This window comes from Pelobates fuscus, chromosome 12 (genome assembly GCF_036172605.1).
Source record: "Pelobates fuscus isolate aPelFus1 chromosome 12, aPelFus1.pri, whole genome shotgun sequence".
Lineage (NCBI taxonomy): Eukaryota > Metazoa > Chordata > Amphibia > Anura > Pelobatidae > Pelobates > Pelobates fuscus.
This window is the reverse complement of record NC_086328.1, coordinates 22938187-23010275: the sequence shown is the minus strand read 5'-3', so window position 1 is coordinate 23010275 and position 72089 is coordinate 22938187. Positions and strand designations below refer to the sequence as shown.

Sequence of the window (72089 nt, the reverse complement as noted above, 5' to 3'; positions counted from 1 at the left end):
ATGCTCGAGCTGATTATGCATTCAAATGAGCAGCCTTCGTTAATGTGGTATTAAGAGGAATGTTGGAATTGGGGGGAAGGGAACACATAACAAGGTTTGGGATGTGAGGGGAGTGAGGTTAAGGTGCTTGATGGAAGCACTGGGGTTGTGGGGGGCTTAGGGAGGCTAGTTGGATGATCTACCACTAAATCCGTATGGGGCATGCTGGGTATAATGAATATAAAGGAAGATGCTGTGATACCCAGTAAGGATGTCGTGTGAGCAGCAAAGTGAATTTTAAAGATAATTTAGGCTAATTTAATACAATGTATAAGGATGGTATGGGGGGGGGGGTATGATATATAAAAATGCAATGCCACACTTCATGTAGTGACAGCGGGGCTGTAAAAAGCTACCATGGTAAATAAACATTGCAATGCATGCTGCGTCTTTAGGGACCAAGCGGTGATGACGGCACGAGTTGGCATGGGTCCATAATGGGTTATTGGTGTAAGACACAACAATTAGGGTGTGTGTCGGGGAGGGGGGAGGGCAAGGGAGGCTGGTATGGCGTAATATAAAATAGGATGAAGTAGTTGTGAGCAGAGGGGGAGAAATTAAGAGACTGTGTGTGTGTGTGTGTGTGTGTGTGTGTGTGTGTGTGTGTGTATGTATGTATGTATGTATGTATCTATCTGTGTGTGTATATATATATATATATGGCATATACAAACTTCGTAATACTAATTATATATAATGCCAAAATACCAGAGTATTGCAGTATGCAATGATACCTTTTTATTGGACTAACATAATATTTCAAAGACAAGCTTTCAAGAGTTTTCCTCTCTTCCTCAGGTCTGAAGCAATATTCTACTGGACTAATACGGGTAATCCAATCTACACTAATATATATATCAGGCCTTGACAAATTTATTTGGAATCTAGGAGCCAGCAAAAAAAGTTAGGAGCCAGATTTTTTAAACTAATGAAGTTTAATTTACGAGAAATATACAATTATTAAAGGGAAACAGCTTAATGTAGTTGTTCTGGTGTCTGTAGCCTGTCCCTGTAGCCTTTTTTTAACCCCTTAAGGACCAAACTTCTGAAATAAAAGGGAATCATGACATGTCACACGTCATGTGTCCTTAAGGGGTTAATGTAAACACTGCCTTTTCAGAGAAAAGGCAGTGTTTACATTGCTGCCTAGTAATACCTCTAGTGACAGTCACTCAGACGCCACTAGAGAGTCCTGTGTTAGTGCTGCACAGTGTGCAGCACCTTTGTTCAGCGTCTCCATACTCTGCATGGAGGTGCTGAATGTTACATATAGAAAACATGCGCAATATCCTCCCAGTGCTTTCCTATAGGAAAGCACTGGTTTAGTGGAGATCTTTTAGATTGATTTTCTCACCTATGAAGGCAGGACAAGCCGCGGAAAACTGGCATGGGATGGGAAAGAAGGTGAGTAAAAACATCTCTCTCGTGATCGGAAGGGTGCAGGTACATAAACAGACACAAGAAGATACACTCTGACACTGACACACACACTGACAGAGAGAGACGCGTGCGCACACACTGACAGAGAGAGACGCGCGCACACACTGGCAGAGAGAGACGCGCACACACACTGACGGAGAGAGACGCGCACACACTGACGGAGAGAGACACGCACACACTGACGGAGAGAGACGCACACACATACTGACAGGGAGAGACACACACACACTGACAGGGAGAGACACACACACACTGACAGGGACACACACACACACTGACAGAGAGAGACACACACACACATACTGAGAGGTGAGAGACACACATACTGAGAGGCGAGAGACACACACACACAGGCAGACATACACACACATGTTCCATTTTAATTTGAATCCACCCAGCCTCCCTACATTTGGGAGAGCTGAGTGGACTTTACCTGGGGTCCAGTGGGGCTGTTCGCTCATCCTGCGTGTGAGGGAGCAGTGATCAAGCGGCTACTCTCTGCTCCCTGAAGTGATGCCGGGAGCCGGAATGACGTCATCACTGCTCCCTCGCACGCTGCCCCAACCGACCACAGCAAAGCTCCTCCGGCCGGTTGCAGGAACATGCAGGCGGCTGCCCTGGGGATCATGGAGGCAGCCGCCTCCACAATTCCCAGGGTGGTCGCATGCAGGCTCCTCCGGGCGGCCGCCTGCACGCTCCCTGAGCCAGCAGTCCACGTTTCTCAGGGTGACCGGCAGGCTCCATTGTCCGACGGCATTTAGCTAAAGGGCTTTAAATCCCAGGCGCTAGGGCAAAATTTCTAGTCGCAATGGCGACCTGGTGCCTGGGATTTGTCAAGCCCTGATATATATATATATATATATATATATACACACAGTATCTCACACCTCACATTTTTGTAAAAATGTATTATATCTTTTAATGAAGAAATTACACTCTGCTACAATGTAAAGTAGTAAGTGTGCAGCCTGTATAACAGTGTAAAGTTGCTGTCCCCTCAAAATAATACTGTGTAATCCCGGGAACCCAAACATTGTAATACTGTGTAATCCTGGGACCCTAAATCTCATAATACTGTGTAATCCTGGGACCCTAAATCTCATAATACTGTGCAATCCTAGGACCCCAAACCTCATAATACTGTGTAATCCTGGGACCCTAAATCTCATAATACTGTGCAATCCTAGGACCCCAAACCTCATAATACTGTGTAATCCTGGGACCCTAAATCTCATAATACTGTGCAATCCTAGGACCCCAAACCTCATAATACTGTGTAATCCTGGGACCCTAAATCTCATAATACTGTGCAATCCTAGGACCCCAAACCTCATAATACTGTGTAATCCTGGGACCCTAAATCTCATAATACTGTGCAATCCTAGGACCCCAAACCTCATAATACTGTGTAATCCCGAGACCCCAGACATCATAATACTGTGTAATCCCGGGAACCCAAACATTGTAATACTGTGTAATCCTGGGACCCTAAATCTCATAATACTGTGTAATTCCAGGATCCCAAAAATCATAATACTGTGTAATCTTGGGACCCCAAAAATAATACAGTGGAATCCTGCGACCCCAAACATCATAATACTGGGACCCCAAAACTTACAATACTGTGTAATCCCGAGACCTCAAAACTCACAATAATGTGTATTACCAAGACCCCAAAACTTACAATACTGTGTGATCCCAGGACCAAAAAACTCTATATACTGTGTGAACCCCAAATACCAAAGCACATAATACTTTGTGATTTCAAGATCCCAGAAATCCCAGTGCTGGGTCATCCTGGAGCTGCTACCATAGTAATAGTGAGTGCTGCCTAAACCTCCACATTTACAGCATCGGGGGCTCCCTGGACCAAAAGTATTGCAATACTGAGTGATTCTGAGAACCCAAACATCACAATACTGGGTGATGTTTGGGCCCCATATATTACAACACTGAGTGATTGCAAGATCCCAATCATAATAGTTCCTCCAGCATCCTAAAAATTGAAATACAGTGTCAGACAAAGCAAAGTGCCATTTGATCATGCCATCCCTTTTTATCACTAGTTGCTGTCGAAGATTAAGTGGGCCACGACACTGGGCATTCCCAAGTGAAACATTAATAGGATTAAAAGCATAATATGGCTTTCAGATTTCCTGCATTCTATACTAGTTCTGTCCTCATCTCACCCTGATCATGGTACAATCCCATCAGTAAAGCCCATGTATATACTCCTGGGAGCTCCTGTTACACAGGTAATATCTGTCAGCATTTGATGTATGAGGAGCTGGAGGAGATCGGTCGGAGGCTGCAATGTTACAGAGTAATCAATAGGGATGAAAAGACGTTAAGCAGCTTAACAGCCCCTAATAAATAGTACAATGAATAGACAGCAGAGACAGACGCTTACAAAGCAAAAATCCAAACATCAACAAAGATGCGAAGAAAACATACAGGGTCTGGCCTACAGCATATAAAAAATTCTCAATATCCACTTCCATAAGACTCACAAAGGTCCAATTTAGTACCCTGTTCCCAAGTGCATGAGTCCCATTCAGAATGCTCTCCCTGAGTGCACAAGGGCTCACTCAGAACCCTCTCCCTGAGTGCACAAAACCCTACTCAGAACCCTCTCCCTGAGTGCACAAAACCCTACTCAGAACCCTCTCCCTGACTGCACAAAACCCCACTCAGAACCCTCTAAGTGAATAAGGACACACTCAGAACCCTCTCCTTGAGTGCACAAAACCCCACTCAGAACCCTCTAAGTGAATAAGGACACACTCAGAACCCTCTCCTTGAGGGCACAAATCCCTACTCAGAACCTTCTCCCTGAGTAAAACGAGGGCCCACTCAGAAACCTCTCACTGAGTGAACAAGGACCCACTAAGAACCCTATCCCTTGGTGCACAAGAGCTTACTCAGAACCCTCTCCCTGAGCGCATGTGTCCAATTTAGAGCACTCTCTGAGTGCACAGGGACCCATTCGGATCACTCTCCTTGAATGCACAGGGGGCACATTTAAAACCCTTTCCCTGAGTGCACAAGGGCTTACTAAGAACCGTCTCACTGAGTGGGCCATTGTGCACACAGGAAAATGTTTCAAAATGTGCCCCCCTGTGCATTCAGGGATACTGTTCTGAGTGGGCCCTTCTCCCCAAGTGCACAAGTGGCCACTCATAGCCCTTTCCCTGACTTCACAAGGGCCCACTCAGAACCCTCTTCCTGAATGCACATGGGCCCACTCAGAACCCTCTCTGTGAATGCACAGGGGCCATTCAGAACCTTCTACCTGAGTGCTTAGGGGCCCACTCAAAACCCTCTCTCTGAATGCACAGAGGCCCACTCAAAACCATCTCTCTGAATACACAGGGGCCCACTCAGAACCCTCTCTCTGAATGCACAGTGGCCCATTCAGAACCTTCTACCTGAGTGCTTAGAGGCCCACTCAGAACCCTCTCTCTGAATACACAGGGGCCCACTCAGAACCCTCTCTCTGAATGCACAGTGGCCCATTCAGAACCTTCTACCTGAGTGCTTAGGGGCCCACTCAGAATCATATCTCTGAATGCACAGTGGCCCATTCAGAACCTTCTACCTGAGTGCTGAGGGGCCCATTTAGAACCATCTTCCTGAATGCACATGGGCCCACTCAGAACCTTCTATGTGAATGCACAGGGGCCATTCAGAACCTTCTACCTGAGTGCTTAGGGGCCCACTCAAAACCATCTCTCTGAATGCACAGTGGCCCATTCAGAACCTTCTACCCGAGTGCTTAGAGGCCCACTCAGAACCCTCTCTCTGAATACACAGGGGCCCACTCAGAACCCTCTCTCTGAATGCACAGTGGTCCATTCAGAACCTTCTACCTGAGTGCTTAGGGGCCCAATCAGAACCATCTCTCTGAATGCACAGTGGCCCATTCAGAACATTCTACCTGAGTGATTAGGGGCCCACTCAGAACCCTCTCTCTGAATGCACAGGGGCCCACATAACATCCTCTCCCTGGGTGAACTGGGCTCATACCACACCATATCCGTGGGTGCATAGGCCTCACAAGGCACTCTGATTTTGATTGCACAGGGCCACACTCAGCATCCTGCCCATTAATGCCCAGGGCCCATGCTGCGATATGCACTGGTGTGTACATGGCAGCATTATGCTCTTGGATATTCAGGACCCGTAATGCATCCTGCTCTTAGGTGTACAGGGCCTTTGCTGCTTCCTGCTCTTGGTTGTTCAGGTCAAAGTGAGTACTAGGATAGGGTTATAGTAATGGTCAGTGCTAGTGGGAGGTGTTAACACTAGAGCTGTACATGTTTTAACCTATACTAGAATGTTGGTTAAGAAAATTCTGTGCTATGTCACATACCTCCCAAGTGTCCCTATTTAGGAGTATTAGTCCTGTAATCTTGTAGTCTTTGTAAATACTGTATGTTGTAATTGTACAATATGATATTCTTATTCTAAATAAAAATGTTGTTGTATAAATTAAAATTAAGTAATTTCAAATTTCTTAGAACAGCCCACCCCTGACCACACCCGATTCACACCCCTAAAATTAAAGTGTCCCACTTTTTCAATGTGAGATTTGGGCAGTATGTGTGTGCATGTGGATTCATGTTGGATTTGTAAGGACCTCTGTGACAGATTCCTAATTGCCCCAGCCTATATTTAGCATTTATTGATTTTTTTTTTTTCCTTACAGAAACTGGTGTTTAGGGAAATATAGGTCATGTGGGGCAATGGACCAGCTGGGCTCATAATGTGGGATTCAGATTAATAGCACACCCTAATCATGGATTTGCCTGTACTTTGTGCTACATTTACTTCTTGGTTGAGATTTGCCTACAACTGAGACTCGGTATAATTTATTGTTATACAGAGAAACTAGTTCTAAGAGGCATTGTAGTGAGAATTCGTTATATAGGACTATAATGAGCTGTAACTGGGTGAAATGGAGGGTGCTGATAGGAATCACATACCTTAGTGTGCTATTACATAGGGAGGCGATCAGCTCCGTGGGTGACCAAAAGGCAGATCCCAATAAGTTGGAGAACTACAACTCCCATGACGCTTTGCATGCATTTAGAATTACTTTGGAATGACAAAGCATCATGGAAGCTGTCAATTTCAAACATCTGGGGATCTACCTTATTGGCACCCCTGATCTAAATAAAGCATTGTAAAGAAATGGCAGCTGCTTTGCAGGTTATTATTTTCTTTAACCAATATTGGCGAATTAGAAAAACTGTGCTGCTTGGCTATTTAAAAAAAAAAAAAAAACAACACATCTGCTGAAAAATTGTAATGCACTTGTCTTTTCTCCACAATCCCTAGATAAATGGAAAAAAACCAATGGGGTGATGATATCATGAAATAGGGGAGGGTTGTGGTTTTTGTTTTTGGGAAGCCGGTGCACACTCTACTAGGAAGAGTTACAACGCCCTCTGTACTAGAAGCAGTTTAAGGTGTAAATGTAAGCTGTGTAGGGTTCTGCAGGATCAGGTAGTGAATGACAGGCTACATTACAGATATGTTTTGATGGCTGATTGTATAGCCACATTCTATTATAGAACAGTTACGGAAAATAATATGATGATGGCTCTGAGCACTAAATGGAGTGTATTCTATATAAAACCAAGTAATTCGCACTTCCCAATTGTCATGAAATATGCAGTAATTTATTCCTACTGTTTGTTGCAGTTTGAGGCCATAGATCATATTCTTGTGATTTTCTGGTATCCAAGGGGTTAATCAGATCTGCAGGACTTGCTTGGTCTACATATGTGAAAGTTGCATTTTGTGAGCGTTGCAGAATCCTGCAGATGTGCCGCTATCTATAGATAGCCCCCACCCCCGTGTGGCATTAACTAGTTAAATACCTGTCTCCCCCATGTCCCATCAAGGCTCTGTTTCCTGGCTACTGTGTCACTGTGTGTAGCACGCTCTGATTTGGTTATGAGGGCAGGTGTACGGTGCAAGGCACGTGCCCTGGATTCCGGGTCCCAGCAGCCGCTGGCGGATCACGCAGGCAGGTTATGAATATTTCATGAAATGAGGAGGGGGAAGCGCTCAGAACATCTGGCAGGTCTCAGGGGGGACCCAGCTCTGTGTAGCAAGGCAGAAACTGTGAAGTATGAAAGAGAAAGGAGAGTGTGAAGACATTGAATGAGGAGAGAGAGAGAGAGAGAGAGGGGCTGGAGGAAATGGGTGGTGGGGAGAGATGGGCCATGGAGAAGGACTCGCATTTTGGGTGATAAACAAGGCAAAGACAAGATCATGATATTACCTATCCCCATGCAATATAGAGAAATGTGTACAGCCAGACAAACAGATATGGAATGTTACAGACAGATACATTCTTGGATGGTGATTGAGAGAGACATAAACATTGTATGAATTGTAATACCCTCCAGGAATAGAATGTGTGTGGTGTGTGAGTGTATTTATTGTACGGATTGATAGGCAGAGAGATAATATATACATGTATACGACAGTCACCCAATGGTTAGCAAATCTGCCAAAAAGACCTCACCTATTCTTATAGCCAGCTTGCAAAATCTCCCCTAATGTATCACATCTTTCCCTGCAACATCCTTTTCGCCTGCTGTGACTTTAAGACAATGTCTCAAAGCAACACCTGCTGTCGGGAAGCAAAGAGGGAAAATCAAAGTTGCCCATTTACTTACAGCAAGGGAAGAAACATTTAGCAAAGTTATTGCCCACTCCCTCCTTCAAAAAAGTGGAAGAGGGGGAAATATGTACATATATACACCCACCCACCTTTTATATATCTGTATATGAAAGTACATATCAGGACTTTGGCATTTTACCTAAGCTAGGCATTAGTTTTTTTAGTTTTGTTTTTTTTACCTGCTATAAACTATGTAGAGATGCAAAAGGTTACAGAATCTAATAATGTACATGGTCCAAGACATTGAAAGATAGATGAAAGAGATGGTTTACTTATGGGAAATCATGCCATGAATTCTCATTGGCAGTTTTTTGGAGACGTTCGATGGTTTAAATGATGATGACCTTTCAAATTGGAATGAAATTTTTTTTTTAGGGTAAATTATTTAATTTAAAAAAAATAAAAAAATTAATCTTGTACATTATTAGGTAGGCTATCCACTCCACGAGTCTGGTTTATCCCATACATGCATCTGACTTGTTGTAGATTTTCAGTGGGGTGACATACTCCAATCCTCAAGATGCCGAAAGAGTGCGAAGCAACACCCCGAAAACCAAAAGTGAAGTAAAACAGGACTAGGATGAAAATCCATTTACTTCTTCGAGTGCCTTTTTATGTCCTATAAATAGGACATACTTTTTTCCAGTAAAATTGGAGAGTTGTAGACTTAAGAAAGTGGTTGAATCAAGAACCTCACTTACTGCACCCACGGTGCTAGGCTCAGCCATGATGCATGTTCCGCCATTATAATCTCTACAAAATGATAGGAGGATAGCAGATCCATGGCATATTCTTTAAGAGCTTTCAGTGTTTGACATTGTATCCATACATCCTAACGACATGCTGTATATCGTCCACGTAAAGGTTCCATCCACGTACTGTGATTCCCGACACAGGAATTATCCCTGGGACCCGGAGGGAGCCGGCGGCCGCTTCAATACAGAAAGCTGCAATCCAACGCAGCAATGTAAAGATATAGAAAGTGAAGAGGCAGATGGGGATATCTGGGAAAAATGCCCAATCTTTGGATATCCCTCTGCTTGGGTGTTTTGACTGGCCATTGATAACAGACGCCCGAAATCAAAAAGCGTCGGCGCCACCATGGTCGGTTTGTATTAAAGGAGTCTTCGTATTCCATGTTACAGATTCGAGAATATAAATTCCAGCAGAATCCCTGTGTTTACAGAGGCAGACATCCTGGGCACAAAGCAACCTGCAGATTTTCCCATTGTATAACCTGTTCTTCATCTCTCTTTCTGTCTGTGTCACTCTCTCCCTTTTCACCCTCTGTCTCACTCTCCCTCTCCTCTTCTGTCTGTCTCGCTCACGTTGCTTGTTGTGTCATCCTCAATGGCGCCTGTGCCAAACCACCTCCCGCCTGCCTGGGTATGTGGTGCCAGCTTCCCTGGCCCCATGCTGCCAGAGTTGGCATCTTCTCAGCTTCTGTGGCATCTGTCCATCTTTCCTTCTGTGATCTCTTCCATCCTCCTCCCTGTCGCCTCCGGACCTGTAGTACCAGTGCCAGCTATCTGCACAATTGGCAGCGACGGAGCCAACCTATCTCCCGCAGCTGCTGAGCTTTTCGATGCCGTCAACAGAAGCACAGAACGGGCAGCAATAGGGGCTTTAGACTCTGAGCCAAAAAGGGAGATGCCTCTTTGACAGGCAGTATACTCAGGTGTATAGAGGATGTATATCCTTTTTTTTTTCAGCGCACAATATGGAATATACAATTATAACCAGTTAGGAGAACTGCGTCGCTTTGAAAACAACACACTGCCTTTTGTAAAACGCATGTTAATAAGCCGCACATACCAGTGCCAAGAATTTTCATCTTATCAGTGATGGATAAGAAGAAGAAAAAAAAAAGAATTCCCTTTTCTGCCACTGTGTCACAATGTGGCCTACATCCTTGTAGAGAACCCAGAAATCCTGTCTGTTTTAATATTATCTCCTCTAGGAAGATGCTCTGAACTTGTTCCAGCACTAGATCTCATCTCTAGTGGCGATTATGTCTCAAATACATCCAGAAATTTCAAGATTGTGATTGTGCAGCAGATTCTACTAGGTAACGACGGGTTAACTGTAATCAGAGAACTATTGGATTTGATGGCAAGTGATCAAACTGGCTAATTATCTCTGCGAATACAATTATATACTCCGGAGGAACTATCCCATGCAAAACGTAGTTTTAGATATTTTGTAATACATAGATTTAACATCATATTAATCACAGGTTTCATGCAAAGTCCTGTTGTAAGTATTCATGGAATTACCGTAGTTAGACCAAATTTATCTAAATTAGCCCTGAATTAAAGCCTCCCTGAACTAGAACCAAATATTCAGAGAAATTGTCTGCTAATTTTTTCCAAAACTATTTCCCTACAAATAAATACATTTTTAAAAAGCATTTGGATGGTAATAAGCATAAAAAAATAAATGTCAAAATAGTTTGAAATAGTGTTCCCATCCTAAAAAGGGTGAGCTTTGGGGTGTGCTGAAAGTCGCACCTTTGAAGATGGTTTTTTCTGTCCCCTTTGGATTTGCAGTCACCCACCCAACTAGCTTGTTAACAGTGCCCGTGGCTGTAATGTCAACCGACACACTGCCTCAATCTAGCCTCTATTTACTTACATTAATCTGATTTCCAGATTTCAGTGGGGACAGTCCAGATTTTTGGGTACTGTCCTGAATTTGTTCCTGGTATTTCGCTTTTGGGGACACCTGAGATCTGTGCCCAAAAGGCGTAGCATAAGTGCATAATTAGATATGCTCGCACTCCATTCAGGCACAAGGACCCTTCAGAGAGCACTGTAACAGTGCTCCCCACAAGTCCTGCCTGAACGGGATGGCCTTCATTGTAGACAGCTTGGCATGCATTCACGCCATTCTAACCTGCCAGCAATGGGCGGAACTGCCCCCTTTCTAGGTGAAACCACCCATTTAGGCAGAGTCGGCAACACAATCACTTAACTGGCCCACCCCATTTACTGCCTTCCAACATTGTCCCACTTGGGGGGCATGGTGTTATATTAATCCTCATGACTAACGAACAAATTTTCCTATATTTTTGAGGATTATGTATTCTATGATGCCCTTTATTGTGAAAGAAAGGATAGGGGAAAGAGATTTGAAAAGGGGAAAGCAATTTAGCTACATTCATAAACAGCAGTGAAACGTCCTGCATCCAGGTGTCGATGCGTTACTCCTGCCCATCCTGTAAATTGTGAAAGGATAGGAAGCTGTGGTCCTTCTTGCTCTTTTAATTAACTCTCACACTACTGCCCTGGGAATCCCATTTGATTTTTGTTCTCTCCGCTACCCATGACACGCATGGTGAATAAGGAACAGCTTTTCATGAATGTGGCACTTGTCTCCTGTTTTAGGAGCTCCAGTGACTTATAGTAATTTTGTAACCGTGGATACTGAAAATACCATATTTGTTTGTTGTTTTTAAACCCTCTCAAATATAATAAAAAAAGAGAGGAGAGAGCCAGTAAAATGTCCCCTCCCATTTTCTATGGCACCAATTTTACATATTGTTTTGAGCTGTAAATTCTTACGGATGTGGCAGACTGAGGGTATAAGAGCAATGTGTTGTAAACAGGAGTATTTAAAGGGACACTATACACACCCAGACATCTCATTGAAGTGGTCTGGCTGCACTGTCCCTGCTTCCTCAACCCTTTTAGAGAAACATTAAAGGATCATTATAGGGTAAGGAACACAAACATGTATTCCTGACCCTATAGTGTTAAAACCACCATCTAGCCCCCCTGGGCCCATCATGCCTCCATAAATATAGTAAAAATCTTACTGTATTCAAGCCTGAAGCTGTAACTCTGCATGCTGTTAGACTCAGAAAAACAAGCAGTCTGCTGACATCATCAGAAGTGGTAGCCTGATCCAATCACAGTGCTTCCCCATAGGATTGGCTGACACTGACAAAGAGGCAGAGCCAGCATGATTCAAACACAGCCCTGGCCAATCAGCATCTCCTCATAGAGATGAATTGACTCAATGAATCTCTATGAGGAAAGTTCAGTGTCTGCATGCAGAGGGAGGAGATACTGAATGTTTGGATGCATTTTAGGCAGCCATGACCCAGGAGGGATCTCTAACAGCTATCTGAGGAGCGGCCAGTGAAGTTATCACTAGGCTGTAATGTAAACACTGCACAGTGTTTACAGCAAAAAGCCTGAAGGTAATGATTCTACTCAGCAGAACAAATACAATAAGCTGTAGTTGTTCTGGTGACTATAGTGTCCCTTTAATGTTTACATTGCAAGGTTTACACTGCCTCTAGTGGTGCTTCCAGTTTCACAGAGTTTGACTCCATTAAATGATGCTGCACGTCATCACGCTCCTGAAAAACCCCATAGAAAATGGTTCAATGCCTCCCTTTCAGGAGGTCTTAATGCGCGTATGACTCTCGCCCCACATACGCGTTAGGTTCCCCACCCATCGAATAATGTCAATCGAGGTGGAGCCTAACACAAAGCCGACGGACATCAGCGATGTAATCGGAAGGTAGAACTTTGTATCCCTACCGCTATAGTGTTCCTTTAATGTGAATTTCAAAGTTTTTACCAAGATAGCTAAACTAAAAACATAAAAAGACCTGAAGAAAGTTTGCGGTTTACATTTCTGGCAATTCACACTTTAGTATAACATAGAGAATAGTAATGCCAATTACTCACATTACTGGCTGAGGTCTGATTGGGATTAAGAAATGTAGTTGCAGACAATCTCCGTTTTGTGTAATATGAATAGATCCTACTTTATTTGTAGTGCAGAGTACAGTGTGCAATGTTAATCAGGAAGTGTACATAGTAGCAGCTATGAAACTGAAAGTTTCAGGTGAGAGTTAGCCACATACACGATCTGCTAATAGTGCATTCTCTGGTTTAGGGCTGTGTGGCTGCCAGCTCATTCAGGGAGTGCACCTGATCACAGCTACCTCGCATGATACAACTTTGCGGTTTCTTGCTTTAACTTAAAGAAGAGCAGATGTTGGGAGAGTTGAGTATGGGCACTTTTCAGGTCTACACATCTGTTCCTTTGCCAACAAAGGGGGGTTCCCCTCAATTATCATCAAGGAGAGACCTTGCAGAGCTTTGATCGGCCCACTCTGCATCTGCCTAGCATGTGACTAGGAAATCCGTATACATGGCACCCACCAACTATGTGCTCAAACCGAAACTGAACAAACCACACTGCTTCTTCAAAGTTTGAATTAAAGGCACTGCCCTAATTTGGGCAATACAACTAGCTCAGCTAGCAACACTCAGACAAGTCGCTCTTTTCACCAGTAAACCAGTGTGTCAAGGGGAATAATTAACCAGTATTAAAAATCCGGTTAACTAGCACTGCAGTGAATAAATTCAAATGACCAGTACCGATACACGTGTCAATATAGATAATTCATGGTGATATTACAGAGTATCAAGTAAAAGAACGTAAAAGAAGTAACGTTTGAAAATAACCATTCAGTAGTAATATAAGCGGGACATTCCTGAAATAGTACTCAGAATAGTAAATCAGTCCTAATAATTACCCAGTACCAAGGCAGGGTCAGACCAAGTAGGCAACCAAGAGAAGTGTCATTACAAACAACTAGCCTACACTTAGACAAGTGGCTCAATCCAAATAATTAACCTGTGCACAGACAGGCATCACTCCCAATAACCAGTCCCAAGGTAAGCAGATCGAATCAACTATATAACAAGTACTTCTACTGGTGGATAATCCAAATAAACTGTAAACACAGATACATACACACACACACGGGTCAATCCAAACAACTAGCCCATACTCCGACATTTCTTAATTGAAATGAATGACCATTACTTAGACATATGGCTAATCGAATAACTAATCAAAACTCCCAACAATAGCTTCAATCCAATAACGCATAAGTGTCTAAAAGTACTAAAATAACTAAACAGTACTCAGACAAGTGACTCAATACAATGACTAAAGAGTACTCACACAAGTGGCTTAATCCAATAAATAACCAATATTTAGGGAAGTAGCTCAATTCATTAGGAAATTGGTACTGAAACAAGTGGCTCGGTCCTTCACTATCCAGTACTTGGACAAGTGACTCATTGTAAATAAGATGCATTCAGGCAAGTGACAATGCAAATCTCAAACCAAACACAAGCAAGTGACTAAATCAAAATGACTGCTATATCAATAACTAACAGCGTAGGGCACGTGTATCAGGCCACATAACTAACCTGTGCTTATACCCAAATAACTAAGCAGAACTCATCTTCTCGTGTTCGTAAACCGCAACCTATTGATCAGCTGAGTTTTGCTTCCTTCCTTTATCACAAAAAAACAAACAAACTCCCATCTTAAAGAATAAAACATAATGCATTTATTACAGCTTTTAGCACATCGCATTTGAACTCTGAGACCAGAAAAGAGGTCATTGTATTTTCAGTGGTAACACAAATTGACTGTTTCCTGGAAGTCGAAGATAAAATCACTGCTGTTTGCTCACTCCCTCCACCCCCCCAAAAAAATTAAAGATTCCTAGACCATCACGTAATCGCGTAGGCCAAGACTGTTCCAGCATCAGAAGGGTTAGCGCCTTCGTTCTAGTTTCAGGCTGTTCGAGCCGCGGACTCCTTTTATTTCATTATTAAATATTCACTTAAATTGTCTTTCTTGTAATTCGTGAGTGCGAGGTGGCAGAGTCGTTAACAGGCTGCTGCCTTTAACAGGTATTCTTTTAAGTGGCTTTTGATGTTTCTTCATTATTAATTCATACTGAAGCACTAATGACTATAAATGCATTGAGTATTAATGGGTTTCTAGGAGCCTTTCTGGTGGAATTCAGCGTTAATTAACGCTCAGATGCCAAACAGGTCCAGCACAGTAATAAGTTACAAGTCTCTGCTCCATGGACTCGAGACTTGACAGTCTACTTAACCCACTCAATGCATGACAAAATCCAGTCCTTCTGTGAATGTTGGCGGGGGGTCTACCTTTTAATCTAAGTAGTGTAGGGTTTCTTTCTACTATGGAATGTTATTTATATCCTTATGGATTCTCAAAAATTAAAAGAAGTACATTTTATTGTGATCTCCCTTCACTTGCCTCTTAAATTCCCTGCCCAATTGGTGAAACAAAGATCATGTGTGATCCGCAGTTTGTACTAAGTAAAAAGAATACCAAAACTGACCTATTTTATTTAAGGAAACCTCAGTAGTGAAAGGGTTAGTTGGTCCCATTTAATTGGTTCCATTCTCTTAACTGTATTTTGTATTACTGCAAAAATATTTATGCTAGATTCCCCTCTCCGGGCCTGCAAAGTCATCTATAGGTGGGAAATACTGAGATATGTGACAATAAAACCCTAAAACCTTTCCTGTGTACTAGATTGTTATAGAGAGAGAATCTGAAGCTGTAATCAAGGGATACAAGCTTGATAAATCTAAAATAAGGCTGGAGATATGATCCTGTGTACACGTAGTTGTCTCAAGGTCAAAGCCCCCAAAGGACTGATGTCCATAACACCATTGCCCTCGATCGATGGTACGCAGTCAAGGTTTTTGGAATGGAAGGACAAAATCAGATTGTATTCCTGGAAGGCGGTCATGAGGGTTATGGTTGCATCCTTGTGACAGGCAGAATAAAGGAAAGGTCATGTATTCTGGCAAGAAGCTCTCCCAGTCACAAGAATACACTTATGACAGTTTTATTCTCCGTTGCTGCGTATAAGACCGTTGCGGAGGAGCAGTAAGCATTATAACGAGTATCATTTATTAAAGGTGAAGTGTGTAATTCTTGGTGATGACAGAATCTGTTTAAGGAAGGCAGGCAGCCGTCTTACACACAGAGACAAAGTAGATGGCTGCCTACACCGCCAAGCTACAGGGAATAAATTTTTGGAGCAAAACCGTTCAAAACCATTTAATATTTATAGGGTTTTCATTAAGTGGGTTGGAGTAAAAGAATATTAAAATCACAGAGCATTAAAAGCAAAGCTGGTCCTGTGGCCGAAATAAGGTGGCCAGAGAAGGTGTTTAACTTTTAGGTACTTATGAACATACAGCTAAGCTACCCAACAACAACTGTAACTTTGTGGTGTGCATTATTTTATAAAGCCGGTACTGAAGGGAGGATTGGAAGCCCAAACACAGACTTAAGCCTAGATCAAAGAGGTGGAAAAGTTTGAATTCCTGTCACCACACCTGGGAATTCCGCGCCGCCCGACCACGTTACAAAGAGGTAGGACGCACACCAGGGGAGGGAGGGGAGTCGGCACTAAGGGACACTTGGGGGGGGGTGAACGGACCACTAAGGGAAAGAATGGGGGTGGGGGGAGAGACCACTAAGGGAAAGATGGGGAGGGGAGAGACCATTAAAGGAAAGATAGGGAGGGGGGAGACCACAAAGGGAAAGATGGAGGGGGAGACCAATAAGGGAAAGGTGGGGGAAGGGGGGAGACTCTAAGGGACAGGGTGGAGGGAGAGCACTATGGGAATGGAGGGGGGCAGGGGAGAGCACTAAGGGTCAGGGGGAGCATTAAGGGATAGGGGGCAGAGGAGAGCAATAAGGGACAGGGGGCAGCGGAGATCACTAAGGGACCGGTGGGGAGGGGAGATCACTAAGGGATAGGACAGCACTAAGGGACAGGAGGGGATGGGAGAACACTAAGGGACAGGAGGAGAGGGGAGACCCTCTAAGGGACAGGAGGAGAAATGGTGATGAGACCACTAGGGGATGGGGAAGTGGTAGAGATCATTTACGGACAGGGGGAGCGTAAGGAACACAAAGAGGCTGAGGAAGGGGTGAAGGAGAAGCACAGAAGGGCTGGTAGGGGAGACAGAGACACACAGAGGGGCCTGGGGGGAAAAGAGACAAACCAAGGAGCTTGGAAGAGTAAGACACAAAGGGGTTTGGAGGATGTAGGAGACATACAAAGAGGTGGGGGATAAGAGACACACAAGGGGCTTGTGAGAGATAACCTAAAGAGAATGTAAGACACAAAACCTAAAGAAAAAATATACAAAAAAATGATATTAACAAAATAAATATAATAAAAATAAAGAGCTGCTCCCCTCTCAGCCCCTATCATACCCCACAAACAAACCCTCTCTTTCACACTACACACATACACAATACATCCTTACACATACACAGAAACACACAATGCATGCCTACATACAATGCATCCCTACTCACATACATACACACCAAAACATACAATGCATGTTAAAGGGACACTATAGTCACCAGAACCAGTACAGCTTAATGTAATGGTTCTGGTGTCTATAGCATGTCCCTGCAAGCTTTGTAATGTAAACACACTGCCTTTAAAAAAAAAAAAAAAGACACTGTGTGCAGCACTGACGTTGGCTCATATGGCAGATCATATGGATGGGGTATTGTGATGTCACATGGTGGGCAGAGCATATGGGGGGGGGGGGGCAAAAATCCTTGCTCCGGCCCTGTGTATACGAGTGTGTTTATGTATTTACGTATAGGAGTCTGTGTGTATATGAGTGTTTGCTTATAGTAGTCTGTGTGTATATGAGTATGTTTGCGTATGTGAGTCTGTGTGTATATGTATGAAGGTGGAAAAGAAGGACGCTTGCAGAATGCATTTTTAAGAATACACTTACTCTTACCCTATGTCAATCTCTGTATTAGACCTCTCAGTCTATCTGTCCGTCTTACAAGCAAGCAGAAGCTTGCTCTTGGTATGTATTTTTTTTTTTTTTACTTTTTAATGATCAGTGGGTTTATGCCATGGGCATGAACCTGGAGCTGAGACTCCATGAGCCCCTATGACCCTGCTGGACACTACGGTTCACATTATAGTGAATAACTCTGTCAGTCTAATTCACATCCCCCAACACTGCACATGGACCAATTGGGACACTTTAATTTTAGGGGTGTGAGTGGGGGTATGGCCGAGGACAGGTTTAAAGTGAGAAATATTACAAATAACAATTATGCAACTAAAATGTAATTTATAGCAAAAACGATGTATCTTATATATACACAGACTGATTTCTAAACACATTTATTGTAGTTTAAAGATATATTACTGGGAGTATTATTGCTGTGGAGCTCTGCTATACACTCAGACACACCAACAGTATGGAGCTCATAAAAAACGAGGAATATTAAAATAGAAAAGAGGGACAGAGGGATTTGGGCCCCAAATAGGGACTGTCCCTCCTATACAGGGACACTTGGGAGGTATGCTAATTTAAAAAACATATGTCATAACCATAATAATAATAAACAGGAGTAACCGGGAAAGGACTAGGAGAGAATGCTGCGATACTTGTCAGTACCGATTTACATGGCATCCTACCTTTTATTCCTGGAATAAACTGCTTGGTCTGAACAACCCATAATGATTATTTTATCGTGTTCATTTCATAGCTTTGCAATAGGAGATTTTTTTAAATTTATTTTAAACCTGGTACAACAACAACAAACAAAAACAAAATAGAAAATTAAATTGTGGTTTGACAAGAGAAAATTCTAAATTTTGCAGTATAATTTGCAGTCCCCTTTTCAATTCCCCTAGAATTTCTAGTTTAGTAAATACATTTCCTATTCTCTAGGCCGCCTCAATGACATCTTTACTGGCACTTTACTGTGCTCCTAAACAGTAGATGGGGTAAGTACTAACTAAGGTGTGAAGAGTTTAGCTCATAGCGCTATTAATGTCTGTGAACTGTGTCCTATGATGCTAAACCACCTGGATCATTGAAATTGTAGTTCCTTATAGCTGCACTCCAAGGGTAGATACTGACGCTATAGACAAAAGGGGCATCATTGGGTGATGCTACTATTTCTTTAATGGAAAACTGATACAACACTTTTATTAAAACAGCTAAAATAATTACACAGCACCACATATGGGATGTCAATGTAATTATAGAATACTGAGCCCTGTAAGGTCTTTGCAACCATTTCACAGAGCACAGGCTCTATCTAATATTGAACTGGCAGCTGGGAGGTAAGATAGCTGAAACTTGGGTAGCATACAGCATCCTCCAGTCATATCGGCCCAGATACCCTATCCCCCCCCCCCCCCCCCCCCCCCCCCACACCCCAGCGAGAAGCCCTGTATTCACACCCCAGACGGTTCATTATCATCATTAAAAGTGCAACCGAGTTATTAAGCTGGGGATTAGCTGCGAGAAGTGAGAGGGGGAGGAGGTACAGATGGCACAGGGCCAAAACAGAAGGGGCCCTGGCCGCATAGGAGTTAATAATTAACTAATTCCTTGCTGGAACCTTGCATCAATTAATAGTCTAGCAAACGTTTAGAAGCTGTGTAACCACTTCACTGCCAGAAGACTAGTAGAGTAACGGGGAATATCATTGGTGGATTGTCACTAGTTCAATGAAGATACATGTTTAACGAGACTTTATATTCCAGGCCTGCTGTGACTTTAAAGTTTGGTCTCTAAAGTATCTTAATGGTAGAAAGACATTGGGGGAGATTTATCAGTGATCTGAAAGGTGTATTTTATCTTTGGTCTGTTATCTGTTTGTATTTATGAAATATTTTTTTAAAATAGTCTAAAAGTGGCTTATTTTGTCATTTTAACCCCTTAAGGACACATGACATGTGTGACATGTCATGATTCCCTTTTATTCCAGAAGTTTGGTCCTTAAGGGGTTAAACAGTTTTACGTACAATTACATGTACTATAGGCATCAAAACAACTTTACCCTAATGAAGCAGTTTTAGTGTTTAGATCACGCTTTTTTGATTCTCTGCCATTTAGGTGTTAAATTACTTTAGTTTCTGTGTATGCTGCCGTAGCCACACATCTCCTCAGCCTGCATGAAAAAAAATGGTTTCACTCTCAATCAGATATTAAGTTTTTATCTCCTGCTCTGTAAATTTTACTTTAATCACACACAGAAGACTCCTGTAGGGTCTAGAAGACTTTTAACAGAGCAGGAGATAAGACATTCTAAATTAAACAGAATTTTAAATAAAGGAAGTTTAAACATTAGATCTCTCTTTACAGGAAGTGTTTAGGAAGACTGTGCTGAGTCACATGCAGGGAGGTTTGACTAGGGTTCCATAAACAGAGTGATTTAACGCCTAAATGGCAGAGAAGTGAGAAATGAGACTGAAGGGCCATGATCCATACACTGAAACTGCTCCATGAAGCTAAAGTTGTTTTGGTGCCTATAGTGTGCCTTTAAGTTTTGCCCTTGTTTTGTGCCATAATTCTGCCATTTGCGAGTGATTATTCAAAGTTGATTTTGTATTTGCTCTCTATGCTTCCTTTGTCCTACTTGTACTTTTAATTTGATTTTGTAATGAACAAATTTTGTATGGGTTTCTCTACCAAGGATCCCAAATTGATTGGAATAGTCCCAATTGTGGCACTAAGTCCTGCCAAATGGTCATGATCTGCAAGCCTCACCTCACCATTGTGTTCTGTACTTGCTGGTCCACCATTTGGGTTTCATACTTCCAATATTGGGAGATACGAGAGAAATATAGCAAATAAGAGCAAGCAGAATTGTTGGATAACATCTAGCTGACTACATGACCAGTGACAGTGTTACAGCAAGCCAAATTCCTCAGATTTAACAACCAGCGCGTTTTTCACAAAAATGTGAATTGTCAGGAATTCAAAGTGAATTTTTGGTTAAAATAGCCAAAATAAATATATATATAATCTGACATGGAGAATTTTTCCAATTTGGCTATTTTGGATTCATTTTTTGTTAAAGACACAATTTAATGATAAATCGATGTAGAGAGCTAAACTAACAAAAGGGTTTTTATGAATCTCTCTTTTTTTAATTTATTTTTTAAAGTGCGTCTAATAACTAATTTTATTTTTATCAAATGCACTCAGTCAAACACTATGATGTGCTAAAAGTAAACTGGTAATAGAATATCCCCTGTTTAATCAGGTAGGCAGGTGTGGGATATATATACCATGGACAGAGGTCGAATTTTGCCCATTTATGTTCATGCACAGGTCATTTCATCAGTCAGTTACATTTTTAACCTGTTCAAGACCAGTTGAGCAAATATATATATTTTATTTATTTTTAGTCTGACTGCCTGCCATTTATTGGTACGGAGAATAGATTTGGGATCTTTACCCATCTTTATCTTCAGATCAGATGTCTGTAGTTATGCAAACTTGAATCGAATGATCAAATGAACATTCACTGCGGTTACTACAAAAATAATCAGTTTATTGTTGATTAATGTTGCCCCCCTCCCCGGTGTTTGAGTGTTAAAGCACTTGAGATGAATTATATGGGAGGGGTCAGATTTATATGTAGGATTTAAAGTTTTGTTTTGTTAATTTCCTGTGCATGTTTAGGGCATAAAGACTATCAAAAAACCCTCTGGCAATGCAGGGTTTTAAGTGTGAATGAGATGGGGGTTGGAGGAGATATTGCAGATGGCTACAACATACAAGTGCATCTAGGGATAATTCCTGGGATAGAGGGGGGGGGGGGGGGGGGTTGGAGAGAGTGGAGACATAGGTTGGACATCTGCTGCAAAAGGGGCAGCTAAGCTGCAGAGCTTACTTCTCCTTTAACTGTTTCTAAAGCAGAGATTAGAAAAATACATGATTTACAATAATTTAGACACAAACCTGGGAATTGACAAACTCTTTGAAAATTAGTGGCCAAAAAGTAGATTCCAGTCACATTATGCTTTGCCTGCCTTGGGTTTCTCCGTACATCACGGAAGATGTAGTTTAACATGACTGTTTGGCCAACTATTCCTTAGAACGTAAGGTGCGTTTGTACAAAGGGGTACATTGTGTTGGTATGGATGGATATCAATTACATTTGCCCCCTTTTTAAATTGTAACGTGTTAAAATAGTATTACTATTACGCTAATGTTCCATAAACATATGGGGATATTCTCTCGATTCTGAAGTGTTGCGACAAACGGTAAAATTCTGCCTAAACTAGCCTTGTCCAGAGAATACTACATAAGGGTTTATTTAGTTATCCTGAGTTTGGAAAGTGTGGTGTTTAATTTGCAAAGCACTACAGTTTAGCTGGGAAAGCTGTAGTAATTGTTTAGAAAGTGCACGGTGATGGTTACACACACAAAAAACGTTTGGGGAGGAAAGTTCTTAAAGTGGAGCAATCACCGTGGACACTAAGGTTAAGTTTCGTTTTTTTGCTCTACATTTGAAACGATCATTATGGTAACCAATTGATGGTTCCTCCTGATCGCCCCATAAATGAAACAATCTTCATGGAAATCAATTCAATGTTCATGCTGATCGATCTATCCGTAGAACTTTGTCCAAAGGATTGCTCTTTACAAGTGATGCCCTTCGTTCCAAAGATTCCATGCCCATGGAGGGTTAAAATCTCACTATACATTAAGTTTGGAATCCTGTCCCCAGAGGAGGTAGGACAATAGAGCACCATGCTCGACAGAGGGCACATTCGCTGGTAAAAGGCAAGTCTATCATATTGTCTCATTTCACAGTCAATGAATAATAAAGCACCCCACGTCCATAACCAGACAACTGCCCTCCCCCTCCCTCCTCACTATAGCACAGTAGGCTTGGGGACAGATGGCATGTAAAACAAGGACAAATGTAGCAGAGAGTGACAGCTGTCAGCGAGGGTAGGCTGACACATGTCACCTTGCTGTTTCGGAGCGTGGCAAGTTCACACACACGTAGCCCGGGACCGATCGCATGGAGCGAATGACAGCTGCTGGCTGTACATACTGTGATGCCAAGAGCTGACAATCTAATGAGGGTGCCCACCATTTTTAATCAGACAGGGCTAAGAAAATATTTATATAAATTATTATTAATAATAAAATAATAATAGCAATTATTATTTATATTTATATTATTCTCCTCCTATAAATGTGCTTTTGTTTTTAGTATATACTATACCTGATCCTGATGAAAGTCCTGAGCGTGGACTGAAACGTCAGTCCTATTTTAAATGATTCTTCAATAAAGACTACAACTTTTAACTCCAGAAGTCCGTGAGTGCTGGTCATCTCTCCATACTATGTGTATTGCTTCTCCTTGATTACAAGCACCCGGCCACTATATTTTGAAAGCTCATGAGTGCAAGGACCCTTTGGAATATATATATATATATATTACAGCTTAACTCACTTGTGCCCAAGGCTGCCATCAGAAATTCTGGGCCCCTGACACAGGCCAAAGTCTGGGCCCCCCCGGACCCGCCCGAGTCTGCCACGGGGCCCTTTCTGAGTACGCCCACAAGGATGCCCTGTCTGTGTGGTGTGTAAAATGGATACAGATTGCACATTTGTATAATGGATGTAGTTTTGTGTGTTTTAGATAAAGTGTGTGTTTGTGTAGTGAGTGCAGAGTGTGTTTGTGTTGTGGTTTTAGTGTGTGTATGGTGAATGCAGTGTGTGTTTGTGTTGTGGTTTTAGTGTGTATATGGTGAATGCAGTGTGTGTTTGTGTTGTGGTTTTAGTGTGTGTATGTTGAATGCAGTGTGTTTGTATTGTAGCTTTAGTGTGTATATGGTGAATGCAGTGTGTGTTTGTGTTGTGGTTTTAGTGTGTGTATGTTGAATGCAGTGTGTTTGTATTGTAGCTTTAGTGTGTATATGGTGAATGCAGTGTGTGTTTGTGTTGTGGTTTTAGTGTGTGTATGGTGAATGCAGTGTGTGTTTGTGTTATGGTTTTAGTGTGTGCATGGTGAATGCAGTGTGTGTTTGTGTTGTGGTTTTAGTGTGCGTATGGTGAATGCAGTGTGTGTATAGTGTATGCAGTGTGTGTAAATGTGTAAAATAGGGGGCTGCATTGGGGGGGGGGGATATTTACATCTATTTAACACACAATTGTATTCCCCTCTCCCTGCTTCTTACCTGACTAGGGAGAGGGGAGATTGCATCCCTGGTGGTCCGGTGGTATGGTGGAGGGAGCCAGCCGCTGTACAACGTAGACGGGGGCCAGCCAGCACCATCTTAACTTTCCAGCAGCTCCTGTGTCTGTAACTCTCGCGAGCTGTGCCCGCATGTCGCGCGGAGAGTGGCCATGGTAACCCGTGACAACGCTCTGCAGGCCGCGGAGCTTGTGAGAGTTACAGACACAGGAGCTGCTGGAAAGTTAAGATGGTGCTGGCCCCCGTCTACACTGTACAGTTAGCCGGGGCCCGAAGGTGCACATATAGATAGCTATAATCGCTATCTATATGTGCACTTATGAAATGTGGGGCCCGGGACTCCCAGAGCAGTATGGTTGTCATGCCCTGATGGCGGCCCTGCTTGTGCCTGTCAATTGAGTTAAAAACACTATCAACATTATTTACTAAATCGGGAATTTGGAGAATTTCAAGGGAACTAGACAAAAATAACTGAATCAGAAAAATAGCTGAATGGGATAATACTTCAATTTGATCCTACATTTTCTCTCTTTGTTTTGTTTTTGTTTGTTTTTTGTCATTTTGTTGCAGTTCCCAGTTTAGAGGATAATCTCCATATAAACTCAATAATACAAAGTACCAGAGGGAAGCCCACATTCTTCTTGTTTTATAAGAAGCCCTTGCAGAGCACAGGTGCATACGCAAATTGCTCATTCATCTTCACTAGCATTTATCTGCTCAATTAGACTGATTAAAGGGTTTATCCACTAAACAGTGACTTGTGATGCACTGACAAATAAATTACAATATCTACGCCAAAACAGGTGAGATGGATTTTTTTTTTTCAGTGCCAAAACTGTGAAATTTAGAGTACAAAAATCCTAACTCCTCACACCATCACTGGAAAGGTAATGTGAGTGAAAACACAATATAATTTGTCTATTTACAAATGAGCTCCTTAGGTAACTTAGAAAATATCTCACTTTCATAGTAACGGAGTACAAATAACCACTGATTGAGAACAACATCCCGCTATGGTTAAAGCTGGAAGGATAAGCTTTCAGATGTTGCCGTGCAACCAAAAGCTGGTCGAGAACCAGGGATACACTTTCCTTACCTGGTAGACAAGTTACGTCTCCAGGAGTGTGACATTATAGTTGTGCATTATACACACGTACTTCTAATTTCTTCCAACTCTGGGTCTGCATTAAGCATCCGTGTTGGTGCGTATTCTAATTGAGATTTGATGTTAAGTGTTAATGGTTTAAAATGAACAAATGTCTCATCCATTAGCTGCAATAACAAAACTGTTTTTTCCAGTGGATGAATCAATAAAAAAAAAAACCATGGTTATTATTATTTTTTTTCCTTAATGGTTTCCATCCTGATGCGGCGAAGGGTTATAAGCCTCGTGCCCTCTTCTGCTGTTGTAAGTTGTGGTCAGATTTAAAAAAAAAAAAAAAAAAATATCTGTAATCCAGTAACCATGAATGAGAACTTGTTAGATAGTTTCTGAAATTTCTAGGTTTTTGGTTTTAAGTTCTAGGATAAAGAAATCCACTTTAGTATATTGAACGACATCTAGTTCTGTCCCAAAATCAGGAATATTTATCATTTTAGAGATGTATTCATTTTTTCGAAACCACTTGACGTGTTCCTGATTGCCACCATTTATTTCATTTTTGATATCCTCTTCTCAGGATAAAAGGCACATGTTGAAGTGAGAGTAAGACTAATTAATGCAATGCGTTGGTAAGTTCAGGGGTGGGGAACCTTCGGCTCTCCAGATGTTTTGGACTACACCTCCCATGATGCTTTGCCAGCATTATGTGTGTAAAAGCATTATGGGGGATGTAGTCCACAACATCTGGAGAGCCGAAGGTTGCCTATCCCTGGGTTAGTTGGTTTCTTTTAGTACTAGCTGGTTGGGTCTTTTAAGGTTACAGTTATAATGCTGACATTATACGTGACCTAAGAGTCTTCTACATCATTGGCAGGGCACCCTACCCCTAAAATACTTTAATGCACAGTGCGGCACATCATACACTGCACGTTTTTCGTTTAGAAGCTACACTTGCTCATTTTGTGGCAATCCTGAAAAAAGAATGTAACCGGCTTCCTCTCAACCTCTGCTGCCCAGCTGTTGATGGACTACAACTCTTAAAAGCTTGATAGATTGTAAATTTTGATAGCTGTAGTCCAATATCTGGGTTTGACAACGTTGTTTTAGGTGAATTCATAACGGAGTGCTTTATTTTCACAGACTGATTTCTAAAGGGATTTTATTGTAGTTTGAAAAAATATTATTGTGAGATTTTGTTGTGAAACATATGACAAATAAAAAAGAGGGGACTAAGAAAATGTGCCGAAAATCAGGACCAATCCTCCTAAAAATGTACGCGTGGGAAGTTAACACACAGAAATCACGATTACATTGTAGTAGCACAAAACTTATAACACACCTTTTACAAACAAGATTTCAACATTGAGTAATATCACAGTTACTTTCCAAACTACATTGATTATTTTTTTTTAAATCTCCTGTGCATTCGGGCTTAACCACCTCAGTCATGGGTTTTGTATTCGAATTCCATTAAGTGAATGAGTGAACTTTCAGGGTCTCGGTGAAAAGGACTCTTGGGCCTCTTTCAAATTCTACTATGATATAATTACATTTGGACCTTCAAGTTGGTGCTTTTTGTACAAGCATGTAATAACTGAGATTAGGGATGTGCATGGGTAAAAAATTTGGTTCGGTTTAGCATTTCCGAAATTCAGGACTTCGGCAATTTGGTACTTCCGTTCGGTTCGGCACTCCTGAAATTCGGGACTTCGGCAATTTGGTACTTCCGTTCGGTTCGGCACTTCTGAAATTCGGCAATTTGGGAATACGGCACGATTCAGCAATCCGAAATTCGGGACTACGGCAGTTCAGACATTTGGAAGCATCCGAATGTCCGAATTGCCGAAATTCATCCGAATTTAAATTCGGACCGAAACTAATTGCACATGTCTAGCTGAGATTACAATTTACATTTGGGAGTATAACAGGCTTATTCACTAAAATGTAACTATGGCCTAATGTTTGGAATTCATGATAAGTCAAACTTTTGCTAATAACCCTATGAATTTGGAATAACCATAAATACTGACAACTTCGCATTTACATCAGCACTAGCATTGGGGACGCTTGTGAGTGGGGACATAGACCATGCGTGATAGTTTTTTTAAGGGTTAATACTAGAAAAATGATCTAACTTGGATAGTCCCATGGGATGCAGTACCACTACTAGGCCCATAATCCTTTTGAATTTTGAATAGGCATGGAACTGAACCGTTTTCTGAAAGAAGATTAGAATGGAGAACGTGTGTTTAAGTATTAGTTAAAGGGACAAATTTGTCTTGCTGGAGACATGCATTTCCTCTCTTTTAAAATGCCAAACATTCTATCACAGCTAATGTGTTATCTTCAACAAAACTCCACTTGCCACATGTAAGTGCTGGTTCCAGACACTTGGCAAGACTCATGTCGCCAGTTCTCAGAGGAGGGATCGGTTTGCTTAAGATACCAGGCAAAGCAGGACTTAAAAATCTGCTTCCTGGAGAACAGAAATCTATAGACCATCTTGACACAGCTTGGCAATCTTAGTTCCTCCTGTATATATTACTAGTTGATAACGTTATCCTTTTTAGAATGTTCCGATTTCCCTTTACCTAGATTTGTTAAGGACCTAGTACATTCATTTACTGCTCATTTCTGTGCTTTTCACTTTCTATCGTATCCTATCAAAACAATAGCTGGTGGATCACTGCCATGGACATTTCAAGTGGTGGTGGGCTTCATGTCAATGAAGCCCAACCAGGCTGCCACTTTTTTACAAACGGAAAATTATGTAAACATAGCCCAAAAGAGATGGACTGACTTTCTGTTTCTTGCATCTGAAACATACTTCCTAGCATATTGCCAAAGCCTATCATGTTATGTATCTTCATGACCCATACCATGCAGAAATTCATCTCTTTTAAAAACAACATGACTGGCAAGAATAGATAGCAGGCTGCAAACTTTGTCTGTGGCTAATGTATGTTGTTCCAGACATTGGCCTGTAGTCAAGAGATTGCATTATCTACTAATGTAACTTATCAAACCAAAAAGCTTTGTGTACAGAGTTTGGCAATCCTTAAAGTACAGAGCAGGTTAACCCAGCAGGCACGTACGTGAAGTTTGCAGGAATAAAATCCTCTGGGACTCCAATAAAGAATCTGCTAGAGCGAGAAAATGCCAATTAGGGATTAACACCCAGTGCAGAGTTTGAGACACCTTGTCAGTGATAACTAGAGGGTGAGCAATTATCTGGAGACTCAGACAGCGATGTCTGAATACTGGGGGAGGTCAGCACGATCTGTTACCCCCCTCTCTCACCGAAATCTGATAATGTAATCATTTACTAAGGTGTAGCTCACAAAATGCACCACCTGGCAGGACAATTGTACCCAGTTGACCATGTGTCGGTGAGTGCCAGGCAGGAGTATTATTTTAAGTACCTCCTGGTGTGTTTACTACATGGCAAGTTGTAGTGACCTTGCAAAATTTAGACTAAAATAGTTGGAATATATTTTCAGGGTAGAATGTATTTGGATTTTTGACTCACCTATGTTAGTCAGAATTTTGCAACTTATTAGTTAATTTACTGTTTACACGGAATAAACACTTGACCAAGTCCTGTCCCACCTAGAATAACTAGTTGCACACTGAAAGTCTGGTTTCTCTGTACAGGTCGTGGCTACTGGAGTGCACAGTTGTGTTTATTCAGTAAAATTTAAATTTGTAGAAAATGGACAAGTGAATGCAAATTCTCTGACAAAATAGTCAAATTGGAAAAATTCCACAAATGATCTTTTTTTCTGTTTAGCTTTTTTTTTTTTTTTATCTAAAATTTGTGCTGTGCCCAGTTAGATTGAGCAACATGTTCCATTAAAAAGGACAAAGTCAATACCTTTGGTGGGCAAAATCTGGATTTAAAAAAAAAAAAAAAGGTTTGACTTATTAGAAAGGATGCTATATGTACACCTGAATAAAATTGTTTCTGTTAATAATAGGAGAATGTAAGGTAATTTTCAAGCTGAGAACATTCTTGGTACCTTGTCTACGACTGGACACCTAGACCCAACCAAATAGAAGTATGATTGATCAAACATCAAGCAATTAAACTGGCTCCCAACTAAACAAAGCATACGAACCAAACCTCCCATCAAGATCTACAACAATGATATGTTTGTATTTATTTTTCCCTCTAATCAACTTAGGTCAGCATCAGCATGTGTCTGGGTCAATCGATTAAAGGTCGATCCTCTTCTATTTATGATGCACAGCCCTGGCATACTCTCCCCTCTTGACATTAGAATAACAAAGGACCATCACACATTTCAGAAGAAATTGTAGACCTGGCTCTCAGACACAGTTTTCTCCTTTCTGCAATAAACTTTTATTATAGTCATTCTTTTAAACCTCTCCATTTTTGTCCTTGTTTTTCATTATTGTGTATTAGTGCATAGAAGCCGGACAGGCTCTGTTTTTCTGTATAAATCTGTAGCCAGATATCATATTCCTACATTAGTTATTCTTCTTTCTCTGGGAAGGAATTGTTTGAAATAGTATACTAATTAAATTATGAATACAAAAAGGGTTTACTAATTAGGGAATGGTAGTTTCCTTAACTCAATGGACTAGCAAATGCAATTTTAGAATTAATTATAAGAACACACTCACACAAACAACATGTGATCACTGTCTGCTTCATAATACAGCAACATGTGGTCAATGTCACGGAGAGCAACATGTGGTCACTGTCTACTTCATACTACAGCAACATGTGGTCAATGTCACTGTCACACTCCTGCATCAACATGCCAGTATCGTGCCCTGCATCTTTGCTCTTTTATGGTGATCAGCGTCCTTTTCTTGCACAGCAATGGTTCCCATACTGTGTAAGATAGGGATTGAAACCCAGTGCTCAATCATCAGTAAATTATCAAATAGGCTGATGGCTTAAATCTACTACAACACCTAATATTCTAATGAAGATAATATTTCCTCTGCTCCCACTTTGTGTTGGGTGATCAAAAGGAACACATTGAGACGGTCACAATGTCTATCAGTTTTAGAATACCTTTAGAGAGTTCTGGGGAAGAATCATTGATTCGCAGATGACAGATTGTTCTGTTACATGCAGCATCAGTGTTCCTGTACTGCGTTCCTCTCCATTCTTCCTGCGTTACATCATGTTTATTTTTTGTCCTATCTCATCCATGTCTAATATTCCTGCATTGCACTCACCAGATCAGTATTACACTTTTTCTGTATCACACATGCAGCCAATTTCGATATCATAACAAATTTCCTGATTGCTTACACACGGTGGGAAATCTATACAGACATAATCTTTACCAACCTCCAACTTCATCACATTCTTATCCAGCTACTGCACTGGCTAATATGAATGGATATATCAGACATGGTATACATACACGCAGGGCTGACGTTTCACGTATTTAAATTGTTTACAAACGGAAGCCAGTAATCTATTGCTACAGGTAGGTGACACAATCACTCATGCTGGGATAATAATACAGAACATATCTGTGTGTGCCAACACATGGCGCAGCTGTTATCAAAGGAGGCAGATGTGCCCGACGTGTTCTGTGTGCCAAGCAGATCCACGTCTTCAAAACAGAGTGCTGTGCCAAGTGCTTGCTCATCTGCTGCTGACACATGCTTTGATACTTGGTTTCCTCACAATTAGGTTGCAAAATTGTCACACATGGGGGGAGTCTGGGGAACCCCTCACGTCACCGCTGGGAGCAGCTGGAGTTCAGGAGATCAGCTCCAAACTGAGGTCAGTGGAATGTGATTATGTACAGGAGCTTATCCCTCAAAAACCCGGCTGGACCAGAAAAATTACAGTAAAAAAAACAAAAACCAGGAGTCTGAATGAACACCACACATCCATAATATCAGATCCTCTCACTCCACATTCAATTTACGTGCTTGCCAAAATCACGCTTTGGCATTGCGATCATGAACTCTTATCCCCAATGGCTATCATTTCTGTCATTATATTGGCAATAGGTGCCAATATGCTGACTTCCTGTACATAACTGTATATTTTGGGAGTCAACTTAAAATTTTAGTGTCCATCATAACTGTGTCTTAGTCTACATGCACTACACGCCAGTACCTTCATCTCTCTGCTATGCCAATTACCTGTAGCTGTCTTTTGTCCCCCAGATCTCACCTACAGATTACCTGTTATGATATGCACCATCATAGTCCATTACAATGTCCCCTAGATTCCGGTCCTTTAAGCAATTCCTAAATCCCCACTTATTTAGGAAGTTTATATTCCTTTCTATTGGATATAGCTTCCTACTGGATACATTTTGTACATGTATGTCAAATGTATCTTGAGCAATTGCAGTTGTTTCACTATTATACAACTGTGTGGAATATGATATATTGGGTAGGGGGGAGAGGGGGGGAGGGCAGGGATGATACAGGTAATATTGTATTTTATCATTGTTTTTTATATGTAACCTTTGTCTGTATTAAACTTACCTATTAACAAGCAAATCAACTATGAAATGACAAAGTCATGTTACACTGCTACGCAGAGGATCTGGGGAAAAGAGACATGTGAGAGTTGTAATGATTTATGCAATAGAATAATAGGCATAATATATGCTATGAGCAGAGATATGAATAATAAACAGAAAATGAGCAGTCTTAATATAATTACCATGTGCCTAGCTGTAGCATTCAAATTGCATTTCTTTTTACAGTTATTACCAATGAGAATAAGAGAAGCACATGCTTACAGTTTGTTTTGTCTCTGGGTGGGAATGGAAGACATTATATTCCTTAAGGGACCTTTAATTACCTCAGCAAGTAAGTTAACTATTTTCCTATTTTTTTTTCCAGAGGGGTTATTCCACACAGAGCATATGCTGCTTGTTTATAGAGTGCTGTCAGTAAACAGTTAAGACATGTGAGGTCCATTTAATTCAGCTCCCCATGTATTGTGTGATAGCAGGCTGTCAGTTAATAATTTACTGAGTTACATAGAATGGGATCCAATCAGCCGCTGTCGGAACGTTCTGTTCCGGCTCTGTGTTTCCGGGGGAGCGGTACGGTGAAGTACAGGTCCTTCAGTGACCGTGGGAGGTGAGAGAGCGGAGAAAGCCGTGTAAACCGTTATAGAAACCGGAGTATATATAATTAATAGAGGCAGGATGTTATTACAGGACTGGACAGCCCTCTCAGTGTGTTAACTAATATACCGATACTTATTATTGCTGCACATGCTTCCAGACAACCCTGCCCTCCACCACCTAGCCAGCCATGCATAGACCTGACCTCCACCACCTAGACAGCCATGCAGAGACCTGACCTCCACCACCTAGACAGCCATGCAGAGACCTGACCTCCACCACCTAGACAGCCATGCAGAGACCTGCCCTCCACCACCTAGACAGCCATGTAGAGACCTGCCCTCCACCACCTAGACAGCCATGCAGACCTGACCTCCACCACCTAGCCAGCCATGCAGAGACCTGCCCTCCACCACCTAGCCAACCATGCAGAGACCTGACCTCCACCACCTAGCCAGCCATGCAGAGACCTGACCTCCACCGCCTAGCCAGCCATGCAGAGACCTGACCTCCACCGCCTAGCCAGCCATGCAGAGACCTGACCTCCACCACCTTGCCAGCCATGCAGAGACCTGACCTCCACCACCTAGCCAACCATGCAAAGACCTGACCTCCACCACCTAGCCAGCCATGCAAAGACCTGACCTCCACCACCTAGCCAGCCATGCAAAGACCTGACCTCCACCACCTAGCCAGCCATGCAAAGACATGACCTCCACCACCTAGCCAACCATGCAGAGACCTTACCGCCATCACCTAGCCAACAATGCAGAGACCTGACCTCCACCACCTAACCAACCGTACAAAGACCTGACCTCCATCACCTAGCCAACCATGCAGGGACCTGACCTCCACCACCTAACCAACCATGCAGAGACCTGACCTCCACAACCTAGCCAACCATGCAGAGATCTGACCTCCACCACCTAGCCAACCATGCAGAGATCGGACCTCCACCTAGCCAACCATGCAGGGACCTGACCTCCAACACCTAGCCAACCATGCAGGGACCTGACCTCCACCTAGCCAATCATGCAGGGACCTGACCTCCACCTAGCCAATCATGCAGGGACCTGACCTCCACCACCTAGCCAACCATGCAGGGACCTGACCTCCACCACCTAGCCAACCATTGAGGGACCTGACCTCCATCACCTAGCCAGCCATGCAGGGAACTGACCTCCATCACCTAGCCAACCATGCTGGGACCTGACCTCCATCACCTAGCCAGCCATGCAGGGACCTGACCTCCACCACCTAGCCAACCATGCAGGGACCTGACCTCCACCACCAATACAGCCATGCAGGGGCCTGACCTCCACCACCTAGCCAGCCATGCAGAGACATGACCTCTACCACCACCTAGCCAGCAATGCAGAGACCTGACCCCCACTACATAGCCAACCATGCAGAGACCTGACCTCCACTACATAGCCAGCCATGCAGGGACCTGACCATCACCTAGTCAACCATGCAGGGACCAAACCCCCATCACCTAGCCAGCCATGCAGGGATTTGACCTCCACCTAGCCAACCATGCAGGGACCTGACCTCCACCACCTAGCCAACCATGCAGGGACCTGACCACCACCACCTAGCCAACCATGCAGAGATCTAACCACCACCTAGCCAGCCAAGCAGGGGCCTGACCTCCACCACCTAGCCAGCCACGCAGGCGCCTGACCTGTACCACCACCTAGCCAGCCATGCAGTGACCCGATCTCTACCACTACCTAGCCAGCAATGCAGAGGCCTGACCCTCACTAACTAGCCAACCATGCAGAGACCTGTACCCCCACACCTAGCTAGCCATGCAGGGACCCAACCTTGACTACCTAGCCAACCATGCAGAGACCTGACATCCACTACATTGCCAGGCATGCAGAGACCTGACCTCCACCAGTACCTAGCCAGCCATAGAGGGTCCTTACCTCTTCCACGTAACCTCCACCTCATAGCCAGCCATGCAGGGAACTGACCTCCACCACCTAGCCTACCATGGAGGGACCTGACTACCTCGACCTAGCCAGCCATGGAGATACCGGACTACCTCCACCTAGCTAGCAATGGAGGGACCTGACCTCCACCACCTAGCCAGCCATGGTGGACCTGACCTCCACCACCTAGTCAGCCATGGAAGAACCTGACCTCTACCACCTAGTCAGCCATGGAAGAACCTGACCTCTACCACCTAGCCAGCCATGGAATGACCGATCTCCAACCCCTAGCCAGCCATGGATTGACCTGACTTCCACCACCTAGCAAGCCATGCAGGGACCTTACGTCCACCACCTAGCCAGCTATGTAGAGACCTGACCACCACAACCTAACTTGCCAGGAATGGACCTTACCTCTGTAATTCTTTTAGTAGGTCCCAGGGACCTCAGCCATCTAGTTAGCCATGCAGGGAAAGTGACCATAGCCCTATCCAGTCATATAAGGTACCTGAGCGTAGTTTACTAGCAAGAGACTAATTCATTTTTATTGAGTAGACCAGCCATTCCCACCCAATTCTCATGGCAAAACAACTGTCTCAGACAGTATCCATATTTGAAAAGAATTGAGAAATAAATAAACCTTGCATTGTTGGTGTGTCTTGAGTCCTGGGTTGGCAAATTACTCAAAAAGCTATGGCTCCTATGCACGATTTACAAATAAAGGATATTCAATGCTATATGTGAGCAAACATTGTGAGAATAAACCATGTGTCTTATCTAAGGCAAAACATGTCATTTAGTAATCTTTAGTAGAAAATTTCTTCCCATAGTACTCATATCTATCTCAATACACTGCAGCAACAGAACACCTTTGTATTAAATGGTGTTTGTTCTATTTAATGGTTGGTTTGTTCTCTTGATTAGAATGACTTCTGAGTTAGTATATGTCCTCAAGCTTACTGCCAAACATGTGTCTTTAGGCATCCAGTCCTATCTATGTATTTCTTACTAACGTTTTCCCCTCCACAATCCATGTGTACCCAGGGTCCATAAGATCTACTTTGGTCCCCACTTGACAACATTGGCCCTAATAAGTGTACGCATTTAGGGAAACTCTCCAGGGGCACACCACACTCAGTGTAGCCCAGATTTCTCCTTACAACTCATCAGATTCCCAAATCCATAGCTCTGGTTGGCCTTCATAAACTGGTCATAGGTTTCAGTTATATCACAAAAAAAAACAGAAAAACATAAAAAGGTAAAAGCGCACACAAAAAAAAAGGAGGTAGTTACCTGACGTATAATATAATATTTAGTAACTGATGATAGATATCTCCTCCTTATATACAGCAAATGTATTCAATATTGTATTGCCTATACAAAAAATATAAGCACAAAACAAAACATAGTGTAATCTGCATATAATACACAGTAAAGTGGGAATTTTGAGCTGAAATCACTCACACTTTTCTGAGCCGTTTAAAAGTAGGCTCGGGACTTATGCAGCTTTTATGTCACTTAAATGGGACATACGAATTTCCTCCTCTCTTCAGGCAAATTCTCCACTTATCTGAATAACCATCTGTTGGAAAGTTGGAGTCAGGAGTATCAGGATATATAGATAAAGAATTTATTTGTATAAAACAAAAATAAATATAAAAATATTGCACAACGCGTTTCAACCATCTACTAGTGGTCTTCTTCAGGTGCTGTTCAGAGTTACAATGGACATACTGTTGTTTATATAGGGGATAGTATTGAGACTTTATTTGCACAATTCCCTACACATGTAACACTAATTAAAGTACATTGCCGGATGTGGAGCCATATTGGAGGTGGCAGTTCACATCCGGTTCGGACCATATAAGGCAATGTACTTTAATTAGTGTTACATGTGTAGGGAATTGTGCAATTAAAGTCTCAATACTATCCCCTGTATAAACAACAGTATGTCCATTGTAACTCTGAACAGCACCTGAGGAAGACCACTAGTAGATGGTTGAAACGCGTTGTGCAATACTTTTATATTTATTTTTGTTTTATACAAATAAATTCTTTATCTATATATCCTGATACTCCTGACTCCAACTTTCCAACAGATGGTTATTCAGATAAGTGGAGAATTTGCCTGAAGAGAGGAGGAAATTCGTATGTCCCATTTAAGTGACATAAAAACTGCATAAGTCCCGAGCCTACTTTTAAACGGCTCAGAAAAGTGTGAGTGATTTCAGCTCAAAATTCCCACTTTACTGTGTATTATATGCAGATTACACTATGTTTTGTTTTGTGCTTATATTTTTTGTATAGGCAATACAATATTGAATACATTTGCTGTATATAAGGAGGAGATATCTATCATCAGTTACTAAATATTATATTATACGTCAGGTAACTACCTCCTTTCTTTTGTGTGCGCTTTTACCTTTTTATGTTTTTCTGAATTCTTTCTAAGTATACATAGTGGCGATATACTTGGATATAGCAGCACCATTCACTATCTTTATCCTCAAGCGCCACTTCTATATATTTCTTTGTCACTTCTTCAGTTATATCACTTTTACATATGGCGTATTACTGCCTGAATGATGACTGTGGATTTTTGTGGAGGATAAAGGATATAGAATGCAAACTTTGGAGCTATTTATTAATGTCCCAGTTCGTGATTGACTAGCCTGTAAACATCGAAAACAAAATTGTGGGTCTGTTTCTTAACCAACACACAAAATGAAAGTAAATTATTTATAATCGCTAATGGAAACCTTCATGAGTAAGTAGCATGTGTAGCATTAAAAGTGTTGGATTTTCTAACCTTATTTTATTTATTTTTTCTGTTCTGAGCATCCCCACATTCACCCTAATGTTTATTTAATACATTTTCTAAATTGCCATTATTTGTGTTTCATTGAGAGGTTTGTTTTTTCCTTGGATGTTCCATTTGAGGATGCAACCAAATTTGTTGCAGATTTACTAAAATACTACTTCATTATCTCCTGGTGGTCTTTTTTCTCTGTAAAACTCCTCTATCCCCCCAGCACCCGACCTTGATCGTTTCTTGTGCCCTTTCCATGTGGTTCTTGGGATCTTATTCCTCAAAGATTTGTACTCTACTTAGGACTCTCATTACCTGTGCATAGCTTAATTTTGACTTATCTTGGGCTGAAAATACCTACTTATACTTCTATTCAGCTCTGTTTCCCACCAGTAAGCATCCTTGTTGTGATCAAATACTTAAACTCCTGTAAGGACCCATCAATATTATAATTGGCATCAACTGCTATAAACACCAACAGGATTATTCATTAAAATTACATTTACTTTGAATTCTCACACAAGTGAAAAACCCTGCAAGTGTGATCGTTGATGACTCTCCTTCAAAAGTGACTTGCGGGTTTGATGAGCTAAGGGATAAGACTTGACTTTTTGTTTTTGCTGGGTTAGAAACCACAAGTCTTTGTGAGCTTTGTTGTGATTTGGAATACAGCTGCCCCACTTTACCTAGTGGAGAAGCATACACACAACTTATTCTGCTCCTTTTCTTCAGGAGGATGTCATGTTTCACCAGGATAAAAGATTGGGAGAAGCATAGGCTTAATTTAATTAATATTAAAGGCAAGCACTCGATCTGTTATTTTCTGGGCTCTTCTTCTGATGCATTCCTAAAGGAGTATAGTCTCAGTGGAGGTATCTACTTTACAGTGCAAGATCTACTAATGTGGCTGTACATGGTATAGCAGCATTTGCCTTTAATTTACAGACTCCCTCAATGACCTCCCGAAGCACAAGCATCATTATCATCCACTGGTGTTGTCTACTTGTATTACTAGTATTCTCCTTTGATCGTTTGCTGTACTTCTTATAGAGATGGTCAACCAATTTGAGGGCGTGCAATGTTCTGGCTAATGGTAATAGCTGGGGTAACTGCTCACCCTTCTTGACGTCTTGGTCAAGAACTAACTTTCTCCAGAACTTTTCTGAATGTGGAGGCAGTGATTCATTAGAAAGGTTTCCCATCTAGAAGTCTGACGTGATTTACACTGCAAGTAGCCCCATTAGTATCACTAGGAATCCCCCCAGTAGGCAGAGAACTCCTGTTAAATGGATCAGTGTAAGAAATGGAAATTGATAAACATTGCCAGATATAGATCAGATTACAGAAAGAAAGGGATAGAACATGTAATTTACCCTAATGTTGAAGACTTTAAAAAGGTTTAAAACTATAAAATGTTGCTATTGTGCCATCAAATCGTTGATAAACAGAGCTTTGATCACTTAAACGTGAGTGATAAAAGGAACACTATTGTGTTAGGGATACAAAGCTATATTGTCCCCTTACCTTTTAAACAATCTCCTCTGTGCTGGCTCAGTCTCTGCCTCCTCCAATGTCATTGTGATGGGGAAGCTAATGTACATGTGTGGTGAGTGTCGTGGTCATTATGCCTTACCCATAGGAAACCATTTGGTCAATGCTTTCCTATGGGGTTTTAAAAGATACTGGACATAAAAAGCGTTAAATGTTAAACTCAGTGAAACAATAGAAAGCACCAGTAGAGGCAGTCTAAACACTGCTATGAAAACATTGCAGTTTCTCTAAAAGAGGCACAGGGACACTATACTCAGACCACTTCAATTCCATTTAAACTAAATTTAAAGGGACACTATATACATCAAAACAACTCATTGTAGTTGTTCTGGTGAGTACAGACAGTCCCTGCAGACATATTCATGCATACAATGTATTTTCATAGAAAAGGCAGTATATACCTGAAAACCTAGAGACACCTCCAGTGGTCACTCCTCTAATGGTCACTGGAGGTGTTTCCTGGGGTCACTGGAGGTGTTTTCCATGGAGATGCTGAACTTTCCTTATAGAGATGTACTGATTAGCCACGCACCCAACCCGCCTCCTTGGTGATCTCAGCCACTCCAATGCTTTCCCTATGAGAAAGCATTGGATTGGTTGAGATCATCAATTCTGATAATGTCAGCCAAGGAGGTAGATCGGGGGGCGGGGTCAACATTGGTGGACCCACGCAGCTCTAATAGGAGGTACATTTTAACCCTTTCTAGGTGAACACTGGTGAGACCTCACTTGGAGTATTGTACGCAGTACTGGAGACCGTATCTTCAGAAGGATATTGATACCTTAGAGAGAGTTCAGAGAAGGGCTACTAAACTGGTTCATGGATTACAGGATAAAACTTACAAGGAAAGGTTAAAGGATCTTAACATGTATAGCTTGGAGGAAATACGAGACAGGGGGGGACATGATAGAAACATTTAAATACATAAAGGGAATCAACACTAAAGGAGGAGACTATATTTAACCCCTTAAGGACTGAGCCAAATGTACACTTGATCAAAACAAAATCTGGAATTTGACTATATGTCTGTTCAACCGTAATTCGACTCTTTCATATTAAGTGCATCCACACTTATTATATATCATTTTATTCAGGGGAAACAGGGCTTTCGTTTAACATTAAATATTTATGTATGAAACATAATTCAATATGAATAAAATATATATTAAAAAAATGGGATAAAATAAGATTATTTTTCTTTTTTTTTTAGTTCTACGTGACATTTTAACTGAATGTCATAATACTGTTTGCTTTTCCTGCAATAACATACACATATTTCTATTCATCGATGTCTCACGTGTAAAACGGTACCCCCTATATACAGGGTTTATGGTGTTTTGGCAAGTTACAGGGTTAAATCCAGCATGTTCAATTTTTCAGTTTTTTCACATTGAAATTCACCAGATTGGTTACGTTACATTTGAGACCGTATAGTAGCCCAGGAATGAGAATTACCCCCATGATTACATACCATTTGCAATAGTAGACAACACAAGGTATTGCAAATAGGGTATGTCCAGTCTTTTTTAGTAGCCACTTGGTCACAAACACTGGCCAAAGTTAGTGTTAATATTTGTTTGTGTGTGAAAAATGCAAAAAACTAATTTGAACGCCAGTGGCCAATGGTGTTCAAATTAGTTTTTTGCAACGTAACCAATCTGGCGAATTTCAATGTGAAAAAACTGAAACGCAAGCCTTATATTTGACTCTGTAACTTTTGAAAACACCATAAAACCCTTTGCAATTGGGGGTACTGTTATACTAGGGAGACTTCGCAGAACACAAATACTAGTGTTTCAAAACAGTAAAACGTATCACAACAATTATATCTTTAGTATGTATATCTTATGTATATTTAACTTCATTCTAAATGTATTTTAATACTAATATATGTACTTATATTAATAATTAAATACATTACGTATGACGTTACATATATATATATATATATATATATATATATATATATATGATGTATATATTATATATATAATATATATGTATATTTAATTTACTTTAAACATGTTTAATAATATTTTTTTTTACACCTCCCACCAGCAGGGGGACTGTCTGACAGCCCAGACAGTCTCCATGCTGGCAGATCCACAGCCGGCTATAGGGGACCATGTGATCGTTCTTTGAGTGCAATCACATGGCCCCCGGGGGCCTGATTAGCCGTGTGAGGGCTACCTGGGCTGTCAGGCAGTCCTCCTGAAGCGGATCGACGGGAAGGTAAGTATTCTAGAGGCTCCAGGGTGGCAAGCCGTTACGGCGTTCTATGCTGCCGCAACGGCTTTAAAGCCCATTTAAATGGGGACACCATAGAATGCCGTACCGGCGTTAAGGGATTAAAAGAAGAAAAACTACCACAACAAGAGGACATTAAATTAGAGGGGCAAAAGTTTAAAAATAATATCAGGAAGTATTACTTTACTGAGAGGGTAGTGGATGCATGGAATAGCCTTCCAGCTGAAGTGGTAGAGGTTAACACAGTGAGGGAGTTTAAGCATGCGTGGGACAGGCATAAGGCTATCCTAACTATAAGATAAGGCCAGGGACTAATGAAAGCCTTTTGAAATGTTGGGCAGACTAGACGGGCCGAATGGTTCTTATCTGCCGTCACATTCTATGTTTCTATGAATGGGTCAAGCCACCTACATAATGGTTTAACACTAAAAGATCAGGAATACATGTTTCTGTTCCTGACCCTATAGCGTTCCTTTTTTTGCTTGATACAAACAAAAGAACATAAATATAGCCATAAACAGGTGCATATATATGCAAAAACAAAGCATAGAGCCCATTTTCACTGAATCAATATTGTTGTTGAATAGTGTGAGAATGGTGTCATCATGGCTCACCTGCAGCCAGTAATGTGAGAACAAATGTGAGTTCCACAAAAGTTAGACAGTGCTGTAAAAACAACAACAATAGATCTTTAAAGTAAATCTGTGGACGATAAATTTCCCACCAGAAATCAATTTAATCTATATATTGTATTGGAGAATTTTTTTTAACAATTGCTGCTGAAGTAATTTTATTTTTCTTTCACAAAAAGTATGTTTTTTTTTTGCATGCAGTTTCTAAATATTCTGTTATGACATGTGAATGGAAAGTTCCCCAAATCTTAAGTATTGAGCCTACATATCTACTTTGACAGAAAAAGTGCATCTAATAGCAGCTGGTTATGATATACAGTGTTTCTGTAGATCTTAATCGGTGTTGCCAAGACCTTTAATGAGAAATGCAAATAAGACATTAAAGTGGCATCTGTTGGTTAGATCGGCTACAGCACGTAACGATCCTACGCAGGCATTTCAGAAAAAAACGAGTGAATGGACACCTGAATCCTTTATAAAATTAAATATATAAATAGTTATTATTATTATTATTTTGACTAATTTTCTGCTGCATTGTCTTTTGCAATCCTCTGCTAAACGGTGTCCTGCATGGCTGGACATACCTTTCTCCTAACCCACAGATCTGCATCTGGACTTGCCTACGTTTCTAACACCTAACCTTTAGCAGCCGCACAAAACAAACTCATAATTGACTTGAAGTTCTAACATGGATTCTGATGAACTAACAAGCATTCCACCCTGCATACTTGAATATCAATATCAAATACATTACTAAGATTACCATAATTCTATCTCCCAGTTCTGACTCTCTCGTGTCTATCTAGTCTTATTTTTAAGAGCTGTTCCATGCAGCTTCATATTCATGATATTTCCCTCATTGTTCTGTTACACTGGGCCATTAAACAATTAATGAAAGGTGTCTGTTAAAATATTATCTATTAATTTTCTAAAGAATATCTTTATAGTCTTTTATTCTGCTTAATGTTTCTTTCATTTCAGCTTATAGTACTTTATTGTACATCTTTTTGGAAGCTTTACGTTTACAGCATCATTCTGCAGTGGAGCCATTTGCAGATCTATAGACCACCTCCTGGATGTTCCCTGAGGTTGGTAGGACGGTTTAGTGATTGTTGAAGACTTTTGCTTTTAATTTACATTGGAGTACCATATGGCCATGCTATTAAGAAGAGACTTTTTAAAACTCAAATTTTGGGGTGTATCCAGTGATGGTCTCGTTTTTCTTCCCTCGTGTTTGAGGAGGTACATCTATGGATCGGGAGTTCTCCAACTGCCCTGTTCACATCAAGCCTCTAGGACTTACAATAGCCACAATGCAGGGCCAGTATTTCTCAGAGCACCAGCTTTTGGTAACAAGGTAGCTTTTATTGACCATCATGGACAGCATTCATACAAGGACCTTTACCTTCAAAGCTATTCCCTGTCCAAAAGAATCAACCAAGTCTTGGGGTCTCCGAATAATGACTGTGTACCCGACAGAGTGTCTTTCCTGTGCCCCAATGACTCCTCTTATGTAGTCTGCCAGTGGGCTGCATGGATGAGCGGTGCCATTGCTGTGCCTCTTTGCAGGACTCATCCTCTTCCAGAGCTGGAGTATGTTCTTCAAGATTCCCAGAGTGCACTGGTTGTGGCAGACGAAATTTACAAAGATCTTATGGCTCCCTTGGCTGAAAAACTAGGGATTTCTATGCTCACAGTGTTTGGAGCTCAGCCTCAACTCTCCGTAAAGAAAATTTCTGAAGTTGATCTTCACCAACTAAACTGGAAAGAGAGAGAAGCCATGATTGTCTACACTAGCGGGACAACTGGGAGACCCAAAGGTGTTGTCAGCTCACACCAAAACCTGCATGCTACGGTAAGACTAATTAATTAACCAGATCTAGTAATTGAGATGATATGAATATATCGACTACCTGTAAAATTTTAGCCCAAATTTTATAGTAAGCATTGGTCTGATCTAAATTTTTGAATGAATACATTCTCCAAGTTAATACAATTTAGCCTAAAATGGCGGTGACAGTATTTTGCAGTGCATTGGGATTTGTTTTTTTTTCTTTCATGTCCCTGCACATATGTAATGTGAAATATCCAATAAGAATCAATGTGGATCAGAGGTATATTTTACCGATGAAAGAATTGGTGGTTATTCCATAAACCAAGAGTTGTGGAGATTCTACACAAACTTTTTTTTTTTTCTTTAAGAATTCTTTATATTTGCGTTTTTTTCATAAAGTAACAGTTTTACAGAAAAAAAAAGGTGGGTTAGTGCACGTTTGAATATCAAGGATTACAGCATTCTGTACAGTATAGGTTTTGTCACACGTAGACAAATTGTTTCAACAGTAGGGTGGTGATGTCCCCTTTGGGGGTTTGGTTTCGGGTCTGTGCTGCTCATGGCCGTAGTGGACCCTTGTGGTAGTGCTATCTAGGTCCCTGTTCTTGGGAGCCCCGTCTGCGATAATGTTGTAGTAGCTGCCTATCCAGTGTGGTTGTATTGGTTGTGGTCCGGTGGGTGATCACCGTTTGGCAGGAGTATAGTCCTTTGTGGGTTTACAAACTATTTTTTAAAAGCACAGTTTATTTAACCTAAAATGTCCAGTTTTGTGTTTTTTCAATTTTCCAAAATTCTCAGTTTAGTCAATAATAAACAAATACATTACATTTTAGCTACAAACATAGTAATTACTCCAGTCACATACGATAGTAATACAAACTATATACCTGATGGTTATATCTATACTGCCAGCTACCAGTGTGAGGATCCCTGTCCAAAATAATGAGACCGTAACTGACAGGAACATTTAACAAGCATTCTGTTTTCTTATATCGAACAAATTCTTATCATTCTAATTCCCATTGTAATTGTCAATCAACCATTTCCCAAAGATTACGGTTTGTGATATCAAGTTCTTGGGCTGGAAAATGTAAAATATAGTAAAGACTGACCTCTTTCATTTATATTCCATGTATCCATTGTATAGCCAATGAGAGGCAAGCAGGGTATCTATTCTGTGTGTCATTGGCTGCATACTCTTCTCACAACATCTAGAAATCCTGATTTGCAATACATCACCAAACAATGTATCTATTGTTTAAAGGATCCATGTTTACAGCCAATAGGAGATGAAGAGGATACTGATCCCATAACCTACTGGCTGCAGATTCATATACATCAGCAAATTAAACATGCTTTTCGACAAAACAGGTCTCAAGTGCCCATGCAAACTGAATCAAAAGGGACCTTTTGTTTTTGGAAGTGGTTTGTATATTGTTGAATTGTCCTGAATTTTCCAAGTTCTTAATATATGGCCAAATGAAAGCTTCTATTCTGTCAGTCTAATGTTGCCTCTGTGGGCTGTGCTGCCCTCTAGTGCTCCATCCAGTTCTTCAACTTGGCTCCATGTGAATCTCCTATATTTTGTAATCCATCTCCCAGGTGAATGCTCTAGTGAGTGCGTGGCAGTGGACCAAAGAAGACCGTATACTTCACGTCCTACCTCTTCACCATGTTCATGGCGTGGTCAATAAGTTGATGTGCCCTCTGTGGGTTGGAGCCACATGTGTAATGCTGCCTGAATTCTCCCCTAAAAAGGTAAGTGAAAACGGGAGGAAGTTGACTTGACAGAGATGGATGGTATGATGTATTGCCAGTCCAGAACATTGTATTCAGCACAACAAATATTTCTTTACTAATTTTGCAGTTTATGAATCATGTTCATGTTTTATACAGTGGATTAGACAAAGAAACATGCAAATACAATTATAATAAATTTTAATATTTTGTCCTTTGGTAATAACTTTAAGTGCTCCAACATTACATCAATGATCCATCCTTTATCACAATGATTGTAGTTTATCAGTCATCTTTAAGGCTACACAAAAGCACAATACTGATGTCTGCAGACAACGCAAAATATGAATGAATAGTTGTCCTCAACAGTTTGATTTGGTTCAAATGGGAGACTGGAAATTGAAGTAGTTGAGGAATCACAACACAGATAAATGTAAGGTTAAGGATTTGTAAAACAATAAAAAATATTACGTACACTAGTTGTATATATTTATAACATGGTGGGCAAACCTGTAGATTAGTGGCACAGAGAAAGCAAAAAAAAAAAAATGAGACTGGGTGGAGTGAATTTTATCACAATACAAAATAAAAGAGGGGTCTTGTTATCCCCACATTGGGGTACCATAGTTACAGCACTCTGATACCCATGGTATAGAACCAGTAATGACACCTCTGATATATCTAACAGAAAATTCCATTGAGACTCACTCTATCAGCTGGTAGATAATGCTATGTTTGATTTATGATGTGCCATAAATAAGGGCTATGTTATTGTATCTGAGCTATACTGCCCTTTATGCGAGCTGTGCATATTGTTGTATTTGAGCTACATTGTAAATCATGAAACTATATGTTTTGCTATATTAGAGATAACTCTGTTCTGTGATTTGTACATGTTGCCATATATGAACAAAGCTATACTATGTATAAAAGCTGACTTTCTGCTATTTTTGGCTGTATATAGGGTTGTACATTTTGCTTTATAATTGCGTTATGTTGTGCTGTATATGTGAGTTTTATATAGTACTGTATCAATGTATGTTGTGCGATATATTAGACATGCACATATTGCTATGTTTAAAGGAACACTATTGGGTCAGGAACACAAACATGTATTCCTGACCCTATGGTTTTAAAACCACCATCTAGCCCCCCTGTGCCCCCTTTATTCCCCTAAATATAATAATAATAGTAAATAATTTTACTTTTGTTCAAGTCTGCAGCTGCTGACTCTGCCCCTGATCTGCCTGCTTGGCTCACATCAGAAGAGTTGTTCTGAGCCAATAACAATGCTTTCCCATTGGATTGGCTGAGACTGTCAAGGATGGAGATCAGGGGCAGGGTCAAACACAGCCCTGGCCAATCAGCATCTCCTCATAGAGCTGTATTGAATCAGTGCATCTCTATGAGGAAATTTCAGTGTCTCCATGCAGAGGGAGGAGACCCCGAATGGCAGTGCTGCATACTGTGCATCACCTTGCCAGAAGCACCTCTACTAGCCATTTAAGGAGTGGCCAGTGGAGGTATCCCTAAGCTGTAATGCAAACACTGCATTTTCTCTGAAAAGACAATGTTTACTGCAAAAAGCTCAAATACAATAAGCTGCAGTTGTTCAGCTATGTTGTCCTGTATACGTCTTGCTGTATTCCTGATATCCTGTGTCATGTATGAAAGCTGGACATATTGCTTGTTATGGATTATTATGTGAGATTTATTTATATATATATATATATTTACATATTTTGCTAGGTAGGAAAGCACTGTTAAAGGGACATTATAATCACCAAAACAACTTAAACTTAATTAAGTAGTTTTGGTGTATGGATCATGCTTCTGCAGTCTCACGGCTCCACTGCCATTTGCGAGGTAAATCACTTTGTTTATACAGCTCTAGGCACACCTCCCCTGGCTGTGACCAACACAGCCTTTATGAAAACAAAATTGTTTAATTTTCAATTAGATGTAACTTACTTTAAAAGTTTTTATCTCCTGCTTTAAATTGAACTTTAAATACACATAGGAGGCTTCTGCAGGGTCCAGAGAGCTATTAACAGAGCAAGAGATAGGAAATTCTAAATTAAATAGAATTTGCCGCAAATGAAGTGTAATCATTATATGACTCTTTACAGGAAGTGTTTAGGAAGGCTGTGTAAGTCACATGCAGTGAGGTGTGCCTAGAACTGTATAAACAAAGTGATTTAACTCCTAAATGGCAGAAAATTGAGCAGTGAGACTGTGTGATCTATACACCAAAACTGTTTCATTAAGCCAACGTTGTTTAATTGAGCCAGAAGTTGCAGAACCTCCTGATTTGGGGGTTTAACCCAGTATAAATGTACACAAAGAGAAATGATGAAGGATGCTACTAGGTACAGATATGACTGACATACAGTTCAGTGAAAAATATTTGTTTGTTAAAACTTAACATTTAATAGATTGGCTAAAAAGTTCAATTGGTGGACTATAAAGAACAAGATAACCCACAGGCAAAAAAAGTATAAAAATAGTACTATACAAAGAAAAAAAACCGATGCACATTGTAACGGAATGCAGTGTAACAGCATACGATATCCGTTGGTACATTCAGGAAATCCACAGTCAGACTAGAAAGCACGGCAATATTCCCAATCCTCCCAATAACCGGACGAAACACAGTTTGGGAGTCAACTAACTCGGTTTATTCACAGGCAGCATATTTATACAGTTCCCCATGCAAGGGGTTTCCATACAGTAATTCCAGGGGATTTCTCCCAACATGCATTGTGACTTTCCCAACAGGCATTGCTGCACGAGAAGGATACTCCCACTAAAATGGACGATTAAGTGGATTATCCCCTCGTGCAGCAAAACCGACAATTGACATTAAAATCCATAATTCACACAATATTCGGTACTTCGGAATAACTGAACGTTCGGTAGATAGCTGGGGTCGGAGCGCACACTTTGTGAGAATACCGCTCCGATCCCAGCTGAATTGACCGAACGCCGCACATAATACAGTTAAACATTAAAGTGGGTTTAAAAGTACCGAATAAGTACGGGACATATAATGTACCGAACGCGGAACTCCCGAACGCTCTAGAAGTCCAGCGGTGTTCGGATCATTGAGTAGCCGTTTTCAGTTCCAGGCTCTCGACGACCGAACACCGCTGCAGAGACAAAGGATCCAAGATGGCCGACCGCCGCATGGTCGGTAGTCGAACGACGGCCACCTAGGAGAGCCCTTAATTACCGATTGCAACAATGTTGCAACCGGTTAATTGGTACCACACGACCTGTGAGTGTGTGGTCTACCTGGGGAGTCCACATTCGTACGGCGAACGGCCAGGATAGCCGTGTTTCGTCGTATGAATGCTTTGTATGCTGGCAGCATACGGCTGCCAGCATGCGAACGGCCATAGGACAATACATATACATTTAACGTTACACAGTATATCTTCAGCCTACGGACAACCTGTACTGAATGTAGTCCAGAAGTGGCTAGATTTGCCACAATGCTCCCCCAGAACCAAGCCGGCATACACAGTCTGATCCCAACGGATCGGCTTGGGGATGTCCGGGAGAGTACTCACAGATCACTTCTCGAGTTCAGTCTGTCTGGATAACCCGTCAGCGTTACCGTTTTGTTTTCCTGGCCGGTAATGGATAGTAAAGTCAAAGGGCTGCAGCGCCAAGCTCCAGCGCAGCAGCCTGGCATTGTCTCCAGACACACGGTTTAGCCACACTAACGGGTTGTGATCTGTGAGTAAGGAAAAAGGTTGTCCGTACAAATATGGCTGTAACTTTTTAAGGGCCCACACCACGGCCAGGCATTCTTTCTCGATGGCGGCGTAGCTCACTTCACGAGGCAGCAACTTGCGGCTTAAATAGGCTACGGGGTGTTCTCCGCCATCGGCTCCCACTTGGCTCAGTACTGCCCCCAATCCAAACATTGAAGCGTCTGTGTGAACAAGAAATCTTTTAGTTGGATCAGGAGCAGTTAACACAGGAGCATTAGTGAGAGCTGTCTTGGAATGTCGTTGGAATGCCTGCTCACACTCTGGGGCCCAGACAACCAGTCGGGGAAGGTTCTTTTTCGTCAGGTCGGTTAGGGGTTTGGCCAGGGTGCTATAGTCGGGAACAAACTTTCTGTAATAGCCGGCCGTCCCTAAGAACGCCAGCACCTGGGTCTTAGTCCTGGGGGTAGGCCACTTGGCTACGGCCTCAATCTTGGCTGGTTCGGGCCTCTGCTGCCCACACCCTACACGGTGGCCTAGATACTGCACCTCGGCCATACCTATGTGGCACTTGCTAGGTTTTAGCGTTAACCCAGCTTCCCCAATGCGATCTAGGATCGCCCCTATGTGGTGTAGGTGGTCTTCCCAGGTCTGGCTAAAGATGGCTATATCATCCAGATAGGCACAGGCATACTCTTGAAAACCGTCCAGTAGCCGATCTACCATCCGCTGAAAGGTAGCCGGAGCGTTTTTCATCCCGAAAGGCATGACCTTGAACTGGTACAGGCCAAACGGAGTGACAAACGCCGACTTGGGAATGGCATCATCGGCTAGTGGGATCTGCCAGTACCCCTTACACAAATCAATGGTAGTGAGATACTGGCCCCGTGCCATCTTATCTAACAGCTCGTCTATTCGGGGCATCGGGTAGGCATCAGACACCGTTTTGTCATTTAGCCTCCGGTAGTCAACACAGAATCGGGTGGTGCCATCCTTTTTAGGTACCAGGACTACCGGCGATGCCCAGGGGCTATCGGAGGGTTCGATAACCCCTAGCTGCAACATTTCGTCTAGTTCGGCTTTCATATGGGTACGGACGGATTCCGGAACCCTATATGGAGCCTGGCGCATAGGTAGCTGTCCCGGGGTCTCCACTCGGTGGGTGGCTAGCGGAGTGTATCCAGGTAAATTGGAGAAGGTAGTCCCCTTTGCTACAATCAGCTCCTGTACCTGGGCACGCTCCTGGGGGCTTAGCCGCTCCCCCAGCTGAACTCCCCGGGAGGGCTCTATCTGTTCCTCGGGTTCTAGTAGGTCGGGTAAGGGCAAGTTTTCCTGGTCCTCTAAGGAGGAGGCACAGATTGCCGTCACATCCTCAATCCTCTCATGGTAGGGCTTGAGCATGTTCACGTGGAGCATGCGCCTCTTCCCTACCCCTGAGCAGGGGCCGATCACATAGGTAGTGTCGCATCGCTGCTCCACTACCTGATATGGGCCTTGCCAGATGGCCTGCAGCTTATCTGTGCGGACGGGCTTTAAGATCAAAACCTTCTGTCCCACCTGAAAGCTGCGGTCCCTGGCTCCTCTATCGTACCAGCGTCGCTGGCGTTGCTGGGCCGCCTGGAGGTTGGTGTGTACGGCCTGAGTTAGCGCCTCCAGACGGTCCCTGAACTCCAGGACGTATGATATGATAGGGCTTTCGTTAGTGGTACTCTCCCCCTCCCAGTGTTCCCTAATCAAGTTCAAGGGTCCCCGCACCCTCCTCCCAAATAGTAGTTCAAACGGGGAGAATCCTGTCGACTCCTGGGGAACCTCTCTATAGGCAAAGAGTAGGTGAGGCAGAAACCTCTCCCAGTCTTTGTGGGTTTCCCCGAACGTCCGAAGCATCTGCTTCAGCGTCCCGTTGAACCTCTCACATAGCCCATTGGACTGGGGGTGGTAGGCGGAATTAACTATTGGCTTAATGCCACACACCTTCCACATATGTTGGGTAACTTCGGCCGTAAATTGGGTCCCTCGGTCTGAGATTATCTCTTGGGGAAACCCTACTCGGGAAAATACCTTCATTAATGCTTCCGCTACGGTCTCAGCGTGGATATTAGAGAGGGCCACAGCTTCGGGGTACCTGGTGGCGTAGTCCACTATAGTTAGGATATATCTTTTGCCAGAGGGACTGGGTTTTGGCAGGGGCCCTACGATATCCACCGCTACTCGGCTGAAGGGTTCTGCTATGATGGGTAGGGGACATAGCCTGGCCTTGTGGCGATCCCCTCGTTTACCTACACGCTGGCAGACGTCGCAGGAGGTGCAATACTGGCGCACATCCTGAGAGATCCCGGGCCAGAAGAAGGCATGTGTCAAACGGTATCGGGTACGGGTCATCCCTAGGTGTCCTGACAAGGGGATGTCATGAGCAATTCTCAGCAGCTCTTGTCTATACTTCTGGGGTACCACTAGCTGTTTATTAGTTAAGGTGACAGACCCCCCCACATCTTTTGCCGTGACACGGTATAGCAACTCTTTCTCCCAGATGAACCGCTCCCCCTCTAACCCTGCTTGGTCTGTTTGTGCCCGGTCCCTATATACTTGGAGAGTGGGATCGGTCTGGACTTCGGTCGCGAAGGTAGTCGGGGTATCCCAGGACATGGTGGTCAGTTGGGGAACATGGTCTCTTACCTGAGCCTCAGAGTGTATCGGTGTAGCCGTGGTGCGAGCCTGTTGCCGGGTGGTTACGGGGAGGGCCTCCTGGTACGGAGCCTGGGGGATAAAAGCGGAAGTCATTTGGCCCAAGTCATTCCCCAGTACAACATCGGCAGGTAAATTCTGCATCAGCCCCACTTCTACAGTCCCCTCTCCCACACCCCAATCCAAATGAACTTTGGCAGTAGGTAGCCGGTATACTGCTCCCCCGGCCACCCGTACTGCCACGGAGCCGCCAGTGTGGGTTGCGCCCGGTACCAAATGTGGAGCAACCAAAGTTAAAGTGGCTCCCGAATCCCGGAGCCCTTGTACCTCCTTCCCCTCCAGGGTTACTAACTGCCGATGATGTTGTCGGTTGTCGGTGGCTCGGACTGACATTACTTCGTGCAGCACCCCTAGAGGCTCCTCAATTTGAGCGCTCAGCAATTCTTGGGTGGCGGGCGCTACCTGGTAATGGTGTGCAGCAGCCCTGGGTGCCAAATTTTGTCGCACCTGATTCCAAGCTTGTCGGCTCCGGTTTTGGGTGCACTCTCGAGAAATGTGTCCCCACTGCTTGCAGGTGTGACACTGAATGTTAGCCCGGCCGTTGTATCGGGAGGGGGGTGGTGGAGTATTCAGTGCCGGCCTGTGCAGGGGTGTGGTGGGGCCGGTAGGGATAAAATTACTGGGGGGCCCTGTAATCCGAGGGAGAGTCTTATTTTGGGCACCGTGATGCCTCCTGGCATCAAAATGCTGATCCGCCAATTTAGCGGCTTCGGGTAGGGTGAGTGGTTTACGGTCTCTCACCCATTCTTGTGCTTCTGGGGACACACCATTAAAAAACTGTTCCAGCAGCATTAACTGCCTCAACTCCTCCATGTTAGTAGCGTTGCTGGCCTGTATCCAGCCTAGTGATGCTTGGTCCAGCTTGTGCGCCCATTCTGCATGAGAATCTTTCTCAGGCTTGCGCAAGCCCCGGAATTTCCGCCGGTATGCCTCTGGGGTAATAGCATACCTCTCCAAGATCGCCCTCTTTACTTTAGGGTAATCCTTGCTGTCCTCTCGGGGTACAGCACGGTAGGCTTCAGCCGCCCTACCCGATAATTTGCCTGCCAGCAGCGGCACCCATGTTGCGGGTTCCAAATCGTGCAAATCGCACAGCCGCTCAAAGTCCTGCAAATACGCATCAATTTCGTCCTTTTCTTCACAAAACGCTTTAAATGCGTGATGTGGGACTTTGGGCTTTACCTGTCCGTAGGTGGATGCAGTAACAGACTCTGCCCTAGGCGGTGTCGCTGGTGTGCTGGTTGCCATCAGATAATCCTGTACATCCGATACCATTACGGTCAATATTTCCAGTGGTACTGGTTGCGGTAGGAACGCCAACCTGGTTCGTAGCTCTTTTTGGAATGGGGTCTCTTCCATGGCTGGTGGGGGTGTAGCGCTGCGGGCTCTGTCTCCCTCCATCAGTTCAGCGATCAGCACAGCCTTAGATTTGTTGCTGGCTATCTTACCCCTGGCTTCCAGTAGCTCTTTTAAAGTCTGTCGTTTTAGTATGGTATAATCAATCTCCATACGAATTGCCCTTGCTTTCCTTGTTCGGTAGTTCCAGTTTCCACGAACGCTGCTTTTTCGGCTGTAAGGTTCGGATCCCGTCGCTTGCCACCAATTGTAACGGAATGCAGTGTAACAGCATACGATATCCGTTGGTACATTCAGGAAATCCACAGTCAGACTAGAAAGCACGGCAATATTCCCAATCCTCCCAATAACCGGACGAAACACAGTTTGGGAGTCAACTAACTCGGTTTATTCACAGGCAGCATATTTATACAGTTCCCCATACAAGGGGTTTCCATACAGTAATTCCAGGGGATTTCTCCCAACATGCATTGTGACTTTCCCAACAGGCATTGCTGCACGAGAAGGATACTCCCACTAAAATGGACGATTAAGTGGATTATCCCCTCGTGCAGCAAAACCGACAATTGACATTAAAATCCATAATTCACACAATATTCGGTACTTCGGAATAACTGAACGTTCGGTAGATAGCTGGGGTCGGAGCGCACACTTTGTGAGAATACCGCTCCGATCCCAGCTGAATTGACCGAACGCCGCACATAATACAGTTAAACATTAAAGTGGGTTTAAAAGTACCGAATAAGTACGGGACATATAATGTACCGAACGCGGAACTCCCGAACGCTCTAGAAGTCCAGCGGTGTTCGGATCATTGAGTAGCCGTTTTCAGTTCCAGGCTCTCGACGACCGAACACCGCTGCAGAGACAAAGGATCCAAGATGGCCGACCGCCGCATGGTCGGTAGTCGAACGACGGCCACCTAGGAGAGCCCTTAATTACCGATTGCAACAATGTTGCAACCGGTTAATTGGTACCACACGACCTGTGAGTGTGTGGTCTACCTGGGGAGTCCACATTCGTACGGCGAACGGCCAGGATAGCCGTGTTTCGTCGTATGAATGCTTTGTATGCTGGCAGCATACGGCTGCCAGCATGCGAACGGCCATAGGACAATACATATACATTTAACGTTACACAGTATATCTTCAGCCTACGGACAACCTGTACTGAATGTAGTCCAGAAGTGGCTAGATTTGCCACACACATAAAAATAAATATTGCAAGACTGGCACCTTAATGCATTCTCGTAAAGATACAGGATCTGCAAAACAGAGGTAGAAGGTGTGAGAGCTCTATATCTATGGTAGTATGGTGCAATGAATAATGAACCCCTTAACACTAGCGATCAGAGATGCACTATAATATACATAGTCTTGCAAGGTACAGAGTGCAGAACTAGTGGAGGTTAGCCCAAATCATTTCACAGTCTCGCACTCGTACTTGTTCACAGCTGTGTAAAATAATATTGGCAGCTTTATCACAGTGTCACTATATTACAGTGGTGCTATGTTACGGCAATACTATACTGATCTGGCTGCCATTAAGATCTAGTCATGAGCCCACATTGAGTGGAGATATTGATATCGCTATGTTCCCCCCAAGGCATACCCTATGCACTATACGTAAATCATAAACTGTCCTTAATATCAGTAGTAATACGGGGTAAGTATAAAGATTAAACACACTGTGGCTGTACAGGGTTAACACAGGTATCACTAGATAAACTGCTACAGTACTCAATATACGGTTACAAACTAAAAAAAAATGATAACAGGAGCTGTGCAATCTCTGTCAATGATAAGGTCTGCAACAGTGCATTATAACAATAATATCACTAGAACCTGCTGCAATGTTAAGTCAGATACAAAGTAGCAAGCATTGACGCTGACTGTATAGTAAGGTAGGTCCTTAATTGCTGTTTACAGTCTAATCACAATGTAACAAATAGTGCAGTAAAATGACATTCATTCAAAAATGACTATTGCAGCCTATAAGTATGGTGACAAGGGAGAATCAGTGGGTACAGGGCAGGAGGAATATTCCAGGTAGAAACTATCTCCCCCTCTCGTGCCTTCAAGGTCATCCCTTATCCCAACAAAAAGCTTGCCCTGTACTGACCGTTATCCAAAGCCTACCCTCAATATACAGAAGAAAGGCAGTGTGCTCAATGAAAAGTGTAAATTGCTTTAGTTACTAAGTAGTCCAGTGAATGCCGAGTGCTGGTAATATTGCCCTTGGTGTTATCTGGCTGTTCCAAAAGTCGTTAAAGACTCATCCTGATTATGGGTAACCTTCATGAAGAGATCCCTAACCTGTCTGGTAACACTGTTAGGTAGATTGCTAGTGTGAGCGAAGCACCCCTGACGCGCGTTTCGCCTGTTTAGCTCATCAGAGGGGACAGCCAGATAACACCAAGGGCAATATTGCCAGCACTCTGCATTTACATGACTACTTAGTAACTAAAGCGATGTACGCTTTTCATTGAGCACACTGCCTTTCTACCTGTGCACCAATAAAAAGATAACATCTGCAGCCAACTTGGTCTCAGCTGGCCGTAGACAGCATTCTGGTTAGGGCATTGACATGCAGATCCACACTTCACACTTAATGTAACTATCTCTTCTCCTCCTATAACCAGACTCTTCCTTTAATGCGAGGTGCTAATGACAAAGGCAGAATGCATTTTTACAAGCAGCATCCATTAACTTACATATAATGTAATTGCCTAAGCTTTTAATCATGCTCCTTATAACTGGAATTATCTGGCATGTAAGAGCTATATTAAAGTAACAGATATGAACTCGTTCTTTTTACAATATAAATATTTTAAACTGTGGTAAGAGATCGGTTATTTACACACTGAGTGTTTTTTTCCCCTTCCTTATTTTCTTTATCAGCATCTCTCTCTCGTTCTAGCTGTGTTGAATTAAAGGTTTCTCAGTGGGTATGATGTCTCTCTCTCAGCTGCACTAAAGCACGTTAATACGAGTGGTGTCGGAGAGAGAGGCGGAGGGGAAGGGGGGGGGGGGGGAGAGAAGAATATTATGCCTATAGTTTGCAGCACGATCGCTGAGGACATCTGCCTTCTCAGGCTCTGAACAGTTCACCTTTTATCTGACGACAATGTTTGCTTTCTACGTGTACAGGGCAGGACAGGTTAGGGCTATCGAGGAATATTTGTAATTGTGAATAAATAATTAGAGACTCTAAAAATGCTATAAACTATTGCAGGGATGGCTATGGAACCCGTTTTTTGAACTCGCTGTTTTAAGGGTGGGAATAGAAACCATCGTTATAGTGCCCGAGTTTTGGTTTTCTTCAAATCTCTCCGGAGGCCTAACTGACGAGGCAGGGTTTTGAGAGATGCTTGTTGAGCCCAGGTTCATTAACCAGTCATTTTTACCTGTTAACCCGTAAGTATACCCTCAGCTATAACTCTGGAGCTGTGGCCATATACTACAAGCCAATAAAACGATCTGATTGGCTCATCCTCCCATTTATGTGACATCACCTACTAAAGCAGTATGTATGACGAAAAATGTAGTATCCTTCGACTTATCCAAGTGACACATGGATTCTCTGACTTCCTGCCTTCTTCAGAACGATTTCTACTCATTAACTCTGTCCAAGTTGCAAGACACTACCTTCTAGAAATCATAGACTTTAACCTAGAACTAAAAAAAAACAAAATAGTCAACACGACACAACATTTCTTAAACCCTGTGTCAGTGTCCTAAGCACTTTAAAGTTAATGATTGGATGGTGAGGCAAAAGTCAACTATGTGAAGACGTAATAGGATAGTGATCTCCTTTTAAAGTGTTAAAAAGCAGATTAAATACAAAAAAGCTCCTTCATTCTTGTTGTCAGGAGTGCTGAGCATACACCCCACCCACCAGGAGATTTGTATGATGTGCATACACAGGGTCTAAACATGCCATACAAGTATATGTATGGGCAGCAGGAAGCCTTGTTCCTCCTATAACCTATTTGAGCTTGGCTTATAGATGTAGAGACTATTCCAAAATGCTGCAGGTTAATACAGCATTGTAGAGAGAATGGAGTGTCTCACACAGCGCATAGAATATTTGGTTTTTTTAATATTCTGGTTTTATTGCAACACTTTCCATTGGGTGCATACTGTCTCGTGTGCATAACTGCTTGAGTGTGAGCTGCTGCAGTGTTTATCAAGGTTCCTCTGTGTGTTGTGATGAGCAATATTATAACAATGCATATGAGTTTAATGAGTCCGTTATATAAAATAACTGCAGTAACAAATGTTTATTTAAAAAATAGCAGATCAGGATCCTACTAAATATAGAAATGGGGAGCTGTCTTCCGAACGTCACATACTAAATGTGATAGCTGTGCAATTACTATATATAACATTTGTTTGCAAATGCAATTACATTTTAATTTCAAACACAGTTCCATCCATTTAGAATGTGAGATCGCAGGTCATGGTAAGTTTCCCATCTCTATGACACTGAATGCAGCGCATCATGTGAGACCATTTTGTTTGACGAGACTCGTACGACAAAAAAATTAAATTAGGAAAAGCATCCATTACACCAGTCACATTTCTTCCATTAAAACACACTTTCAAGTCCTTTTAAATGCAACTTTGCAGCAAAGAAGGGATGATTAAAAAAAAAAAGTTGTTTTTTTTTAAACATTTTTATTTATTTTTTGTTTTTTTGTGTGTGTTCTCTGTAGAATAGATTGGAAAATAGCAGTCAAGTTAAATTTCAACCCGGAATTTTTTTTATTTTATATAATAAAAAAATGTACAATGCTTTCCAATTTTAATTAAAACAATTAAAATAAAACAAAAATAAACAAACAAACTAAAACCATGGATGCATTACTGAGTCTGTGACTCTCCAGCTGAAAATGTCCAGCATGGCACAAACTATAATTCAAGCTGCTGGTGTATGGTAGCCATACTTGCCCTTTGATCTTGGGGTTGCTTACTGAACATACGTACTGTACAGGAGCAGTGATTTTCATATAACCACAGTATTTCTAATAAATCACTATTCACCATCTGCAAGCAGTCAGTAATGTTTTCTAAATTCTGTCTGGAATAACGCAACTGTTTTCAAAGAGATCACAATGCAAAATTCACAGACCATTTCACTGTCGGTAAGGCCTCTGAAAATGAGTTGACGTGCCTTGTTCGTGTCGGTAAGTCAGCTGAGCTGTTTAAGGAAATATCTTGGGGTATTCATTAATTGTTAGCAAAGTGTTTTCAATTCCTTTTAGGTGTTGTATTTGCTAAGTGTCTAATGGTTCACTCCTCTGGTTGTTAATGTGTTGATATCTCTGCTTCAGGATTGCGATTGCTTAAACTTAAGTGTTTTAACATAAGGTACAGAGGCCTTTTCAGTTTTCACCAATTTGTTATGGAATAAATGCTATCTAACAGTATCTGAAATTAGGAATAGTGATCGCATCAAGATTAAAGGAAACCTATAGTCTCGAAAGTAACAATCGTTATTTCTGGACGATAGATTAGGTTCCCTTCTATAAATCCACCATCGGATTTAAAAAAAAAAAAAAAGGATAAAGCTAATTCCTCACCTCCTTTTCAGCACTGAGACTTCTCTTTTGGAGCCTTCAGATCTGAAAGATCCACCACGATCAGTGTAGTGGAACTGTGCATGTGAGTTCAAACACTGCGCTTCTCCACTCAAATGCTGCCTACAAGCAAAGTTTCACTTTGTTCTGGAAGAGGAAACGCACCTAGCAGTGTACTTCACAAGAAACAAAAAGAAAGTTACCTGCGCACTATCCCAAATCCCTATGTACATTTAACTGGAGGTTATTATTCTCGCTCCAGTGGCCATTAAAGTGTAAGTTCACCTGCCACATCAAAGGCAAAACATCTTAGGTGAGCCCTCCACTACCAAATCACTTTACTTCCTTGAGCTAAAAACTCCAATGATTCAGAGAGAGGCAGAAGTAGTGGGAGTTTGGTTTTGCATGACACAGCCATGTTACAATGCTGCCGTTCACCTCATGTGTTATCCATTAAGGGTTAATACGTGTTTAGGGGTTTAGAAAAGTGCCCCTCTCTGTCTCATTAGAGGTGAATTATTAGTGTAGACCCACCTAAGAGGTTTGCCTTGACATTGGAGTGATACTAATAACCTCCAGTTATTCAAATGTGCAGGTAACTTTTTTTGTTTGTTTGTTTTTGGTTTTATCCTGTGTATCGGGGCTAATCTGTACTATAGTTATTGCGGCCGCCTAGGAGTGGTAGGAATTTAAGCGCAGGGGTTAATTTTATATGATTATAGCGGTGTATTTAACCCTGCAAACATTGCAGTAATCTCGGTTAGAAATCTGGATTTTTCTTCCTCGTACAGATTTTACATTTTTTCTTTGCGTGATACATTTATCCCCTTGAAAGGTTTGAGATCTAAACACTAACAGTTTTTTTAAATACGAATCCTGGCTGGAGTCTGCATGCATTGAAACGTGTTCATACGCAGATTCTCTCCATAATTGCGTCTTCCTTTATTTGCTCACTTAGAACTTAGAACAGTGTACATTGCCCCAGCAGGAAAATACATTAGATCGCCTTTGCTGTAAATGATTGGATTATCAGACAAGTGGAACTGATATAGGCTTAGCTCCTGACTTGAGTTTCTCTACAGCTGCCCCTTGGACTTGTTCCCATTTTTTTCTATTTTTTGGTTCGATTGTTGCAGGGTGGGCCTTCATTTCTCTGATATCCCTCTTTAATGCATATCTTCTGTTCTTGTCAAGGTTTGGGAACATTTTCTCAGTACAGATGTGCCGTCCATTAATATTTTTATGGCTGTACCCACCATTTACAGCAAGCTGATTGAGTACTATGACCGTCACTATACCAGCCCCAACGTTCAAGACTTTGTGCGGGCAACGTGTCAGGATAAAATCAGGTATTTTCCTCTTTTGGCTTATCACAGCAAAGCAAACTACGAGCTTGACTTATTGATACGGTGTCTAGTATAGATCATGTGTTCTTAAGGCTATGAGCTAATAAAGTTTTTATTTTATTTTATTTTTTTTCTCCAAATATGTCTGTTATGGCAGGTTAATGGTATCTGGTTCTTCTGCTCTTCCTGTGCCGGTCCTGGAGCGTTGGAAAGAGATAACTGGCCATACCTTGTTGGAGAGATATGGCATGACTGAGATTGGCATGGCTTTGACAAACCCACTAAAGGGGGAGCGCATACCAGGTACAAAGGGAAAAGTCTGCAAATGCAAAACTGATTGTCTTATGGACAAAAATGTAAAGGAACAGTGATGTCTCATTCCCCATGCGTAACTTTTTCATATATAAAAAAATACACAAGTGTACAATGAGTGTGGTGACCAAGAAAGAAATTAATTATACTTATCTATAAACAGAACAGTTTCCCTCAAATTTCCTCCCAGGTAGTAAGCTTAATAGCCAAAATTGTATACACATAGAAAGAGGGATACAGCTGATAGAACTTAGAAAAATCTAAATACACGGAACATAGTGTGATACAGTACAATGACATTCTTAGCACAGAATTTAGCTCTGTTTTTGTTTTCTTTTCATTTCCCTCTTTTTCTAATGTCTAGAACACCCATGGTAAATATATAAGGAACGGTTAGTCAACTACTAACTATAATTAGGAACAAACTTAGTGAAGATTTGTGTGGCTATATATAATTCTGAATACTTAATGTGTTTTGTTATAACACATCACCTGGAATGTAAATATTAATGTAATCACCAAAGGAGTAATGGTATCACAACTAATAATGCACTTGTCACTATTAAGTAAATTAGGAGAATACACATGATCTATAAATATGGTATGTGCCTATTTTGCCACTTAGATATATTCTATAATATTTTCATTTTAATTAGTTTCAATTATAACTTGGGTTATTGTAATTATAATTTAACAGTTTCTTATTTATATTTATATTGTTTCTCCAATAAGGGATAACAAATATAAACTAATAGGAGATTGTGAAAGAAAGATGTTAAATATAGATGTCTAGATATAGAAGTATTTTGAATGCGTTGTCCTTAGCGACCACCAGGGTTTTATCAATAAGTTACAGGACCAGGGTGAAACCCATGGCCTTCTTTGGTCAAGGACGAACATGCAAGTTACCAGTGAAACGCACAAGAGTGTTCACTGGAACGCACTTCCGCCTCCTACATCGGCCGGAGAAGTAACAACACCTGAAGGAAGGATGAAATTATGGCGATGGGAGAACAGGTGATTACATGAAAACTTTGACCAATTGGACCCAGAAAGTAAGAAACCGCCCACGAAACCACCAATTAACTTGGGGATTAACCCTATTTAAAGGGACTTGAGGGTGGAGGTTGTTAGGCTGTCTTTTTTCCAGCATCAATATTCTGTGATTGTCAATAATTTTAAGGTCCCTTAGGAAGTCCCTATCTAGGGGGCGAAACGCGTAGGACCCATTGTTTTTATTCATTTGTATCAATCATTTCATACTGGCTGTAGCTATGTGATTAAAGCTGCTTTTAATATACCTACCGCTCGGAGTCATGATTGAAGGTGGTGCAAACGGACCCAAGAAGGGATTTGAAGCCCCCTATCTCCATCTGGGGATGCACCTTTGAAGCGTGTTTTTCACCTAAATTCTGTGAGTGCATTCAATTAAGCGCTAAGAATTTCATTGTACTGTATCACACTATGTGCTGTGTATTTAGATTTTTCTAGGTTCTATCAGCTGTATCCCTCTTTCAATGTGTATATAACTTTTTCATAAAATTATCACCTTTTATTGCTCTGAGTGTTGTATCTTTTATCCTTAAGCTGAAAATATGATTTGATGCACTGGAAGAGAATATGACTGAGCTCTCACAAGCCGTTAAAGCGGGCATCACGTGTTCCCGGATACTTGTATTTACTACCAAGCCTTTAAAGCAGGCATCTCAAACTCTGCCTGTCCCAGATGTTGCTGCACTACATCTCCTATGAGTTTCTTGTCTTCTGTTGCATTCAAAGAATTCTGGGAGTTGTAGGCCATCAATGTCTGGAGGGGTGCACAAAGTTTGGAATCCCAAAGACAGTGAAGGCACCAAAGGTGTATCCAACACCATTTTTCCCATTATGCAAAATATAATTCTGGATTTTTAAAAAAAAATGTACTTGTTTTGCGTTAATAATATGCTGGATGCATGATTTTTGTGTCCTTATTGTCTCCTACAAGTTAATAATAAGACTATAAAAAAAAGAAAAAAACAATAGATTTCTGTATCCTCCACAAATAGCTACTTTGAAAGATCTGAAAGTTTCCCATTGCTTTCTTTGAAGTAGTGCATAGCAGCTGTGTAGTTTTATTCATTAAAAATATGAATAAATCTACTTGTATAAGTAGGTGCCACTCTCTGTTGAAGGATGTTAGCTTTACCAAATATCCCATAAACAACACGGATTTATGGGATTTATACAATTAAACCCAATCCATTTAAAACAATGTTATTAGTCTGCATTTCACTTTTAGATCTCAGCAGAAGCAGCAAATTGGGGTATAATTTAATGGAACTCTGTAGGAACAGTGGTTATAGTGTCTAGAGTCCAGTGTAACTGTCCTTCCATTCAGTGTTAAACCATTCTAGGGTCTATTGCTTGAACTAAAGGAGGAAGAATTAACCTGAGCAGCAATGGAGAGCTGCGACTGACTGAGCGTGTCAGCTGACTGCTTTCAGCCTATCACAGCTGCCATTGCCGGTATGACTTGGTATGACTTGAAGGAATTGTTTGATCTCTGCCTTAGCCATACCTCCAGTAAAGACCAGGCTGTGGAGCCTAGGATCCACATTCACTGTCAACGTGCTTGCAAATTATTTCAAACTGGTTGGAGAAGCAGCTCCAAGGGGCCTCGAGGTTAAGCGGTTATAGTGTCTACAGTGCTGAAGTGCTTTATGTGTCTGGAGTTTGTCATATTTGCGACAGTTTATACAAATTCTAAGTAGAAATTGGCACTTTTCTAATCGGGGCAGAAACACCTGCCTGACTGTCACTCCGATAGACAGAGCTGTTTACTTGCATTTCCATTAGCTCCACAGAGCACGCGCATGCCTTCCCCCATTTCTCAGTGAGCTGTATTACAGCTCACTGAAAAGTAATTGAAAAGCCGCAGTTTTGTGTGCGCCCACGTCTCCATCTCAGAAGCCTCTGATTGGAATAGACTGAAAGTCTGCGTCAGGAAGGATGGCTTGCAACGGCTGCAGACAGCAGGTTTGCAGCATTCACAAGCAGTTTTTTTTCTTATTCCCCAAAGAAAACATGCAGAGAAAAATGTATGTAATTTAGTGTATGTACTAAATTGTTAAATATTTTTTTCTATGGAGTGTACCTTTAATTTACAAGGAAGATGGTCTTATCAGTGACATCATACTTGGATTTTTGTTTTAAAACATTTGGGACCTAGAAAGGGCATTCGTATTTGGGAGTTTCTGAAGCCTGTTTTTTCTCTTCCGAGGTGAGATAAGAAGATTTTATTTTTTAGAGGAAAATGTTAATTGATGATGTAGGTCAAGATTTCCACCCCTCTATGTGTGGCAGTGAGTAATGGCTTCTGTTATCGGATGGAGAGCCAAGATTGGACAATCCTGGATTAAAAATAACCATTTCGCAAAGAACAATTTGTGAAGAAGAGAACTCACCGAGAGCTGGGCTGTCCGTTACCATAACAGCTTTGTTACATTACTGACTGCGTGACCTCCTTTGAAGTATAAATCCAAAACTAGATTGTAACCAGCAAACTACTTGCCTGACACTGGAAACTTTAAATTCACATTACTTTGGGATAATTGAGACAGACACTTCTCGAAGTTCCTGATACACTTTGTTACGGGGTCTTCTCTCTTTTTGGCCGATTAGATTTGTAAAAAGCCAACATACTCTCTGGTGCAGTACAAAGGCAATACCAATAACATGTAAGCGTTGGTAAAGGCATTGGGGATATGCAAGAGAAATTATGGGGCAACACTCTTTTAAAAAATATATATTTAGTTTTTAGCTTCATAGCTCAAACAACCTCCTTTCAAACCAATGATATATGCCTGCATATTGCACTACAGCTGGCATATTTGCCATAGAAGTCAATGTAATATTCCTGTTTGGTAGCCTGGTTTTAGTACTTTAAGGGAACACTACAGGGTCCGGAACACAAACATGTATCCCTGGCCATATAGTGTTAAATCCACCATCTAGCCCTCCTGGCAACCCCTTGATCTCCCTAAATATTACCTTTATTCCAGTCTACTTGTGCTGGCTCTGCCCCTGACCTGCCTCCTTGGCTTACAATATCAGAAGTCATGATCTGAACCAATCACACTGCTTTCCTATAGGATTGGCTAAGACTGTCAAGGAGGCAGATCAGGGGCAGAGCCAGCACAAGCCAAATACAGCCCTGGCCAATCAGCATCTCCTCATAGAGATGAATTGAATCAATGCATCTTTATGAGGAAAGTTCAGTGTCTGCATGCAGAGGGTGGAGATACTGAATGTCAGTCACACTGTGCAGCACTGCCCCAGGAAGTACCTCTAGCAGCCTTCTGAGGAGTGGCCAATGATGTTATCCCTAGGCTGTAATGTAAACACTGTGTTTTATTTGAAAAGACAGTGTTTACTGCAGGAAGGCTAAAGGGAATGATTATACTCACCAGAACAAATACAATAAGCTGTAGTAGTTCTGGTGACTATAGTGTCCCTTTAAGCTTGGCATTGCTTTACTCTCTCCTACTAATACTTCAGTTACATAGTGGATTTTAGCTATTAAATGTTGTTTAGGTTAGACTGTCAGCATACCTTTTTAAGACCGTATCAGAACTGGGTGGATTACACCATTCTAGATATAGCAATCCGTTTTAACCCCTTAAGGACCAAACTTCTGGAATAAAAGGGAATCATGACATGTCAGACATGTCATGTGTCCTTAAGGGGTTAAAGTAGTTTCTTGCAGTAAGTTGCATTCCTGCTACAATGGCTGTTCTTAAGCATATACTGCTATTGAGCATGGAAATATTGCTTCAAGAAGTCAGATTCTTGGCCGGGCCTTACAGTAAGCGAAATATTCTGTGGCTGAAAAGTTTGGCTCAACTTCATTCCCGTTTGTTCAATCCACCATCTTGTTACTCCTTTCTTCCTTAGGCGATATGTTAAAGAGTAAACATACTAGGCTGCAGGCGCTGTGTAATGGCTGGGCAAGTCCGATGTGTTAGACTGTAACGCACCGCCAGCATCGTGCGTAACTAGATATTAATAAGCGAATGTCTACGAATGTGCTGCAGGCTGACTGTAGGCCGCGATTGCCATAAAAGGGTTAATTCTGCTGACTTTGCTTGAGTTTCTCTCTCTGCTCTTCACGCGCAGAGCTATGAATTATTCATGGGAAGCTCACGCCTCGCCGGGTCTAATCAGCGCTTTAATTGGAGGTTTAGATCACAGTTGGCTAATAGCTGCTCCAGCGGGGACCTGGCGCATTGTGACAGGCGGATCGCAATGTGTCTTATCACCGGCCTGTCTCAATCCTCCCAGGGCCCCTCCATACACAGCAGAATGTGGACCCCCCAGAGCCTGGCACATTCACAGCATTGCCAATTACACAGACTTGCTCTTGCAAGCAGGAGCGGCACCGGGGTGGGGGGAGCGTGTGCATCAAGGGCAGGCGTCTGTTCAATTTATTGAGGGTATATGAGCTGCGTGTATGTGTTCTTCGTATCAAGGGCTTAAAACTGTGTGTTTTCTGTGCGTATGATTCTGTGTCTTTGATCCTGTGTTTTAGGTCTGTCTGCTTTGTGTGCCAAGTAAGAATCTGGTAGAAGTTTTTATGCATTTCAAATGTATACTCATTGCTGCAATAAAATACATTGTTCAATTATATACTGTATTGTATCTTTACAGTATGTGTCTATTGCATATGTGACATTTATGTGCGTGGTAATGTAAAATGTGACTTATGGAAGTGATGGCTAAACTTCAGCATCGCAGCAGAGCCTCTTGGGAAATGTAGTTGGCAATAGCCACTGTTCCAGTGTTTAAATATCCCTTACTTCTTAGGGTGTTTGAGGTTGGTGTTTCAAGGGTGCGCTTTTTTGAATGTTTCATTATTTCTGTTGCCTTAGGGTAAACGATTATTGTCAATTACCCCTGCTACCTCATTAAGGGCAATACCTTTCAAACATGAATCTCTTTTATAATCTTCTGTCTAAATGGTTCTATGTGTTTCCTGATCTCCTGACTAAAGGGGCTCTCGTGTAGGGCAGAGGTTAAACAGCTTGTGAGCATCCAGGAAACTGCATATATGTATATAATATCTATGATATGTGTAAGTGGCCGATAAACCGTTTCTTTTTATCTTCATGTCATTATGGATCAAAGATGATGAAAGCTTGTAATTATCTCCCATGCTGTCTTTTCACTCTACATGTGACCATTAGTATGCAATACTTAACCAGCACAGGCAGTCTCGGCTAACTAATGGTTAAATCAATTAGAGGCCCTGCATATATTGTGGGCACTAATGTTTGATTAGCCTTTAATTATATGCTTGGCACTCTGACATTGCACAGCTCCTATTTATAGTTCTCGCTGAGCTAGTGGAGCTCACTAGAGAGGGTACCAGCCTAAGGGTGTGGATTGGTACCTTTTACTTACCTGTTGTTCATCTCTTTTCCAGGCTCTGTTGGCAACCCTCTGCCTGCAGTGGAGGTCCGCATCACGTCCCAGAATCCACAGAAAGAAGGAAGCAACTATATTATCCATGCATACGGAGATGAAACTGGCACTCGAGTATGTGAAATCAGTATAGTACGGCGGGTAGACAATGTCTAAGTTAGACTGCACCACACTTCAGGAGGTTCACCATAACAATGGAATATTACTACACAATTAATTAAACGCCCATTGTGATCATTATTGTTTAGGGAACAGGCAACATTGTGTCTACATGCCCAAGGTCTAACCCACATAGATATTAAAACAAAAACCCACGATGCTTGTTTTATTGTTCCATTTTAGATTGATTTCTACAGATGTATGCCTTAATGTACACATCAGCACCATGTGGGTTCAAAGTGACCAGAAACATGACTATTGTGATATGATTTGAGAATGATGTAACAACATTATCATTTGTCAGCTTTTACAAATATTATCTGTCAAAAGAGCCTATTTAGGCATTATCAATACAGGCCGTGGTAAGTTGACTAGCAGCTTGCAACATTTTGGCAAGAACATCCATTTCTAGATATATTTTTTCCCTTTCTTAGCATGGCAATATAGGCCAAAATAGCAGCCATATACTTAGCAGAGTTAATTAGTCCGTAGAATCGCCACCCATTAGCTCAATGAATAGACTGTAAACCATGCTGGCATAGGAATTTTCTTCTGTATGTTTTAACAGATGGCCTTAAAATAAGCAATACAGTGACAACTTGTTGTTTTTTCAGTTTTTCATGTTTGTTTGTTTTTCACTCAGCGTTAATATTAATTTATAATGATAGAAATTAAAACTACCGACAGTCGTTCAGGATGCTTAAAATCATGATCAAACCACATTACTTTCTGATTCGTTAACAGCTTGGATTTTAACCTGTGAGCTGCCGGAACTATTCCTCTGCTCCTTTTGTTGTTACTGCGTTAATTAAAGCAAATGTACTACTTTAGGACCTGCTATGCAGGTGGAGGTGGCATTATTAAACATTAACATCCTATTTAATTATTATTATTATTATTAATGCCATATATATATAGCGCCAACAGATTCCGTAGCGCTTTACAATATTATGAGAGGGGGGATTTAACTATAAATAGGACAATTACAAGAAAACTTCCAGGAACGATAGGTTGAAGAGGACCTTGCTCAAACGAGCTTACATTCTATAGGAGGTGCTGTTTAAAACCCATTAGGACAGGATTTCAGCATACAGACCTGTATCGGTCTCTCTCTGGGGTTGAACAGGTTAACGCGCCATTGCAGGAAGACTAGGGATTTGCGAATTGCATTGTGTTATCCCCCCTCCTTATCTCTGCCAACTGACACCAGTCTGTGCCAAGACTCCCAACTGGCAGATGCCGTGTGAAGCAGATGTTTTCCTAAAGATGTGGGCGCGTTACCAAAACTGTAGTATTTGCGTGAGGTCAACACCAGCTGCATCTAGCAATGTGCATGCGGGAGGATTTGCAGGATTGGAAATCAAGAGTTAATTTCAGCTCCCCCCCCTTTTCTTTTTTTCCTTGAGGTTTCTACCGGCCTGGAAAATAAGGATGGTGAATTGCAAGTTCGAGGCCCCGCGGTCTTCAAAAAATATTGGAACAAGCCTCAAGAGACGCAGACAGCTTTCACATCAGACGGCTGGTTCAAAACAGGTACAAGAATGACAGGAATCAGTGGAGTTGCTGGCACAGAAAGTGCTGTAAGTGAAGGTACAATGAAGGTACTATGATAACTGTGAGAGTAGCATGCAGTTTTATGAAGAAGTAACATTCGCTTGCTCCATGCACTTCAATGCTGGCGAGTTAAGCAATGTGGGACCTGATGGCGGCAGAGTCAGCTTTAACTGCATTTAGCGTGAGAAGCAGATGTATGAATGGAACTGTGAGTGTCATTGATGAAAGGTTGTGATGGTAGTAAATAGTGAAAGAAGTGCAATGTTAGAGTGCATCTTCTAGGACATTAGTAAGGGGTGCAGCATGTGAATAAGTAGTTGCAATGTATTTAAGATGTGTGCAAACTATCAGACGGGCGTCCAGATTATATTCATTAAATCGTTCTATTTAGAGAAGGACACTCACTACAAACCTTTTCTTTTGGTTTTGTACCCGACTGCACAATTAAAGAGGTTTGTCATGTTCCAGATAAATGTTTAGATCACTTGTGCTATTTTCGTTCATTTATTTAGTTAATGTATTTACATTTTTTGCAGTTGGGTTAATAAAATTTGCTCTTACACACAACACTTGCTTTTTTAGGAAGGCAATCCGATATCAGTGCTTGTAAAACTTGCAACACATGGACATTGTATCATCGCATCTGAGGGTCATGGGAAAACTAATTTGAATAAAATGCCAGGCCTGTGATATCTCACAGAACCATAGTTTTCACATTCTCATGGAAGGCCAATACCCCTATAACTATAGATATCGGGGATCAATATGACAAACGAGTCATATTGTGCGATCTTTCTAATATGGGATACTGTATTGAAAAGACTGATCAGAGTCTATGACTAATATGTTATTGCTCTGCTGAAAATCCAGTCATTTTCTCCACTGCGCCTTTATTGAGAAAATTAAAAAAAAAAATACACCCCGCTGTGTGTGTCTATGTCTCCTAGAGCGCAAGGCTTGTCAGGCACCTGCGCAGTCCAGGATTCCGCCGCAGCTGAAGCCTTTCTGGGTCCCAGGAGCCGCCTTTCCCCTCGTGTTTCACACCAGGAGCAGATTCCTACACTGTATCAATCTTGTTTAATAGACTGGAAGGGTTATTGGCGGGTGGCAGGTTTCAAAGAGCGGGCATGAGATGGATGACTCGGCTCCCCCCGCCATCCGTGCTGATGTACAATGAAATATTTATGATTTATTCTGGCTAATAAACTGAAATGAAGAGTGTGATATATGCGAGCAGATGGAGGGCTGTTGATGCGACTCTGTGTGTTTGAGAGGGGGGAGGAGCTCGGAGGGGGAGTTGGGGGGATAACATGCACGCACTCAACAGTCAAAGGGTATCGAGGGATCTACGCACACAAGATAAAAGGGGGGGGGGGAGAAAACGTATTTTTGACCACACTTCCTAAATACAATAAAACTATGCACTAATACCCCCTATTAATGCACACATGTGTACTGTTTGTTTTTGAAGCAATAAGCACACGTAACAATATCTGAATAGTATTTTTAAAAAATATGTGCCTGACATGGTTGTATTTTGGGCTTTTCATCAGCAATGTAAATACTTTGGCCTATGTGTCTTATATGGCCACACTTTTGTGTATGTGCCATGATTGGTAATACTTTGGCCTGCAGGTTAGTAGTGGTTATATTTTGGTCACTGTGCCTGGTATAGTCATACAGTTGTGGATCCTGTTGTGGTTATACATGCCTCGTGAAAGCATTCGTGTTTGCCTTGTGTATGCTATGGCTATGCCTGGGGAGCCAGTCATCCTTCCTCTGTACTGTCATGGCTATGCTTTGGTTTTTGTACCAGGTGTGGTCATACTGTGCTCACTGTGCATCTTCTAGCCTTACTTGTAGTTTGACCCTTGTAAATGTACAGATTATAGGAGCTACATGGATGGCAACCTTGTCGGTGCTAGTTTTTGTGCACCTGACAGGCAATGCTAAGTGTTATTGCCCTAGTTGGACAGTGGTAGACGGCCATGCATCTTACATACAGCTGTATTGATCCAGCCACCTGGCAAGCAGCAGTAGTTGGCTAGGCACTCAATAACCAAGAGATACCTGCTTTGTTCTGCATTGTGTATGTAATGAATGATAGGGGGTTTGTAGGCCGACATAAGCCTGGATCAAACCCTAATCTGTCCACTAGCTTTTCTGAAAACTGTCCGTAAATATATTCACTTTTTTATATATCATCTTTCCAGGAGATACAGCTGTATACAGAGATGGCTCCTACTGGATCCTGGGCCGGACGTCGGTGGACATCATTAAGAGTGGAGGGTACAAGATCAGTGCATTGGAAGTGGAACGCCATCTCCTGGCTCATCCCAGTATTATAGGTAGTATGATCTCCCTGCTCAAGAGTAGCAAAGATAACCAAATCTAGGCACGAAACCTGCCCTGACCTCTTCCCTTTTTCGACGTTTAGATGTGGCTGTTATCGGCGCACCTGATGTGATATGGGGACAGCATGTGACAGCCATTGTTAAGCTCCAGGATGGGCATGCCCTGACATTGCAGCAACTGAAGGAGTGGGCCAGGTGAGAAGGACTAACATTTGATTGGAAACTTAGTGGGAACAGTGCTCATCACTCTAAGGCAACGTGGGCCACTTCTTGGCTAAGCATTATGAGAATCATAGATCATCAACAATTACCGGATCAGCTTTCTTGCCTCCCATACTCCAAAGCAGTTAAGGAATTGCTGCAGCTTTGTTTATGGACTGCGTTTCCTATGATGCTCAGCCAATCACCAGAGCCCATATAGTTCAGCTTTTTTGTGTATTGATTGTAACTATAGTAAATCTGTATTTTCAATTACCATCTAATCCAGCCTGCTGTGCCAAGTGGATTGGGACTGTGCTCCCATTCAGTATCTAATATAGCAAATGCAAGATCTGTACTCTGCTGAGCAATTGACTGAGACCAACTCCCGTCTCTTATTTAGGGCAGTCATGGCCCCGTACTGCATTCCTGCCGAGCTTATCCAGGTGGAAGAGATTCCCAGAAACCAGACGGGAAAAATCAATAAAAAGCAACTACTGCTGCATTTCTATCCCTAGTGAAAGGGGAACGGAGATATTCGGCAGGATCTATTGGACCCCGAATCTACACTCACACTCGGAATCCTCTGCAAACTCCCGCTACGTCGTAGCTCCGTTATTAAGCACAAACACTTCCTAGTAACACATACATCACACAGACACAGCCCTAAGACCATAACTACACAAATCAAACATAATATTCCTTGGTAATCACACATACATGCAACATGACAGGCGTTCACACTCAAGCAAAGCACATTTTGTATACTTACAAAATTCTATATTAAGTTCTTACAGTGAGCGGCTTTAGACACATTACATTTACACACATTCTTTCTCTCATAGCAGTGGCTAGTCCAACCACTGTGTATTTAGTCAAATAGAGTAAACAAAGGCAATGTTACAGAGCTATTCTCTTGGCACGGGCCATAAACCAAATGGAGGGTGAGAGAAGCTGGCACACGCTAAGCAAGCGGCCCACCACCCTGGAATCTGAAATCCTACACATCCTGTAACCTGTCAATTTTTATCTGACATCATTACGAATGGTGAAAAATAAAATGTAAAAAAAAAAAAAAAAACTAATTAAAAAGGTCTGACTTGTACAGTTCTATAATTCACCTCCGTCAGGGCCATATGTAGAGCAATATATCACAATTACAAGCAAAGCAGCATAATAACATGCAGAGCAATATATTGTAATTATACAAACAGCAGCTTAACGTGCAGAGCAATGTTCTCTAATTATCTCCTGAGAAATATATTGTAATTTCTCACAGAACAATATACTGTAATTAGATGCAGAGCAGCATACTGTGA

At 41.9% G+C, this 72089-nt stretch overlaps 1 protein-coding gene across 2 annotated transcripts; it reads left to right on the top strand.

Moving 5' to 3' along the window:
• Positions 1 to 32200: 32200 nt before the first annotated feature.
• On the top strand, positions 32201 to 71845 carry ACSF3 (acyl-CoA synthetase family member 3). 2 transcript variants are annotated; one of them, XM_063438825.1, is made up of 11 exons: positions 34371 to 34600; positions 42404 to 42510; positions 42662 to 43277; positions 44859 to 45014; positions 59583 to 59737; positions 59892 to 60037; positions 66507 to 66619; positions 68071 to 68197; positions 70432 to 70566; positions 70656 to 70767; positions 71174 to 71845. In XM_063438825.1, the coding sequence occupies exons 1-11, from the start codon at positions 34586 to 34588 to the stop codon at positions 71286 to 71288; spliced, it is 1797 nt and encodes a 598-aa protein (XP_063294895.1). In that variant the 5' UTR covers positions 34371 to 34585; the 3' UTR covers positions 71289 to 71845. The 2 variants fall into 2 exon arrangements, with proteins under 2 accessions (XP_063294896.1, XP_063294895.1); XM_063438826.1 differs by lacking the exon at positions 34371 to 34600 and adding an exon at positions 32201 to 32245 and having other exon boundaries at positions 42437 to 43277.
• Positions 71846 to 72089: the final 244 nt, after the last annotated feature.

Excerpts from the sequence above, each read along its gene's own strand:
- ACSF3 (XM_063438825.1), top strand. Across the intron at positions 59,738-59,891 it reads ACGTGTCAGGATAAAATCAG|GTTAATGGTATCTGGTTCTT; the intron begins GTATTTTCCTCT and ends CTGTTATGGCAG. Across the intron at positions 60,038-66,506 it reads AAAGGGGGAGCGCATACCAG|GCTCTGTTGGCAACCCTCTG; the intron begins GTACAAAGGGAA and ends TCTCTTTTCCAG.